Source organism: Salvia splendens, chromosome 9, assembly GCF_004379255.2.
Source record: "Salvia splendens isolate huo1 chromosome 9, SspV2, whole genome shotgun sequence".
In the NCBI taxonomy this organism is placed as follows: Eukaryota; Viridiplantae; Streptophyta; class Magnoliopsida; order Lamiales; family Lamiaceae; genus Salvia; species Salvia splendens.
Genome location: NC_056040.1, coordinates 22,675,635 through 22,746,527, shown reverse-complemented (window position 1 = coordinate 22,746,527; position 70,893 = coordinate 22,675,635). Strand labels below are relative to the sequence as shown.

The window sequence follows — 70,893 nt, the reverse complement described above, 5'->3', positions numbered from 1 at the left end:
CCGCTGCAACAAGGTTTTGGAACTCCAGATCTACCGCTTGTTGGAATTGTTCATCGTTGGAATCCATAGTTCCAAGGTTATAGAAATTGGAAGGAAAGATTGGAGCAAAATGGAAGTAAAATGGAGTTGAAAAAATGGAAATGGAAGTGTATATTTATAAAGTAATTTTCGAAACTTAAAAAAAAAAAAAATCCCGCGGCCCAGCCGCGAAACGCGGCCCGTTGCAGTGTAGGGCCGCGGCCGCGGCTCACCCTCGGCTCCTGGCCCTGCGCCCCGGCTCTCGGTTCTCTGCAATGGGGGCCGCGCACCGAGCCGCGGGCCGCGGCTCCCCCATTGTGGACACTCTTACAACACCATTACCTAAGTTAATGGCCTTAGACCATGTTTATCAGCAACCTCCCAACCCAACCCAACCATCCACTTTTTCAATATTTAATTCATTTCTATCTCCTCCACATCATTAATATTCATCCAACCCAACCATACATATTTTCATGGTTTATCAATGACCACCCAACCACACTATTATATATATTTTTTAATATTATTTTTAATACTATTATTATTACATGAAATACTTATTATTGTAAATTTATCGAAAAAACGTAATAAATGACAAACTAAAAATTATAAAAACAAACAAATAGAAAACATAAGAATTATAGGAGGAGAAAATATGATATTTTTTTGTGTGCAAAACTATAGCAAATGTGGTCTCTATTTATAGAGGAAGAAAAATTATGAATTTTGGTATAATTATTATAATTTTTTAATATAATATATTAAAGATATATAAATTATTAAAAATAATAATATCAGCCAATGAAATTTTGCCATTTGGCACAATCTCATTGGCTGAGTGGTGAGAGTGGGGGAGAGACCTTTCGGTCTGTTTGAAGAGAGAATGCAACCCATGTCAAAGAGAGAGACCCATGATTGAATAAATTTTTTTTTTAAAATTTGTTTGCTGATATGGCGGTCGACCTCATGCAGCGATAAACATGGTCTTAGAGCGTCGCCGTCCTTCCTCTTGCCAAGGAGGATATGGGCACGGATCCACTTTTATTCATTTTTTATTTCTTCCTCTCTAACAAAAGCACAACACCCACACCATACTCTTCCGCAAGGACATGTTCAAGGGTCCCATCATTCTATTATTCAATTTAAATAAAAATAATTCTATAATATTAAAATGCATTAAAAATACCCAAAATAGTATTACTAATTACTAAAAATTTAAAATTACATAATTAAAATCTTAAAAGTTAAAAATTTCATAATTAAACTCCTAAAAATTAAAATTTTCATAATTTAAATCCTAAAAATAAAAAATTACATAATTAAATTCATAAAATTAAAAAAACCCACTACTCGTGGCCGGATATCGCCCAACTGGATGATGAATGTGTATTTATAGATGATTTTGGGATAAAAAAATTTTAAAAAAATTCAAAAAAAAATAAAAAAAACAATAATAAAATGGCTATATTTTTGGAATCCGATTTTTTTTGGTATTATTTTTTATTTAAAAAAGAAAAAGAAAATGCCAACGACCAATAGAAACGCGCCACGTCGTCCTGCTCAGCGGCACGGACGTGCTCGATGCATCGAGCAGAGCCGTGCCGTTGGCAAGAGCACAGCTGCGGACAGGGGCATGCCGCACCAACGGCACGGACGCCGTCCTTCCCCACAAGCACCGATGCGGATGCTCGTATGCACATATGTTCCCCCACACAATTACATAACAGAGTATATAAGTATGATTATTAATTTACTGAGTAAGGTAATCGTTCATTAGAAATTCAGTAATTCTAGTTACTTAAAAATAAATTCAATTGGTCTACCGACTACCGTCTACCTATAGAAGAAAAGAATGAAACTATTACTATTGTTATTAGGGCATCCGCAGTAGTGCGGATGTCCCGGCGAACATCCCAAAAACAACTCATGCCACATCATAAGGACTTCCCATTGTACTGCCACGTCATAAGGACTTTTCACTGCACAGTGGCGGACATCCCCAAGAACATCCCGACGGACTTCCCACAATAATAAAAATTCACAAATTCACTTAATTAAACAATTTACGGAATTAAAATTTTGATACGAATACGGAGAAAATGCAACCACTTTATTTAAAAAAAAGTTACATAATTATTAAAAAAACATACATAATTTCTAAAAAAATACATAGTTAAAACAAAAAAATATAGTTCAACGAGCCGTATATATTGTTGGTTATTTTAGTGTAATTAGATTAACTTGAATGATCAATATTGTCATAATGAGACATCATATAAGTTTGGAAGTGCGGAGTGCACGCTTGTTTGAATTCATTATGATTAGACGGGAATTCGGGGGCAGCGCCCCCGAGTAGCGGGGTCCAAGGGGTAGAGGCCCTTGGAAATTTTTTATTTCCATTAAAGTTGCTGTGTAGAAAACTCATCCGGAAATATAATTTCTGATAGTCGAAGTACTGATTTACAATGTTCGAAACTCCTTAAAATTCTCCCTAATATATAAAGAGTTTTAAAAAAAATAAAAAATAAATAAAAAATCGGGACGTCCGTGCGGACGTCCGTCGTGTCAACGCAATGGCGGACGTCCCGGGAACGCCGCGGAACTCCGGTGTCCACAGCGGACGTCCGTATCCGTGCCTCTCTAGCCTAATGGCGGACGTCCCGCGCGGACGTCTGGCACACCGGTCGGACGTCCGCCTGGACGGGTGCCATGCGGATACTCTTAGTACACCAAACGATGTTCTTTTATTCTGATTACAAATATTAAATGTTAAACCGTAGATATCGTAGGTAATAATTATAGGAGAATATTTTGTTATTCCCTTCGTCCCCGAAAAATTGTCTTATTTTTCTATTTTTGTCCATCCCACAAAATTTGTTCTATTTCATTTTTTTCTCCTCATATTCCACTAACGCATTCATATTCATATTTTATTATAAAACTAATATATAAAAGTAGGACCCACATTCCATTAACTTTTTCAACTCATTCATTAAATTTCTTAAAATTCGTGTTGGGTCAAAGTGGACAATATTTGAGTGACGAAGGGAGTACTATTTTACTGCTCCGTATTTAAGTAATTGTGCTTAAAGGTAAGTCATTTTTTATATTATTGATAGTATTGTATGTTCCATCCGTCGACGGATAGAAATAAGTTTTTTTTTCATTTTTCTCATATAAATAGTTTATAATATTAATTTATGAAACTTTTTCTATTTTTTTTTCTTTATCATTTATTGGTTCACTATCCACTTATTTAAATCATATTTTCTCATTATGTCTTACTTTACCAATTACGCATTTAAACTAGTGTCATCCGACTCATCCACAATTACTCTATTTCTATGGGATAAGACGAGTACGGTCCTAATTCAATGTACTTTTGAACTAAGTTTCATACATGGTTTGAAAATCGTAATATATGTTTCAATAAGTAAAATGTTTATCAATTAAAAAGTGTAGTACTTTTTTATAAAAGCTAAATAATCAATCTTTTATCACATAACTTCATCTTATTATTTCATATTTAAGTGATACTCACGCGAATCAATTTAGAGAAAATGAATATATCACTATTATTTTCACATAACGTAAATTGATTCTATAGTATTCAATTTTACAAATTAAAACTTTTGACACCCGTATAACTCGATCAAACTGCGTTGATCAAACTAGATTCCAACCGTTATAGCTTATAAATAAAAATATATTGTAGCTATATATTACTATGTACAACAAAAAATTTTGAACTCAGAGGTACATATTGGGCGTAATTTTGCAATCAATAGCATTTATCTATTTTGAATTCAATAGTACTTCAATACGGTGTAAAGTTCTAGACCTGATGGATTATGACACAATGTACGTATTTCTAGTTTATTGTACTTCTGTATATGAAAAGAAATAAATAAGGTAGAAATATTAGCTTGATTATAATGTGTATGTAATTAGAGATATTAAATACTCAGTCGGTCATTTACATACATATTTTAACTCGATACGGATTTTATATTTTGACTTTATACAGATTTTAAGAAATTGTTAAACTTTATATAAAAAAATGAATGAAAAAGTTAGTGGAATATAAATCTAAATTTTATATATTAATTTTATTGTAGAATGTAATTACAATGATAAATAGAGTATGATTTCCACTTAGTGAGAAATGAAAAAAGATAAATATCTTTTTAAATTGAGTATATAATATGTGTGGCTTTTGGGAGCTGAAAAAAACAGATTATCGTACTCTATAATTAAAGCGAGCTTTAAAAAAAATAAATTTATTGTACTTTGTAATTAAAGATGTTAAATATAGTATGATTGACCAATGATCAAATCCCACTACTGTCGGGTAGTTGCAACACCTTTCAGACACAAGTGTGAGGCCTTGGAAGGTGAGCTTCTGGCAGGTAGTGGGTTAGGCCCTCCCCTTAGCGGGTCACTGCGTACCCTAATTTAACACCCCTCACAATACTATCGGACCGGGATGTGTGGGCCCTTAGGGTTGGGGTTTCAACATTTTTTTTAATGAAGATGTTAAATATAGTAATACACCATAATTGATTGCGAGTTGCTTCATGAGCAGAGGCGGACCTACATATAAATGGGGTAGGGCTTTAGCCACTAATGAATCTAATTTTTTTAAATTTTCTATTATAAAGTTTCAAAATGTATCCATATTTTACACATATTATAGTATAAAAGCCCCTATTGATAATCTAAATTACTTGTAAATTTATTTTAAATAAAATTTTGAAAATTTAGCCCCTACTCGTATTTATTTCTACGTCCGCCCATGTTCATGAGGGTTATAAATATTGACATGGCTTAGCTCAACCACACATTTGACAAAGTATAATGCAATAATAACAATACTATATTGTAATGTGATGGATATGAACATTGATCGGTCAGACAGTTTGTTCATGTTAAGTTGTTTAATCTAGTTATATTTGTTCCAAATTGTGTTATAATTTGATTAGGCCGATCAGTTTGACCGATTGTGCTTATAATTGGGACGTTATCTTATTCAATTCGGAAATAAAAATCAATTAACACTCCGGGCACGTTGATTGTCAGACAAATAATGTTTATGATTCATGTGCACATGATTCACAATAGATTACCTATTGTATGTTTGAAAATATTAATGAAATTGTTATGATTTTGATCTTATATTTATCAATTAAATTTAATTAATTTACATGAGTTATTTTTAATTAAAGTAATAACAATATGAACAATCACTATAATTTTCATTAAAATTTGCTTAATAAGTTATTAAACGAGAACATTATAACAAAAATAATATATATGAACATGATTACTGAGTCTCATTATTCACAAATCCACTTCTTAATGCCGAACTAGAGACCCAAGTAGGACCATTAGATCTTGTTTTTGATGGATTAGATGAGATGATGTTGTGTTATTTTTCGCATTCATTACATACCGAATTTACTTCAACTGAGAGACAATTATGCCATAACACTTTATGAAGTAATAAACTATAATGGAATGAAGTAATAGCATGACTGAATGAAGTAATAAGTTCATTACTACCCCTTGACTTTTAACATAGTTAACATTGTATTTCAATAAAATGTCATATCTACTTCATTACTAACGTTCATTTGGTTCATTATTTATTGAATATAGTTCATTACTACCGCTTAACATTTAACATTGTTAATTTGTTGTATCATTAATGTATTTCAATAACATACATTCATTTAGTTCATTATTTAGTGAATATAGTTCATTACTACCCCTCTGTGCGTTTAGAACCGTTTCAGTCGCCGGTTGCTGCCCCTTTCGGTCCAGCCGCCGTCGCGACTCCTGCGCCTCCAATGGACAGTCAGTATCAATGCTACACCCCCCCAACGTGAGTAATACAGGTTGAAAAATGCTATTATCCCAAGATTAGTTCTCAATATTCATTTTGTGATTGAGCATATTATTTGATCACCAAGGATATATCTCATCCGGCGGTAGCGGACCACCTCTCTCCACGGCCGTCGCCGTTGTATAATTTCGGTTTGCAAATGGTGAAGAAGGTAGTTTGATGTTTGTGTTTTAATGAGGTTGTATAATCATAGTCTGATCCGGTTGTACAAGGATTAGCAATGGATTATAAATCCTTCTTACCTATTCTATAAGTTCATAAGGTATCCAAGTTTACATTTCAATCAATTAAACACTGAATATATAATATGCTAGTATTTTGCAGCATTCGTGTTTTGCTTTCTTCTTCATGCATTCTTATGTTTGTTTTAAGTGATTATTGCACTCTACACTTGAATCTCTACTTCTCCAAAAGTTTTTTATGACTATGTTCATTATTGCATGATTTGTTACTTTACCAAGTGGTTGTAACTTATAACTAAATAATTTATATATATGAGTTATAAAAATTACATTCGATTATATATGTTTAATAGGTATATTTATATTTTTTTATCTTATTAATATTTAAAATTGTATATTAAGTCTTTTGGATTTATATGATATACTCCGTATTATTTATTGTTGTTTGTTACTCGTGCTTAATATTTTTATGATTATGTTCACTATTGCATGATTTATTACTTTAACAAGTGACTGTGACTAAATAAGTGACATATCTGAGTCATAAAAAAATATTCGATTATATATATTTATATTTTTTACTTGCAAGAAGAAAATGCATTATTAGTATTATTTAAAAATTATGGCATATCGTGTGATTAAATATATTCAAAATACTCATAAATTCCTGAACATTCAAAAAATATTCGCTTTATTCTGATAATTTTTCATACCCGCATATAACTCAAAAGTAACAAAAGTGGCATGAAAATTAAAGACAGAAAGGTTGGAAGAGAGATGAGAGAGAGAAAATAAAGAAGTGAGATGAGATAGTATCGTAATGTAAAGAAATTTAATACTATTGCCGTTTTAAAACGTAATGATTAAAAAGGAAAGAAGACTTAAAAAGTATTACTCCCTCAGTACACTGATACAAGACTTAGTTTGACCTAGCATAATTTTTAGAAATGTAACGGGAATGGTTAGTGGAAGATGAATATTATTTTATATTGTGAGATAAAATTAGTGAAATGTGATTATGTGAGGTCTATTATAAAAAGAATAAAAAAAATAAGAGGGAACATCTTTTTTAGTTTGCGAACTTTGTCAAAGTATCATTTTAGGTCCGTAAACTTTGAAAATATCATTTTAGGTCCGTCAACTATGAGTTAATATCATTCGAAATACTTTTTTACTATTTCCAAGTTTTTATGGACAAAAATACCCTCAATACCTTGAATGGTACATATTTGTAATTAACTTATCACATACTAATATTTTTTGAAAAAAAAGGGAAATGTGATAAGTTTATTAAAAATATATACCCTTCAAGGTATTGAGAGTATTTTCGTCCAAAAAAACCTAGAAATAGTAAAAAAGTACTTCGAATGATATTAACTCATAGTTGACGGGCCTAAAATAATATTTTCAAAGTTCACTGACCTAAAATGATACTTTGACAAAGTTCGTGGACCAAAAAGATGTTCCCTCAAAAAAATAAATGAGACATTTATTGGTGGACATTTGATACTTATACTACTCCATCCGTTCCACAGTAGTAGAGTAATTTTTGTCATTTTCGTACATTCCATAGTAGTAGAGTCATTTCCTATTTTAGTAAAAGTCAATACATTTCTTATCACTTAATTTTCTCTCTATTACTTTATTCTCTTTTCATCTCTCTACTTTTTTTCATTTTCTATTTTACTTTTTTCTTTACTTAACTCACTTAATATAATTTTTCTTAAATTGTGTGGCAAACAGAAACGTATCCACTACCATGGAATGGAGGTAGTACTATAGTAGGACAATTATTGGTGGACTAAAGGAGTAATATTTAGCATTTTTCAGACCTATGTGATATTTGTATTACCTCAGGGACCTAAAAAGTGTAAAAATTCATTTTCAAGGGACCAAATTGAAAATTCGTTCTGATAAATATAGAAAATATTAACCAAATAAAAGCAGTTGTCCTCGGTTTGTTTCTATATCTCGCAATTTGCGTCACTTTGTAGCTCCACTCCCTCACTCTCCTTTCTCTCTCTACTCCTTCGTCCTTTTATTTTTTGGTAAATCCTCTCTCCCTCTTATTAAATGGGTTGAAGAAGCCCATTTCTAGGGTTTCCCGTACGAATCTAGTTGTGTTTTTCATCTTCTTCCACTTCAATTTGGGTTAATTTTTTGAATAGTGTCGCCGCTTATTGTATGTGAAGTTCGTCAATTTCATTGTTCGTCTCCCTCACTCTGTAGTTTTGATGTAAATTAGTGCTTGGGAGTGAAGTTACTCTACTTTTGCTGAAATCTGTTTGTGGTGCATGTGTCATTATTTAAATAAAATTAAAAATTTAATCTTTTTGTTGACTTGTTATTTCTGGGTGAATTTTTACAGTCTTTCAAGAACAGAGAGCAGCCGCTTTTTCTCGGTAGTTTTCTTGAGGTATAAAACTGTATTTTGCTACATTTAGCGGGTTTGTGTGTGTATTTTTTGGTTCAATTTCTGGGTATTTTTTGTTTTCTCCCCTTTCCTGACATGCATGTGTTTAAATTAACTTGAATCGTTAAGTTTAAGGCCATGGGTTTTACTTGTCGGCAATTTTATCATTTATTCTCAGTCATGTTTGTGTGTGTGTGTGTTAATTTTTCTACATTTATTTAAAAGTTTTGAACTTTTGTTAAAATTAGCGTCTTTTTTCTCGGCATTCTCTAAAAAAAGTAATTTCATGTTACCCTTTAGTGGCTAATTTGATAGATCTACAATATTGGGTGGATGCATTCCGTTTTCCTTATTTTTAATTTGACATGCAATTTTTTTATGACTGTAAGTACTTTGTGTACAATGGATCGAAGTCTTTATTTCTTTTTTAAAATTATCTGCGTACTTTTGTCAGAGCTCAACTTTGTGGCTTGAAGTTCTTGAGTCTCTATTTCATAAACTTCTTTTTACCACTGGTACATTTTACTAAATAAATGTTCAGTCTTTGGTTAATGGTCTTCTTTGAATCGTAGTTGCTATTTGTTATCTTGTCACAAATTTGTCTAGATTTGCATGTTGTTGTTACTTTTCTTTGTATGTGTATGTAAAAAGAAATCACTTTAGTATATTGTCCTTTATCCTTTAGCTGCCATGAGCATTTGCTTTGGATTCTTGCTCTGCTGTGGATTTTTATAGCATTACTCTGTGTATGCTGCTTGTTCCTTTCATGCTTCAGAAAATAGAAATACTCATCTAATTGCCTCATGTTAGAAGAGTATGACTATACTCATCTTTCTTTCTTTTTTTGTTACAATAGAAATGTATAGTTGTTTTATTTGATTTTAGTTTTTGGTAAGAACTACACTTCCGTTAAATACAAGCATGGTGTTTATGTTATTTTGATTACATGCTTGATGACTTATTCACTTTCTTACTAGATCTGTCAATGGATCCATCTGAACATGATGGAAATGGGGCCTCAGAGACTCTTCCTCCTCCACCTCCGGTTCCTCCAAATGTAACTCCTATAAAAGCTGTTACCGAACCAGAAGTAAAGAAAGTTTTCCGGGCCCCAATGGCTAGACGTGGTTTTGGAACTAGAGGAAATAAAGTTCCTATCCTGACAAACCACTTCAAAGTGAATGTGAACAACGTTGATGGGCACTTCTTTCACTATAGTGTATGTTCATAGACGCACAGTCTCTTTTGATATCTGTGTTCAAAATGTCGTTGATTATTCATCTCACTCTCGAACTATCTTTCTTGTTACTTGACAGGTTGCCCTTTTTTATGAAGATGGCCGCCCTGTAGATGGAAAAGGTGTTGGTAGGAAAGTACTTGACCGAGTTCATGACACTTATGATTCTGAGTTGGCTGGCAAGGATTTTGCTTATGATGGGGAAAAGAGTTTGTTTACAGTTGGTGCACTTCCTCGTAATAAACTTGAGTTTACTGTTGTGCTTGAAGATGTTACTTCAAGTCGGTGAGTAATCCTCTCTATTGGTTAAAGGTTGTTATTGAGGTATTATTATTATAGTGGTCTCTTAATGCTTATGGGTTGCTGCATTAGGAACAATGGAAATAGCAGTCCCGGGGCACAAGGAAGTCCCAATGAAAGTGATAAGAAAAGGATGAGACGTCCGTATCAATCCAAAACATTCAAAGTGGAGATAAGTTTTGCTGCTAAAATTCCTATGCAAGCCATAGCAAATGCTTTGCGTGGCCAGGAATCTGAAAACTCTATGGAGGCCTTCCGGGTTTTGGATATCATCTTAAGGCAACATGCAGCTAAGCAGTAAGTTTTGCTTGCACTGGAATGCTAAATGATGAATTTAATCCAAAGAACTTTGCTGACGTTGTCCTCGTTGTGTCTTTTCTGTCAGGGGTTGTCTGCTTGTTCGTCAATCATTCTTCCATAATGATCCAAAGAACTTTGCCGATGTTGGAGGCGGGGTTCTTGGCTGCCGAGGCTTTCATTCAAGCTTCAGAACTACGCAAAGTGGCTTGTCGTTGAATATTGGTAATGTTCGGTTGCAAAAATATATTCTCCCCTCTGTTTTGTAGTAGTATCTATTTTTACCATATGGTCTCCTAGTTTTTATATTGATCATGATTGATGCGCGCTGTATGTATCCCAGATGTATCTACGACCATGATCATCCAGCCAGGGCCTGTTGCCGACTTTCTGTGTGCCAATCAAAATGCGAGAGACCCGTTCTCACTTGATTGGGCAAAGGTGAGAATAACATGTCTGACTCCCAGTCTTCTTTTGTCATTGCATTTAGGGTGTGTCTATTGATTATGTATTCTCTTCAATTCTAATTTCCCAGGCCAAACGCACTCTCAAGAATTTGAGGATCACAACAAGTCCTACAAACCAAGAGTTCAAAATAACTGGGTTAAGTGAAAAGTCTTGCCGTGAGCAATTGTAGGGTTCCTTGTTCTCCTCAATTTTCTTGCTTCACTTTTAAATTCTTTCCCCCGGTTTATTAGAGATTCTGAAAAATTGAAAAATTGCAGGTTCACATTAAAGCAAAAAAGTAAGGATGGTGATTCTGAACCAGTAGAAGTGACTGTCTATGATTACTTTGTCAAGCACCGTAACATTGACCTGCGATATTCTGCTGATCTGCCATGCATTAATGTTGGGAAGCCTAAACGACCAACATATTTCCCTGTTGAGGTGGAAATGTTGATTAGATTCTATTTTTATGAAATACTTATTTCACAATAATGTTTTGTTGATTGATTTTTGGCTGGTATTAGCTATGTTCTCTGGTCTCATTGCAACGTTATACAAAAGCTCTGTCAACTTTCCAACGCTCATCATTGGTTGAGAAATCACGGCAAAAACCCCAGGAGAGGATGTCTGTGCTGAGTAATGTATGCTTTGTTCTGCTCACGATTTCTGTACACCTACTAGCATAGTATGTAAATGTCAACTTACTTAGTGTTGCCTTTTCGTTGTTGCAGGCTTTAAAAATCAACAACTATGATGCTGAGCCTATGCTTCGTTCTTGTGGTGTTACCATCAATAGTAACTTTACTCAGGTTGAAGGCCGTGTTCTTCTTCCTCCTAAGGTATAGTGTTGGTATACTGATAATCCTTCAGCACTAAGTTACGTATATGTGTAAGTTGATTATGATTGATGTGCTTATTTATATTCTGATGAAAGGGTGTCGATGATTTACTGTTTTTATGTTTGATTGCAGCTGAAAGTTGCAAATGGAGATGATTTGTTTACTCGGAATGGGAGATGGAACTTCAATAATAAGGTTTACTGCACACTTCACCTTGCTTTATGAAAATATCTGTATGTAATTCCATGTTCTTTTAACCACTTGTATTTTGGACAGAAATTTGTTAATGCTTGCAAGATTGAGCGCTGGGCTGTAGTAAACTTTTCTGCTCGCTGTGATGTACGTGGCCTGATCAGAGATTTGATGAAAGTTGGTGAATCAAAAGGAATCGTACGTCAACCATATTCTTTTGACCTGGCTGTTTTATGTTTGTAAATGGCTGGGACTTTATAGTTTATATAATTTATATGGTAGGCTGTGGAAGAACCATTTGATGTTTTTGAAGAAAGTCAGCAGTTTAGACGAGCCCCACCCTTGGTTAGAGTGGATAAGATGTTTGAAGAGGTGCAGTCTAAGCTTCCTGGCCCACCAAAATTTCTACTATGTTTGCTTCCAGAAAGAAAGAACTGCGACTTATATGGTTTGTATTAATATTTTTCATAATCATATTTTCTGATATAAGTTATGATTCATTATGATATGATGGCATGATGAACCATTCAAGGTCCATGGAAGCGTAAAAACCTGTCTGATTTTGGAGTTGTTACTCAATGCTTGGCACCCATGAGGATCAATGATCAGTATCTTACCAATCTTCTGCTGAAGATTAATGCCAAGGTTAATTTCATCATCATTCTTGGTCCCCTTGATGTTTCTTGATAATGTTCATCTTAAGATAATATACATAAGATTATAGCTTCAGGATAATTTTCAGCTTTCTTTTGCTCACTGTTACCTGCTGGCAGCTTGGTGGGCTGAACTCTATGTTAGCTGGTGAGATATCTCCTTCAATACCGGTGGTATCAAAGTCTCCCACCCTGATTCTTGGCATGGATGTGTCGCATGGCTCACCTGGACAATCGGATATACCATCAATTGCTGCTGTAAGGGATTTAATTTCCTTGCTTTTTGTATCTCCATTTTGTATTCATATGCTTCACACGATCATTTCTTTCGAACATCATGGGGAAGGTTTTACTTTTTTTTTCTTTACATTCTCCTTAAGTCAAAATTGAGCAAGACAAGTCCATCAATGTTTTCCTCTATTTGGCCACTCAGTTAGAGACTTGTGTTGTTTAATACACAGGTTGTCAGCTCAAGGCAGTGGCCTTCAATTTCTCGCTATAGAGCCTGTGTGCGTACCCAATCACCGAAGCTTGAGATGATTGATTCGCTATACAAACGTGTGTCTGACACTGAAGATGATGGAATAATGAGGTAAGGATTTGATTAAAGTTATCCACTGTTTTTAGGCATGAGATGCCACTTTAAGCTGTAACTGTATGGCATTTTACAGTTTTAGCTCACTCTTGTTTTTTATCACTGATGCACTGAAATTCAAAATCTGGTCATGGTGATGATTGACATTTTGATTTTTGACTGCAGAAAATAATATATCCTGCATCTATATATTGGCATGAAAAGCCAATGCTTGTAAATGACGTTTGACCGATTTTTCTCTCCCCTCCTATTGCAGGGAGCTTCTGGTTGATTTCTATACTAGTTCTGGGAAAAGGAAACCCGATCAGATAATCATCTTCAGGTACCATATGAACGTAATACTTGTCTCACAGGCAAATCGACAAATTGAATCAAGCATATTGAGCAATTTACAAGTTTGTATTTAAGAGGATAATAGAATATACCTTAAAATTCATTTTTTCCTTAAGTTATTGCATGGTTAGATTCTCTTATTATGTTTGACCTATTTTCTTGGAATGAATTCAGAGATGGTGTGAGTGAATCCCAATTTAATCAGGTTCTGAATATTGAACTCAACCAAATTATAGAGGTCAGTGCTCCCTCCAACATTTCAATGCACGCCGGTTTATCCTGTTCTCAACCATTTTCCACATTCTGTAGGCCTGCAAGTTCCTTGATGAGAAGTGGAATCCAAAGTTTGTGGTCATTGTTGCGCAGAAGAATCACCATACTAAATTTTTTCTGCCTAATGCTCCTGAGAATGTGCAGCCAGGTGACACACCTCAAACTCTCATTTACTTTGAAAGAAATTTCCTAATGTGAATAATTTGACTCTCATTGGTGTTTATTGCTTTTCCGATTTACAGGGACTATTATAGACAATAAAGTCTGTCATCCCAGGAACTATGACTTCTACTTGTGTGCACACGCCGGGATGATTGTAAGCAGATTTTAATTTCTTTTATATGCACGAATACGTAATATCTTCAGCCAATCATGAATTATGGTTTGACAAATTTGTTGAAAATGATGTATAAGAGTAACCTGCTATTTGTTTTAATTTTAATCTACAGGGCACGACTCGGCCTACACACTACCATGTCTTATTGGATGAGGTGGGCTTTTCACCAGATGACTTGCAAGAACTCGTCCATTCCCTGTCCTATGTGTAAGTGGATCATCAAACCGGGAAACCAAAATCCATGTGTTAAATTCTTCCTTCATCCTAATACTCTTGTCATGATCTTTGCAGGTATCAGCGCAGTACTACGGCTATATCTGTTGGTAAGTAAACGACTACAAGATTTCTGATTCTGTTCATCTTCATCTATTTCGTTCTTGATTTCTTGCCTTCATGTCCCTCATCTGACTCTCCCTCTGTATGTGTGTGCTTTCTGCAGTCGCCCCGATATGCTATGCGCACTTGGCAGCCACCCAGTTGGGCCAGTGGATGAAGTTTGAAGACGCATCAGAGACGTCATCCAGCCACAACGGGACCGGGCCAGCTGCTGCTCCACCAGTTCCCCCGATGCCTAAGTTGCAGGAGAGTGTCCGCAACTCTATGTTCTTCTGCTAGGATGCCTACTTTATGTGGACTACTAGGTTGTATGTAGCTTTTCCCATGACTTGAAAACGACTTTTGAGTGCTGAACTCGTAGCTTTTAGGAAGTTTCGTTCCGTTGCGATGTTTTTTTGGTTTTCTTTGTGGTGATCGCATGGGAGCGCCGTTTGTTTTAATGTGGCCTCGTAAGGTATCGGTATGGGTATGTGGCTATGGTCCTAAATTATGCATTAGGGTTTTATGTGACTCCTAAAGATCCTGTTTAAAATACTAATGTGTTGGCTTATATTAGTTTTATTATTAATATCAAGCCTAATTTGATTAAATAAAGCCCCCTTCCCCAATTCCTTTTGGATTAGATTCTCATCTTTCTTATTGTTGTACTATTTCCATGCATGCTTATATCCTAATTATTGTTTAAAAATTTAAGTTGACTTCGAAAGAATATTTGTAACAGACGACACCTCAATTTAAAAAAATACTAAAAGCAAAAATGCTTAGGCGTTTCCAATTTCAACTCCAGCAAGGCTTTTCAAAATCCTCACATGCATACAAACATATTATAATCTGCCAACAATGAAGATGTCTTGCCAGACCACATATTCCAAAGTTAATTAATTAAACCTTTTTATACACAAATTGTTTGTATATGTACAATCATAAACTCACTAGCAGCAGCTGGGATTGTTTAAGCAAAACCAACGTAACACAAGTGTAACCATTAAAGCCACCCCATCAGCCCGTCTCCAACCACCTCGATCTCCAACCACCTCGATCTCCAAGATCTGAAGACATTTGAAATATACTCCCTCTGTCCACCAATAATCATCCTATTTTATCATTTTAGTATATCCACCAATAAATATCTCAGTTGTTTTTTTACTATTTTTAGTAATGGACTCTACATTTCACTAACTTTATTTCATTAAACAACCCACCTTTCATTAACTTTTTCATATATTTTCTGATACATTTCTTAAAACCCGTGTCCGATCAAACTTGGCCTTGTATATGTGGACGGAGGGAATAATTAGGTTGAGTGCCAAAATACCCTTAATGGGCATTTACATTCGTCCAAATCATACTTTTATGCTTAGCACTCTTCTTCAATGGATATGATCATATGATACTTTTATGAAGTTTCAAATATCCATTCATTTCGTAAACGATGTTATAAATACAACTAACACTTTTTGCATGGACGAATCTAAAACATGGTTGTGAGTTGTAGAAAAACCCACCTCGATGATCTCAGGGTTTATATGTGAAATGTTCATATCCTTTCAGCTCGTTTCAACCTACAAATTTTGTAATTCTAACTTAAGAATTCTAATGTAGGTCCATAAATAACATAAATTAAGAATTTCGTAGTACATCGGATGGTTTGGAACTGAAATGGAGTCAAATGCCAAAAGAGAAATTGACGAACTCTAGCGGGCCTTCTGAATCAAAACAAGGTTGAAATGAATTTACTTGGTGATTACGAAAATTAGTGTAACTCTTCAGAGGAGAGTCAAATTCTAGAATTTATTTTGGGAATAATATAAGTGTTTAATTTTATAACTTGGAATTCAAAACGTGAACCCAAATGATATCAAATTGAAGAGTCGTGACATTGAAGTATTAGGAAAAAGTCTTGAACAAGTTGTTGCATCGCACAGTGGTGAACAATAACAACAAGTTTTCCAATTTCTTTCACATATGGTCAAACCTCAACTCAACTCAAAACAGGTGTCATACTTACATAACCTACACATAAATTTTAGGTAGAGATTAGAGAACGATGACTACTACGTGAAGAAGACTTTAGACCTTAACTCTTAATCCCCACATTATTCCTTTTTCTCTTTTCTCCTTCTTTTCCTAAGGCCATTCATGGTGTCCTTAAACCTGCCCTATAGATCCGCCCATCCCCATTTTCCCCTTGCCATGTCAGCACTTTATCTTCCATTCCAGCCATATTAGTACCTGCAATAACGCCCTAAAATTTGCCCTTAAAATCCATTTTCACCACTATTTTCATTTTTTTAGTTTGTGTTATCAAATAAAATAATACTAGCAAAATAACATAAACTAAGGGTGAGGGGCATCGGAGTTCTGTAGGTATTTGTTGGGAAATCACTGAGATTCATTTTTTGCTTTTTTTTGAGAGAGATAAATGAGATGAGGGAAGAGATTGGAGTGAATGAGTGACAAATGAGATGAAAAATGGGGTATTTATAGAGTGAAAATAGTGTAAAAATAAATACTCTATAAAAAATAAAACTAAATGAAAATCGGGGGAATTTTCGACCGATGGCGCTGCAATAGCGCCGATCAATCCGCCCTAGCCGATCGGCACGCCATATCTATAGGGCGGACCGCTAGGCTGGTTTATCGTCCAAACACGTGCAATAGCGCCTATACACCCACCGATCGCTTAGGGCGGATTTATGGGCGCTATTGTGAGTGCCCTTATGGTCTGTTTTTGTTCTCTATACTAGACATACATGCTTCCATGCAGGTAGACTTAAAACACTAATGGCGATAGGCGGATTTTAAGACTCTTATGTACATTATTCTCTTTATTACTTTACATTTTCTCCATTTTAACTATTTTATAGTATCATTTTTTCCAAAACGAGTGCAAAAATGAAGCTCCTTGCTTATGGTGGGATGGAGGGAGTACTAAGTATTTTGTTTGATTCTTATTATATTTTTGACACTATTGGTTGAACTTAGTGTTGGTGGAGAGGATGATAACACAGTCACAAATGTAGGGCTTTTTTCAGGTATACTTCAAGAAAAAAGTTACCATTCTTGTTTTTTTTTTTGTCTTCCAACAATAGGAAACACACCAAGATGAACGGCATGTTTAAATAGATCATGTCATCTTTATTAGCATCTTTCAGTTGAAGTTTGAACACGCCTTCTTTATTGTATAAATGGCTTTGTTGTTGAGTAATCGTACAAAACTTAAGATAAATTCAATTAGACTTACTTAAACTTTCATTAAACATCAAGGGCAGCATGCATACTTATCCAAGTTGTGTTCTTATAAAAGTGAATTTGGACTGACCCATATATGTTTATTTCAATCTTTTCACAGACTAAAGCGATGAGTTTATGATAGGAAACATTTTTACTCTATATAATGAGTCTGTTGAAAAAGACGATCATATGCGATTCGGAATTATTCCACCACCTCGAATATAAATTGACACACTACGTCATAGCTTCTGCGATAAACATACAACGAACAATAAAAACAAAATCTATAGTGGTTCAATTTGATCACATTTATGTGTTATCTGATTGGGGCTATGAGGAAGAGTGAATGGTCTATGCTACTAGTAATACATAGAATTTCCTTTGCTGGGAGTTGGTAGGGAATGGTTTAAAGACTCTGCTTATTGATATCCACACCTACACCTATACATATCGAGAGAGAGAGGAATGCAGGAACACAAGATGGGCGACAAAAAGAATGAATTTTGAAGGAGTAAAATACAAGGTCATGGACTGTAAGTATCCCATTCAAATGTAGGGCGTGAAAAAGCCTCATAATCAAGGGATCCACTAGTTGCACTTTCCACATTTTGTAAGGCTTGCAACGAACCAGGTTGGAATCCATCCTGATTCGACGGCAAGAGCTTATACATCACAAACAACCCAAGTGTAAATATCGCTTGCAGCTTCGTGGAGTCGCCATGAATGGTAAAGAACAACATCATCGAAAGCAGAAACAGATCCACGCAAAACCTCATGATGCACAGCACTGTATCCATCAATTTCCCATCGTTGCCAGCAGGAAAGCCTCGGACTCTATACACAAACAAGAAGTTGTATTTATCTACAACGTACCTATACCCAAAGTAGATCGCCCCAACTGGAACCACTAGAGGTGAGAATGAAGAGTATATCAGGGTCAGGGCGAATATGGTGAGGTTGAATGCATAGTATTGTGCAAAATCAAAAGTCTGTTTAGGCACTGGAGATGTTCGGCTGCTGACTGGAGGATACTCGGACATGTCATGCCCGATTGCATTAGGTGTGGTCGGTGGGGACCCATTCGAGAACACGTTATTGCCAACCATGACCTCAGAAATCCTTTCTGATATGAGAGGTCTCTGCAGGCTATCAATGTCTTGATGCTGCAGGGGATAATCATCACTATTTTCAGGCACCAGCTGCAGCATGTCATTCTTCCGGAACCTTCGTAGCTTGTTCTTGATCCAAGGTATTGGAGCCAGTAGGTCATAAGATATTCCCAAGAAAGTGCTTGTGATGAGAAAAGCGAGAGTGGAGAGGCACGATCTTGACAAGAATGAAGCACTTAGATATTGTTCAATTCGCTTGCAATCTTCCCCATCCAAGTAACACCTGCTCATATTTAGAATAGCACCTTCAAGTGATGACTCAACCAGAGCCCTCAAGAGAATGAGATTGACCAGAAAAAAGCAAACCATCTTCAACAAAGCAGCTCGTTGCTCTCTGGATGCCGCAAGATGCCTCTCAAACTTAGAGAGATACGAAAGTGCTGATGGAATAACTATGTACATGCTTATGAAAACAATCACATTAGGCAGAAACTGGAATATTATGGTAGCTATCCAGCTGGAGCTTTGCAACCAAGTCAACCACATCTGAGCATTATCTATTGCTTCGGCATTGATAATCCTGGCTGCACTCTTGATGGCACTGATCACTGCAAGCGGAGAGCTAAAGAACAAGAGCATCAACAGAAGGCAAGTATTGACAAGAACTTTTCTTAATTTCAACGAGAGCCTTGACGATCCCAAATGATTCCAATATATATCACTGGCCAGCGGAGCTCTCTCTACTTTCCATTGGTTCCTCTGTAGTTGCAACTCCGTCAAAGAGAAGAATCTCCCAACCCGCCTTCTCTTCTCATTTTGGAAATCCTGAACAGCTTTATTTGCAGTGTAAACGTCCTTAAACACCACAAAAGCAACTGCAGCACCCCTTGCACGTCCCTCTTTATAAGCTGCCATCTCCATCTCAAGATCAGCTCTCAACTCTTGCAACTTCCTCAGCCTCTCCTCCTCTGAAAAACCCAATTCATGAGCAGCCCTGTACCAAAAATCCTTCATTCCCCTCCAAAGAAACCTCAACCTAGCCCAGAATCCCACTCGTGCGTCCTCTCCATCATCATCCTCATCAGCCAACCCCCTCGATTCAATTTTTGTCACCAACTTTGTGATATCCTCCCTCACCTTCACCAACTCGGTAGCCAAATCATCCAATGCACACAAATCCATCGGCACAACCACTCTATAAATCTTCCCCGGATACCTCTGCTGAAAATACTCAACCAGGGGAGTCTTGTCAAATCCCAAAGTCTTGGGAACACCATGGACCATAATGGTGAATATGGCAGTCGAATTCGCAGTCGGCTCACCCGGATTCCCGTGCCCATCCCGAAACCTAGTTATTCTCAACCTCCTCTCAATCTGGTTTGTGCCATAATACACCAACAAAACAACCAAAATAGCAAAAACGAAGTGCACCCAAAGCAAAGGCGAACCTTTAGCAATATGATTGATGGTAGTCTTGGAGAATTCATCAGAAATTGGAGCATCGCCGGTGTATATATTAACGGGAAGCATGACGAGGAGGGCCAGGGCAGCGAGGAAGAGAAGAATAGCGGAGGCTCCACCCTCGATGAGGAGAAATTGGGCGGCATCGGCGCCGCAATGGTGCGAAATCTCGCGGCTGGTGGCGTGCCAGACGGCGAGGAGCTTGGAGGCGATGGCGGTGGGGCCGGGAACGCGGCGGTGGTCGCTCCGCAGCTTGACGAAGACGAAGATGAGGAGGCAGGTGAGGGCTCCGATGGCGGAGATGTTGATGAGGTATTGGATGTTGCCGTACCACGCGTCCTCGATGCTACCATCTCCGTCACCGGAGGGTGAGAGGGCGGCGTCCGCCATAAACGGCGGCGACAGCGTGGGGTTCATGGCGAGAAGCGGAGATGCAGCGCTTCTGAATCGGGAATCAAATGATCGGAATTCGATAAATATTGAATTCTGATTTGAAATTCATCCGAGGGTTAGGGCTCCTTTCAGATTGGGATTTGGATTGGAAGACGTCGGACTATAATTCTTTATTTTTTATTAAAAAGATACTATATGAAAACTTTTATAATCGCTAGAGGTTGAAATCCAGCAATCCAACCCGAGTAATAAGTTAATTATGAAGGGGTTTTTTTGTCAGTTTGATCAAAATCTCTATTTTTTGAAATTTAGGGTAAACTGTAAAAAAATTATTGAAATTCACAATTTTTTAAATGAAAAATCATAAAGTTTAGATTTTTCTTAATTATCTTATGATGAAAAAATCTATGCATAGGTACATTTTTTCACCAATCGATGTCGTCATTCATCGTAATATATATGTCTGATTTTTCAGCAGAAAAAAACAATTTGAGATAATTGGGAATAAATCTCAAGTTCATGATTTTTCTAGCTAAATTTTAAAGTTGCGGACCAAATCAGAATTTGATCAAAATTTATGATTTTTGTGGCAATTTGCGTTTTTTTTATAGCGAAATGCATGCCATTTAACTAGGAGTGGGCAATCGGCTTTCAAAACAAAATTTTGTCCAATTTGATCCGAAAAATTCAAATAGCATACTTCCCCCGTTCCATTGAAGATGACTCACTTTCCTTTTTGGTTTTTCCCAGCCAAGATGACTCGTTACTAAATATAGAAACTCATTTTTCTCTATTTTAGTATCTCTTACTTTACTCTATCTACTTCACACCCAAAATAAAGTTGCATAAATTCCCGTACCGCCCAAGGAATGCGTCATATTCATTGGGACAGAGGGAATACATAAAAATATCCGAAAAGTCACAAAGAATCTGAAAAATTAAAAATCCAATACCAAATTCCGAAAATCTAATATACCAAATATCATTAGAATTGTTCTACATAAATACTTTATGTTTGTTAGATTTATAATTATTATATACTTTTATAAAATATATATGTTGAAATTTAGATTTTAATATCATATCGTATCCTATCCAATTTAAACATCTTTAAAAAATTGTGATCCATTCCATACCAAATTTTTAATTTTAATTTAATAAAATCCAATTCAACTGAGGATATTTTTTTGACCCTTACAGACTACAGCCTAATTGAATGAAAAACGATAATCAATTACTCCACTATATTTCATTATTTTCGGGTTACGTGTCACGAGTTGTAAACCTTGTGTATTTCACTATTTATGTTGGCCTGACATATTTTTTATGTCCCATACTTTTTATAAGCTTTCCACTAAACGCTCTTTTCATTTTTGGTGACAGCACATTTAGGTTTTAAGAGCATCTCCAATGGCGGACGTCCGGTCGGACGTCGCGACGGGCGACCGGGACGTCCGCCATTGTGGCGTTTAGGGTCGGATACGGACGTCCCGTGAGGACGTCGGGTGTCCTCGGACGTCCCGGCGACGGGCGGGCGGACGTCCGCCATTGTGGCGTCCAGTCGGACGTCCGGTCGGACGTCCCGTTTTTTAAATTTTTTTTTTAAAACTCTATATATACGGCTCGTTGAATTTTATTTCATTCGCACCACTTGTGTTAACAAGTTTCTCTCTCTACATCTCTAATTTTAAGTATATCTAGAATGTCTAGTGAAAGTGATAGCGAGAATGAGTTGGAGGTCGCTGTTGAAGGTGCGATAGAGAGGCTGCTACAACAGAGGTTGCAGCGGCGGCAGCAGGCGGCGGTACCTCGGCCGATCCATCGTCGAACTCAAGTACCCCGTGACCACATTGCTGCACATATTCGGTTGTATGCGGACTACTTCGCTCCGCAACCGCGTTTTGGGGAAGCCTTATTCCGGCGACGCTTTAGGATGCATCGTCCGCTGTTTCTGCACATCGTGGGTGCTTTAGAGAGAAGATACCTGTATTTTAGGATCAGAGAGGATGCAGCTGGCAAACCCGGACTCACGCCCTTGCAGAAGTGCACTGTCGCAATCAGACAACTAGCGTATGGAGGCGCGGCCGACATGTTCGACGAGTACCTCCACATTGGCGAGTCGACAGCCGTCGAGTGTCTGCAGAATTTTTGCGCGGGCGTGAGAGCGATATTCGGGGAGCGGTATCTTCGGAGTCCGAGCCCCGAAGACTGCCAGATGCTGATAGATATGCATGGGTCGGTGCACGGGTTCCCTGTGATGTTGGGCAGCATAGATTGTATGCATTGGGAGTGGAAGAACTGCCCCGCCGCCTGGAAGGGGATGTACACTACCGGCTTCAAAGCCAAGCATCCCACGATGATCCTTGAAGCTGTAGCTGACTACCGGCTGTGGATATGGCATGCTTATTTTGGAGTCGCCGGGTCCAACAACGACATCAACGTTCTCCAGTCGTCGCCCCTGTTCAACGCTCAGTGCAATGGCGTTGGTCCCGCCATCAGTTTCGTCGCCAACGGCAACCAGCATAATATGGGGTACTATTTGGCGGATGGAATATACCCAAACTGGCCCGTCTTTGTGAAGTCAATCAAGCATCCGCTCGGACAAAAGAAGACATACTTTGCGAGCCGTCAGGAAGCAGCGCGCAAGGATGTGGAGCGGGCATTTGGTGTGCTCCAGAGTCGGTGGGCGGTTGTGAAGGGTCCTGCATGGCAGTGGTATATTCCCAACATCGGCGATATCATGTACGCATGTATCATAATGCACAACATGATTGTCGAAAATGAAGCTGCGGAACTGACTCAGTGGACCAATGAAGATGATACGGGTGCAGGTCCAAGTCACGGCGTGGCCACCGCGAATGTGAATATGGGGGTACCTCATGGAGAGGTCGCGCGGCTGCGTGCATTTGCCGACATGCGGCAAACAGATGCCCATGTTCGACTTCAGCAGGATATCATCGAAGAGGTTTGGACTCGGAGGGGTTGACGTGATAATGTATGAAGTTTTTTTTATTAGTATGTAATTTTTTTTTTCGAATCATGTATGTTTTTTCCGATGAAGTTGTTAATTTTTCCCGTTCGTATTCTCGGTCAAATTTTATTTCCGTAAATGTAAATTGTTTTATTTGTGAATGTATGATTTTTTTTTATTGCGGGATGTCCTAGTGGGAAGGGCGGACATAGGAGGGGATGTCCTAGTGACGTGGCAGTGGGATGGGAAGTCCTAGTGACGTGGCAGGAGGTGTTTTTGGGATGTCCTAGTGGATGTCCTAGTGGGATGTCCGCCCACTGGAGATGCTCTAAGTCACACCTTAAAGAGCGTCCACAACGGCGAGCTGCAGCTCGTCCGTCCGTCCGTGCCAGCGGCACGGAGACGCTGTCCGCCGCTGGTACGGTGTTGTTCGATGCATCGAGCACGTCTGTGTCAGCGAGGCGACGTGGCAGGCGCTGATTGACCAACGGCATAGCCGTTGGCAATTTGATTTTTTTTTAAAAAATCGGTTTTTAATTAAAAAAATCGATTTAAAATAAAAAAAAATTCCCACTTCCCAAAAAATTATATCCGTTTTCTACCCTTTCAATTTATTTTTCAATTTTTTCCCCCAAAAATACACATTTTCATCTATAAATACCTCCACTTTCACACCCAAAAATTCACACCACACTACACAATTCTCATCTACATTCTCTTATTTCCATTCTCATCTACATTATCTCATTTCCATTCTCAATCTTTATTCCACTCCTACAACATAACAATGTCCGACCACGACGATCACCCCCCGGCTCCCACGGTTGGAACCCCGATTGGTTCGGTTCACAACCGTTTCCTAGTCCGGAAACGGAATATTCAGCCCCTCCTCAAACCCTAAGTTCGGGAGTTCCGGGTGGCTACCGGCCTTACCCGATCGACAACCAAGATGCCTCCGAAAGGCAATACGGGTGGACACCCGAGCCTAGAATAAGGTTGAGCGGCCCCTCCCAAACTCCGACTCCTCCTACTCGCGGTGTCCGCACACCGTACCCTCCGGCAGAGATGGAGCAATTGTTCAAGGCGTTCTTGTCAATCTCCGAAGATCCGGAGGTTGGCACGAACCAATCCGACGATCATTATTGGTGGCACATCTGTCACCGGTACAATGAAAACCGCCCGGCGGGAACAATTGAGCGCAACGAGAGTATGGTGCACAACGCCATATACAGAACCAACGAAGAAATCCAAAAGTTCTAGGGGTATTACCTCCAGGAAGAGCGGTCGGCGGGGAGCGACCGGAGCGAGGTCGACATCATCAGTTCCGCCTTGTTGACCTACCAATCCATGAACTACAAGCCGTTCAAGTACCTCAACGTTTGGCAGGAGACGCGGTCGCATCCGAAGTATAGGGAAGGCGTAACATCCTCCTCTAGCGGCTCCTCCAAACGGTCAAGGTCGGTATCCCTATCCGACGCCGGCTCCGAAGACGTGGCTAGCCAACTTGTCGGAGCTAACTTGGGTAGCCCAGACGCCGGCCCGAGCGGTTCCCAACGCCGACCGCAAGGAAGGAAGATGGCAGCGGCCAACCGCCGTCGCGCCGCGACTCCATCCGGCGATGCTCCTGAACCCGCTCCCGTTCCCGTTCCCTATGCTCCACCTCCACCCCCACCAACTCATTGTTGGGGATTTTGGCCCAACTCAATATGGCCGATAGGTCAACTATGACCCCCGCGCAACTTCGATCGCATGAGGCCATGATATTGGGCCTCCAAAAACAATTGAGGGTAGTGCCGCCGGATGAATAGTCTTCCACGGATGTATTTTTAGCCTTTAATTATGTAATTTTTAATTTTTAGGAGTTTAATTATATATTTTTTAATTTGTAGGAGTATAATTATGTAATTTTTATTTTTTATGATTTTAATTATGTAATTTTTAATATATTTTGTAATATTATTTCGGGTATTTTTAATGTATTTTAATTTTGTGGAAATGTTTTTATTTAAATTGAATAATGGAATGGTGGGACCCTTTTGCTCGTCCTTGTGGAAGAGCACGGATGTGAGTGTTGTATTCTTGCATAAGAGCCGGCAGAAAAAGTGGGGTCGGGCCCACAACCGTGCTCATTGGCAAGAGCCCGGTTGTGGATGCTCTAATCAGCAATAATACATAATGAATCAATTAATCTATCTTGGTTTTATCAAAGTGAGATAAATATAATTAAATTTGTCATAAGAGCAAAATAGTCGTTTCGTATGTCTGCGCAATAAAGCTCCTTTTTCGTGTATACATGAAAATAAGGTTCCTTCTGCTCAGAAATTAAAAAACAGATGCAACAGTCACTCCACAACAATGAATCAAGTAGTATCAGGCAAGATTTCCCATTGTCAGTCTCTTCATCGATGAGAGCACTCCCTTTATATGCCTTTTTTTTTTCAAATTTCTGTGTTTTTATCATACATTTTGTATCAATTGAGCAAAGACTTCTGCTTGGAGCAATTCCGCCGATGAAGAAAATGGTTTTGTGTTGTTTCATTTTTATTTTTCTAAAAATATTTGTACTCCATCAAATATTATACTGATGCTCATCTCTATTCATGGTGAAAAGTTGAGCAAAATATTGTTGTAGAAAACAGAAGCCCAAACGACTCTCAGTTGAGAAATGTCACATTGGTTTTTGGAGAAAGAAAAAAAGATCAATTTGATGAATTCCGTTATCTAATTGTATGGTGTTAGGTTATAAACAAGCTATTTCTTACCTAGAAACAATCAATTTGTGTTACTGTTGTTTCTGCACTAAATTAAGGTGGAAATGATAAAGTGTTCCCCTCAAACTCTGTCATGTTAATTGTCTATGTTTATGATCGTTTGTTATATTACTTGATTGTTGATGTCTCTTGGAGTGGTGGTAATTGTTAAGAAGCATTTTAAATCCTCTATACTATAGGATCTTGAATTCACCTGATGGTATTTTGAGAACTGCCAAGTGAGGGTGAGTCAACTATCAAGTGAATGGAAGTGTGAATTCTCGTTACGCAATAGGAATTACTCAAATCGTACATGAAAATGTCTAAGTTATATACTCCATATAGATAGGTTGTGCAGGATCAATTGTGCCAATGCTGTAGTTTTCAAAATCATGATGAATCTTTTGACCATCTTCCTCAGCAGCTGATGTCTGTCCATATTCGTGATTGGGTCAAGTTATTTAACCAGTCACGGGTTGTGGAAGTAAATTCTGTCTTGAATAGTTTCTGGTTAAGACAGACGTTATTTAGCTCTTTTCCTGCAAGCAATTGTAATGAGCAAATGGTTTTATGCAGGAATGTCCAAGGTAGGGTGCCCACGCACAAAGGGGCGAAAGCGGAAAAATGTATCAATACAAGATGACTTTAGTGAAGTTGAAGTCACTGTATGATACGTGCATATCCACATGAGATCCCCATATCTTTATTAATTAGTTATTTTGATTTACCGTATCTTTAGGATATCTATTTCTTGCTTATTAAGTTAGTATTAGTATTATAAATAGGGCTATTGTTATTCTCTTTAATTAATCAATGAAATACATATTTCCCCTTTAATTTTTCTGTCTCCTTTATTTTTCCGTTTTGCAAAACCCTAGTTCTTGGAGCTGATCTCGGGGCGAGCTCGAGACGTCCATCTTTATTCTTCATCATCGATCATTCGTCGACGTCGATATTGTGTTAAGGGAACTTATCCCTTAACAATTGGTGCTTTCATTGTTGAACTCATTTCGGAGTCTCAGTCGTTCGGAGGTCGGACGGAACAGATGTGTTCCCTGCCGGTTGTCACGGACCCGGTGCTGTCACCGACAGTGGAGTCGTCCTCCCTGGATCCGATTAGGGTCATGTCCTCCCTGGATCCGATTAGGGTCATGTTCGAGCACGTGATGGCGGGCATGGCGAGATTGGAGACACGCATGGACGAGTACTATCGCCGCCCGCCCTCGCGTCACACGCTTCGGCCGGAGCCGGAGCCGCCGCACAGTCGTGCGCCTCCTCGCTCGCCGGAGGCCCCCTTGCCGTTCACTCCACCGTCCTCAGCCGCATCCGTCGTCACACAGCCTATGCCGGCGACCACGGCATGTTCTGGGCAATTTGAGGGCTTTCGCCCAAACCCTAATTCTGCGTCGGGCTCGCTTCGGCCTGGTTTCGCGCAGCAGCAGTCCTCGTCGAACCTTCCACCCACGTCGCGAGGTCAGCACTCATCGTGGGATCGGCCAGCCGCGTCGCGTTCGCACCATGCGCTGCCACAACCCAGGCCCGATCCGAAGCCGCCCTTTTCTGATTGGGCGAAGGAGAGACCAGGACCGCCGTATCGAGATTGGCAGTGGGGGAGAGTCGACGAGCGTTATCAGCGCCCGCTGTTGACAGCAGCCACAACAGTCGCGGCACAACCGCAATTAGGGTTCGGTGGGCAGCCCTCTCGTGGCCCACACCGCACAACCCTATCGGAGACCAACCCTTAGGAGCGTCAAGGGTCCGGCTGCTACGGGAATCGACCTAGACCGGCGACTTCATGGGATAACCCAGCCTTTCGGCCTGAGATTCACGATGGGGGACATCTTCCCGCGTGGGATGGCCATTGGGGCAGACACGATGGGGCCGGTTATTCCGAACCCACACGTTATGATCATCGCTCAGAGAAACCACGATATGAGAAGATGAAGCCGCCGTGCTTCGACGGGTCTGATGCAGTCAATTGGATATCGCGCTTGCCGGTGGTGGTTGGCGAGGCTGCTGAGTACGGATGCTATGGCAATGGCTCCACTAACATCCATTTTCCTAAATTGGAGTACAATCTGAATAGTTATGTGTGCGGGAATGAGCGTAAAGTGAGTAAACAAAAACGGGAAGACTCTTATTCAACGAGTTGGGTGACGGAGATGGAGTATTCATATGATAACGCGAGAGATTTTGGTTTTTCGAAATGTCGAGTGGCGGAAGAAGATCGTTGTGATGAACGGGAAAGAGTACATTCCACGGACTCTATATTTGAGACAAAAGCAAAGGAGGCCTTAGTTCATGATGTGGCTACTTCAGATACAGAAGATGTAACTATCCCGACCAGTGACTTGCCAGCAATTCAAGAAGAAGATGTTCATGTGTCGAAGAATGCCGTTGAGGTTCGGGATGAGGCAGAGCCGGTGATTGAAAACCCCACCATAATTGACGAAGCACCAAAGAAGTCGTATGCTCCTATTGCAATGCATCTCAAGGTAACGACTGCAACTTTATCGCGGTTTCCAGCTTCGGTTTTTGTGCCATTCCTCGAATGGAAGAAGGTTTTTGTGCCATTCATCGATATGTCATCCACGGCAGGCATCGAGCCTCACTCGGTGAATGTTTATGGGAATATTGAAGGAAGTCGTTCAATTATTCGGTGGGCATTTGATCCGGGGGGAGTTATCTCGCCAAAGCTGTTGTTTCGGACTCTCTTCGTTGTGTCGTGGTTCCCATCTTGAGGACAATGTGGATTTTAACCGCGGGGGAGTTGATACGTGCATATCCACATGAGATCCCCATATCTTTATTAATTAGTTATTTTGATTTACCGTATCGTTAGGATATCTATTTCTTGCTTATTAGTTAGTATTAGTATTATAAATAGGGCTATTGTTATTCTCTTTAATTAATCAATGAAATACATATTTCCCCTTTAATTTTTCTGTCTCCTTTATTTTTCCGTTTTGCAAAACCCTAGTTCTTGGAGCCGATCTCGGGGCGAGCTCGAGACATCCATCTTTATTCTTCATCGTCGATCATTCGTCGACGTCGATATTGTGTTAAGGAAACTTATCCCTTAACAATTGTACCTTTGCGCCCACGCGCAAAAGGGCGAAAGCGGAAAAATGTATTAAAACAGGATGAATCCAGTGCTGTTGAAATCACTGTTCCTAAGAACATTCATCGCCGTGGTCATGCAAGGCAATCTAGAAGCAGCAATTGCACAATCACCACTGAAAGAGGAAAGTTGGACTAAGGCAGATTCCTTTGCTACCTCATCATGTAGGTTATTAAGCTAACTTATTATTTGCATTTCTGATGATAAAGAATAATTTTTGAGTTCATGTAGGCACATATGGGATGGATTACCGGAAGCCAAAGTGGAATCAGCTACATATTTCGACCCTTTGTGGTTTGAAATGTATGCCAATCGGGATAGAAGAGCCAATGTATTGAGCTGGATCAAGGAGAAGGGCATTTTATCAAAGAAATGTGTTTTCGTCCCTATAGTTAAGTGGTATGAATTTATTTAATATTTGTGCAAACCAATACCTCATCATATAATGTGGAGTTCCTGTATTAAGATTTTGTTTGGTAGGTCTCACTGGAGTCTCTTAATCATGTATAACTTGGGCCAAAGTCTCGATTCAGAAACTAATGCTCCTTGCCTGCTGCTGCTGGATTCATTGCAATGCAGGGATCCTAAACGGCTCGAACCATCAATAAGAAGGTATCATTAGTCTTAGAGTGTCCACAATGGGGGAGCCACGGCCCGCGGCTCGGTGCGCAGCCCCCATTGCAGAGAGCCGAGAGCCGGGGCGCAGGGCCGAGAGCCGAGGGTGAGCCGCGGCCCTCCACTGAAGCGGGCCGCGGGAAAATTATTATTATTTTTTTAATTTTCGAAAATTATTTTATAAAACACTACACTTCCATTCCATTTTTCCAACTCCATTTTACTTCCATTTTCTTCCAATCTTTCCTTCCAATTTCAATTCAACCTTGGAACTATGGATTCCGACGATGAACAATTCCAACAAGCGGTAGATCTGGAGTTCCAAAACCTTGTTGCAGCGGTGCAACGTGAAGCCGACGAGGCGGGGGCGGCGGCTGAGGCGGCGGCGGCGGTGGCAGTCCCTCGGCCATTTCATCATCGGCGATTTTTGACCGTGATCATGCCGGGGCTGACCGCCGGTTGATGGAAGACTACTTCAACGAGAACGCCCGTTATCTGGCAGAAATTTTCCGTCGGCGATTCAGAATGTCGCAACGTCTCTTCGTCCATATAGCGACGTGTTTGGCGCAGCGGTTCAGGTGCTTCAACTTGTGATATGATGCCACCGGCCGACCCGGCTTGTCGACATACCAGAAGTGTACGATGGCAATTAGACAGCTTGCATATGCCGGGCCCGCTGACATGTTCGACGAATACCTACAGATGGGCGAAACGACTGCCCTACAGATGTTGAGGCAGTTTTGCAGGGGCATTAAGGATATCTTCAAAGGGGAGTATCTACGGAAGCCATCGGCTGATGATTGCCAACGTCTGATGGATATGCACGGGACTGTACATCATTTTCCAGGGATGTTGGGGAGCATCGATTGCATGCACTGGGAGTGGAGGAACTGCCCGGTGGCTTGGGAGGGGCAATTCACTTCTGGTTTCAAAGCCGACATCCCATGATGATTCTTGAAGCAATTGCTGATTACCGCTTGCGAATCTGGCACGCCTATTTTGGGGTCGCTGGATCGAACAACGACATCAACGTTCTACGATCGTCCCACATGTTCAATGATGAGAGCTGGGGTGAGGGTCCGCAAGTTAGATTCATGGCCAACGGCACTTAGTACAACATGGGGTACTATTTGGCCGATGGGATATACCCTCGCTGGCCCGTGTTTGTGAAGACGATACGACAACCCGTTGGGCCAAAGCAAACCTACTTCACGAAAAAACAAGAGGGTGCTAGGAAGGATGTTGAGCGAGTTTTTGGTGTACTCCAAGCGCGATGGGCAATTATACGGTGCCCGGCTCGACAATGGCACGAAAATGATGTCGCAGACATCATGACTGCATGTATCATATTGCACAATATAATAATAGACGACGAAGGATTTGCTGCTGAGCGATGGACAGCGGAAGATGGTGCTAGTTCGAGCTCGGGTACTGCCATGGAGCCCCTACAGATGGGTGTACCACGTAGTAATGAATACTTGATCCAGCGGTACACCGATATGCGAAGCCAAATATCGCATTCATCACTGCAGGCTGATATGGTTGAAGAGGTCTGGAACCGTAGAAGGAGCGCCGCAGAGTGATTTGGGTTTTGGGTTTCCGGGTTGTTGTTTTTAAACTAGGTCACTTTCGTTGTATAATTTTCCTACTTTAATATAATACAACGAAATATTGTTACATTTTTTTAGGTTGTGAATTTTTTTTGTTTACTATCCAAATTATTTTATTTTAATTAAATTTATAAATATCATAAATTTAAAGACTAATAAAATTTATTAGACATAAATTAAAAAATATTATTAAAAAAGCAAACAAATTAATTTTGTTTTTTGGAGAGGGCCACATTTCGTGGCCATATTGTTTTTATTCATTTTACCATTGTAAAGGCCACAAGAGAGCCACAAATGGTGGCCGTGCCACATTTGGTGGCCTTCAAGGGCCACCATTGTGGACACTCTTACAAGACTTCACTTGATCAATATATACATTGCTTAAATTTTTTATATATTCCTTCCAGTTATTATTATTGTTATAATTATATTTAGCCTTTAATTTTGCTATTATTATATATTGCAGACTTCTCATTGACATCTATGAATCGGAGGAGAGGACAGAGAGCAAGAAGGAACTCCAAAAGATTCCTCTCTGGATTCCGGAGGTAGGAGCTTTTTCATTAATTTTTGGCATTAGATTTTGAAGAACATGCGCTTACATATGCCAGTGTAACATCATTTACAGGTCCCGCAGCAGAAAGAGGGCAACGAATGTAGATTTTATGTTCTATTCTACATACGCCGCTTCATAGAAAGCCCCCCCTCAAAGTTTCAATGTATTTAAGGGTAATCCGAACATGGTGAGTTGTACCCATATTACTTCACATCAACCTTATCGTGCCTGGTTTATACTGTATTGCAGATGGGAAAGGATTGGTTCACCGATGACCAAGTGGAGTACTTCTGCAAAGAGCTAGAGGCTCTTCCTAGTGTAACTGACCCTGATCCTACTTCCTATGATTCTAGTTATTCTATCGAAATAGTTACTGCTCCGTCCTCTGTTCATACTTGTAAAAGAAAATGAGAGGCCAAGTACCACCAATAGAGATTCTGCCAAATATGCTATTATCTTTTGTACTCCGTGAGTGTGAGTGAGGGAGAATGTATAGAAATATATACATATGTATGTATTGTATGTGTGTTGTGTAGCCTAGCCTAACTCTGTTCATTCTTCCTTTAGAGCTTGTCTCTGAATCATCGGAACGAGTTGCTTTTGCTGTTCCTTGCTGCTGTAAGAATTGCAGATGATGGAAGTTGAATATGATGTGCACTGGCTTTGATGTTTTGTTTCAAGTGTGTTGGTTGTAGTATTGATGTGTGTGCTTGCAAAAAGTAGGTTTGTTTAAGGTTTTGCCAGATAGTTCAGTTTCAATATCCATTCAACTTCATATATGCATAGCCAATCGTCTTTAAGTACTTGTTTTTTGGGGGGAAGAAGGTTGTTTGATTACTTGGTAAGATTTGAATACATGAATTTGAGTTTTTTTTATTACTTGTTTTTAGCCTATAAATACAAATACATGAACTTTGAGTTTTCTTGGAAAGGTTATAGATTCCAAATTACATTTTAAGATAGACAACATATTTTACAAGACTTGCAATACTACCTACAGGCTGTGTCAGTCAGTGGGAGCTAGTATATTTGCAGGTGTAAATATGGATCTCAAATGGCTAGACAATGACAATGGGTTCTACCCAACGAGAACATTCTTCTCGCTGTTTTTGTGCCAAGATTTGTTCGATCATACTGTCTATCAGAAATTACATAAATTAGAATGTATGTATTATGATTGTCAAGACAACTTTCTATTAATAGAAGTCTTGAGGAAATCATCTACATAGAACATTCTAATGGGTATGTAATAAAGGGCAAGAAACACATGATTGGGAGCTTATGAAGACCTTTGTGGTCTTAGGCAAGCATCTAAATCAGAGATAAGTGTTTTGCTGAGATTGTCAAATGTTTCGAATTTGACATGTGCCCTTTAAGTGTGTTTGTAAGCACAAGGAAGTTGAGAGTGCATTGAATATGGTATTATTGGTACTCTACGATGATGAAATCTATAAAAGTTGCAAACAACTAAGAATGACATCTAGCGTAGGAAACTGGTTGTCTACCCAGTTTACGATAAAGGATTAAAGAGAAACTAATTACATTCCGAGCATCTAAGTGTTTCAAGATTGCTAGAAAGAATGTTGAGATTCTCTTAGGAATCCTATATCCATACATTGCTTGGAACATTTTAGCATTGGAGATTCCATGAAAAGGTTTTACCATTCAAGATGGAATTGTCTTGTCTCTAGTCAAGTGTCGTTTGACACTTAGTGAGTGTTAATTATGGAGCCTAAAATATCTCCTACCATGTTTAGGATTTGTTTCCTTGAAGTATATTTCCTTGTGATAGATTTATTCCTTAAAAGATATTTCCTTATGGAATATGTTTCCTAGTTTGACTAGAATTAGGGCGCTCTAGTTGCTTATAAATAGAGGTGCTCCCTCATTGTTAAATCATCCTGAAATTATATAGTGAAATCCCTGGCTTAGCATCGCCCCCAGACGTAGATACACATTGTATCGAACTGGGTAAACAACTTCTTGTGTTCATTCTCTTTCATATTCGTGATTGCCTGTGTTTATTTCCCAACAACTGGTATCAAGAGCCTAGGGTTTAAGAGGCAGAAATCACGATGGGGATCGACGAGAAAATTGCTGTAGAGAAGTTCGATGGATCTGATTTCGGATTTTGGAAGATGCAGATTGAGGATTACCTGTACGGTAAAGATCTCTGGAAGCCTTTAAAAACCAAACCCGAAAAGATGGAACATGAGGAGTGGGAGCTGCTGGACACAAAAGCGATGAGCGCGATTAGGCTATCGTTGTCCAAGGATGTGGCTTATCACACGACTGCAGCAAAGTCGACAAATGAGATGATAAAGATCTTGGAGGACATGTATCAGAAACCATCAACGGCAAACAAGGTACATCTGATCAGACGATTGTTTAATTTTAGAATGCAAGAGGGAAAGCTAGTGCAACAACATCTCAACGAGTTCAACATGATTACTTCGCAACTGAACTCGGTTAATATAAAATTCGATGATGAAATTCGTGCCCTGATTTTGCTATCGTCTCTGCCTGAGAGTTGGGCTGGCACAGTGACAACAGTTACTGCTGCAGAGACAAAACTAACAGTTGACAGAGTAAGAGATCTGATGATTGGTGAGGAAGTTCGTCGGAGAGAATCAGGATCTTCTACTTCGGGATCAGCACTGAATACAGAACAGAGAGGCAGATCGAAGGGAAAGCAAAATCGTGGAAGATCAAATTCCAGAGGAAGGAGTCAATCCAAGAAGGATTTGGATAAAGTTAAATGCTGGAATTGTGATGAGTTTGGGCATTTTAGAAATCAATGTGAGGCACCGAAGAAGTATAAGAATAAGGATCAGAAGGACAAGAAGACAGCAAACGCTACCATGTCTGATGACGATGGCGAGGCGTTGGTCTTGAGCGTCAGTAGTCCGATGGAATCGTGGGTATTGGATTCTGGGGCGTCGTTTCACTCCTGCAGCAATGTGGAGATAATGGAAGACTACGTTTCTGGCGATTTTGGGAAGGTACATCTGGCTGATGACGAGCCCTTAGATATCGTGGGAAAGGGAAACGTGAAGGTAGTGACGTCCAATGGATCCGTAATAAAACTGAATGGAGTCAGACACATTCCTGGATTGCAGAGAAGTTTGATTTCGATTGGGCAGCTTAATGCAGAAGGGTACACCGTGACGTTTGGCTGCAACAATTATAAGATTACCAAGGGAGCTATGATAGTAGCTCGAGGTAAGAAGGAGGGTACGTTGTATACCACAACTAACTCCAAAGATTGCATTGATATTGCAAGTGAGGCAAATAATGCAGATTTGTGGCACTGTCGACTTGGCCACATGAGCGAGAAAGGGATGAAGATAATGTGCTCAAGAGGTTTACTGCCTGGCTTGAAAACTGTTGAAGTTGGCCTGTGCGAGGATTGCGTGTTTGGGAAACAGAAAATGGTGAGTTTCTCAAGAGGAGGCAGAAAATTGAAGACACAGAAGTTGGAGATGGTCCACACTGATCTATGGGGACCAGCACTTGTGAAGTCCCTAGGAGGCTCTGAATATTATATGACTTTCATCGACGACTCTACTCGAAAGCTATGGGTTTATTTTCTGAAGAGTAAATCCGATGCGTTTGACGCTTTCAGGAAATGGAAAGCCCTTGTTGAAACTGAAACCGGGATGAAGGTGAAGTGTCTAAGATCCGATAATGGAGGAGAATATGAACTTTCAAAGTTCAAGGAATTCTGCGCCGAGAATGGAATCCGCATGGAGAAAACTGTGAAATGAACTCCACAGCAGAATGGAATCGCAGAGCGCATGAACAGAACGTTGAATGAGCGAGCAAGATGCATGAGGTTGAAAAGTGGATTGCCAAAGAGTTTTTGGGCAGATGCAGTCAACACAGCTGCATTCCTAATTAATAGAGGTCCATCAGTTCCCTTAGAGTTTCGGATACCCGAGGAGGTTTGGACAGGAAAAGAGGTAAATCTATCTTTCCTAAGCATCTTTGGTTGTGTTGCTTATGCTCATGTTAGTTCCGTTGAGAGAAGTAAGTTGGATGCTAAATCTATTAAGTGTACGTTCATTGGTTATGGAGGCAATGAGTTCGGTTATAGACTCTGGGATGAGCAGAACCGTAAGGTTATTCGCAGTAGAGATGTCATCTTCAATGAACATGTATTGTACAAGGATAGATTGGAGGCGTCAAGTCCCAGCAGTTCTGAGCCACAAGTGGTCGAGCTAGACATCTCAAACTCGAGTGGAAGCAAGGAGAGTCAGAATGCTGAAGAGGTGCTTGAAGAAGAACCAAGCACTCCACCACCGACTATTCCGCTGCCTGAATCGACTAGAGAGCGACGTGCACCTGATAGGTACTCGCCCTCTAATTTCTACTTGTTACTTACTGATGGTGGTGAGCCCGAGTGTTATGCAGAGGCAGGAGAAGGCCCTGATAAACGAAGTTGGAAAATTGCCATGGATGACGAGTTTACCTCTCTTCTCCTAAATGACACATGGGGGCTTGTGGAACTTCCTAAAGGGAAAAAGGCATTGCATTGCAAGTGGGTCTATCGAATCAAAGGTGAAGCTGATGGTAGCAAGCGCTACAAGGCTGGTTGTCAAGGGATTTGAGCAACGATACGGTATTGATTATACAGATGTGTTCACTCCTGTTGTGAAACTAACTACTATTCGTTTAGTGTTGAGTATGGTAGTTGCAGAAAATCTATTGTTACATCAGATGGATGTAAAGACGGCATTCCTTCATGGTGATTTGGAGGATGAGTTGTACATGACACAGCCTGAAGGATTCATAGTAAAAGGAATGGAAAACCTTGTATGCAAGTTGAAGAAGAGCTTGTATGGTTTAAAGCAAGCTCCAAAGCAGTGGTACAAGAAGTTTGATGGATTCATGATGGAGATTGGCTATAAAAGATGCTACGCTGACCATTGTTATTACTACAAGAGGTTTGACAAGAGCTATCTTATTCTGTTATTATATGTTGATGATATGTTGATCGCAGGAGGTGATCAAAAGGAGATGGATAAGTTGAAAAGGCAATTGTTTGAACGATTCTCCATGAAAGATCTTGGAGAGGCTAATCAAATTTTGGGCATGAGAATCGAGCGTGACAAGGCGGCAGGAAAATTGTATCTTTCGCAAGCTGCTTACATTGGTAAGGTATTGGAAAGATTCAACATGGATAATTCGAAGCCAGTAAGTGTGCCTTTGGGCAGTCACTTTAAGCTGTCGAAGAAGGAGTCGCCGAGTACAAAAGAAGAACGTGCTGAAATGAAGAAAATTCCTTATGCTTCAGCAATTGGCAGTATTATGTATGCAATGGTGTGTACGAGGCCTGATATTGCACAAGCAGTGGGAGTAGTGAGCCGGTTCATGGGTGATCCGGGCAAGCAACATTGGGAAGCAGTTAAATGGATCCTTCGATACTTGAGAGGTACTACAGAAAGCGTCTTATGTTTCAATGGCAAGAATGTCGAGCTGGTAGGTTATGTGGATGCAGACTTGGCGTCCAATGATCTTGATGGGAGAAGAAGCACAACCGGGTATGTATTTACTTATGGTGGTACTGCTATTTCATGGACTTCTACGTTGCAGAAGACTGTTGTTTTGTCTACTACGGAGGCTGAATATGTAGCTGCGACAGAGGCAAGCAAGGAGATGGTGTGGTTGCAGTGTTTCTTAGATGAACTTGGGAAGGAGAACAAGAGTAGCACACTCTACAGTGATAGTCAGAGTGCTATTTTCTTGGCGAAGAATCCAGCGTTTCATTCTAGGACAAAGCATGTGGAGTTGAAATATCATTACATCCGACACCTAGTGGAGATGAAAATCCTGCAACTTGTGAAGATACTTGGAAGTGAGAATCCTGCAGACATGTTTACTAAGGTGGTGACCTTAGAGAAATTGAAGCTATGCATAGCTTCAATTGGCCTTGGAACTTGAAGAGAAGGTTAGGCGATGCTAAGCGGATGAAGGGATGAGATCACGAGGAAATGGTTGTTTAGGAGTTGTTAGTCTCCAAGTGGGAGATTGTTAATTATGGAGCCTAAAATATCTCCTACCATGTTTAGGATTTGTTTTCTTGAAGTATATTTCCTTGTGATAGATTTATTCCTTAAAAGATATTTCCTTATGGAATATGTTTCCTAGTTTGACTAGAATTAGGGCTCTCTAGTTACTTATAAATAGATGTGCTCCCTCATTGTTAAATCATCCTGAAATTATATAGTGAAATCCCTGGCTTGGCATCGCCCCCAGACGTAGATACACATTGTATCGAACTGGGTAAACAACTTCTTGTGTTCATTCTCTTTCATATTCGTGATTGTCTGTGTTTATTTCCCAACAGTGAGAACAAGAAGAATGAGACTAGTTCTGTAGATAGATGTCTCATGTATGCTATGATGTGTACTAAGTTTGATATTAGTTGTGCTTTTGCATAGCAAATATATATCATATTAACCATGGCGAAGGACTTTGATTGAGGTAATGGATATACCATAGTACTTGAGAAAGACTAATCGCTATATTCTAGTTTAGCAGTCATTAATGTAATGTCCTTGGGGTTACACTGACTAAGTCTTATGACTAATTAGTGATCGAGTAAGTCATCCTCATTATATGTGTTTACATTAGGAGTATACTCCTAGTAACTTTGATCGTAAGTTTGAGTATGCCTATGAGTATTTTTACTCTACCACAGGCTAACTCAAGGGACACACGAGATCATAAGCTAAGAATTCACATAGAGAGATGAAATTAATTAAAGATCAAGTACGCATCAAAGACATAGTGATGGAAAAGATATGATCAGAGAACAACCAAGCAGATTTTTCACAGAAAATGCCTTTGTGGCAACATGTTTCAAACATGATGTGAAATGAATGGTAGTTCGATATATCTAGCTCCAAGACATGCTTTGTGTATAAGTGGGAGAGTTTTTGGCAGTGGGCATACTCAAAAGCATGTTTTGAGTATAAGTGAGAGATTGTTAGGTTTAGTATACTGGAAAGCATGTTTCGAGCGAGTTCGCACGAATAGAATCTTGCTTGTGTACGGAAAAACTCTACAATCCACTTTTGACCCAATTCAGTATTATTCGAGCATTTCGCACGAATAGAATTAGTATATTATTACATTGTGTTTGTTTGTGCGTTTATAAGATGTTTTATAAACATTTAAATGCATAAGAAGTAAACAAAGCCTAAGTCTTTTGCTTAGTAGACTGGTTGTGGGCGTCGTCCACTTTAAGGTAACTACAGTCGGTTCTATACAATGCTTTGCAAAAGAAAAAGAAGAATTTCACAACCTAGATAGGCTTTGGCTACCTATCGTGAAAGGTTGCAATGTCAGTCCTATTATTTCTAAGCCTTATTGAAGTAAGATGACGTTGGTGTGGTATAGCACTGAATGGATCTAACAACAGGACGAGTCTTTATGCTATCTACTGAAAGACGAGGTCTTGATAAATATATATTTCTTCATCAATGTACGTTAGCATTGAGCATACGATATTGAGTATCTACTACTTTGACTTACCAAAGGTGCGAGTTTTTCGTCACCCAACGATCCAGGTATATTGGGTAGTGGTGATCATTATATAGCGGTGCTAGGATTGCTATTATGTTGAATCGTGCGCGAGGTGAGTCTCGTTTGATAATGTCCTCAAGAGGAGCTTGAACAATGTTTTATTATTCGAAAACTGGCTAGTTGGAGTTTTATTACTCTATGAATAATAAATAAGTGTTTCTTGCTAAGTCCACTCTTGGAATTAATAAGATGTTAATTAATTAAGTCCATAGCAGACTTTAATTAATTAATGGACATTTATATCTTAAGCGTGAGAAATAAATAATAAACAAAAATGGAAACCCGGATTACTTGTAATTTCGGATTTGGAGAGGGAGGTCAATATTACGTCTGTAGTGGCTGCTTGTAATATTCCAATATAAACTTGTACTATTAAATTGTAGGTTCAATTTAATTAGTAAAAAGCTAATTGGGGGAGCCCATATCCAAAGCCTTCCATAGATCCCTAACTGGGTCCAATATGTAACTATTATAAATAGGAGAATAAAGGAGACAGAAAATACGAATTTTAAAGTGGAAAATTTCGCCCACTCTTATTTTAAAGAGATGGATGATTTTTCCTTAGAAAAATCTCCTCCGTGAGCTTTTCAGCTCCTCCCCCGTGAAGAATTTGTGTCTTCTTTATTCGAGTCCTAGTGTTTCGATAAGATCAGCTCACCCTGATGTCGGAATACAGTTCGGACACCAGTCAGAAGATCCGTGGTCTAGTATTGAAGATCATCGCGGAGAAGGCGTGAGCAATCGACGATTCTTTGGAGAATCAAATTGGTAACTCTAAACCGTAGAATTCATGTTTAGGATTTATATTCTATGAGCATGAATTATTTGCGTTCTAGCATGCAATTATGTGTTAACATGTGAATATATTAATCCCGTAATTGGTCAAATAGATCTCACGTCTGATTTATTTGTTTTGTACAAGTCTTCCGCTGTGCAAGCGGCTTCAAACCCCAACAAAATACTCATCTTTCATCCTCATTATACACACAAACACACATCTATTATTCTCAAACCATCTCTCTTTCCTCTCCAATTTTCAACTCACCTCTCCAATTTTCATCTCAAAATGTCCGGCGACGGAAACGAGGGCGGCTCCGGTGGATATGAATTGAACACGTTTGGCGACGGGGGGCATGTACAATGTCTTGGGTGCTGCCGGTTCCAGTTCATCGACGCCGGCGGCGTACCAACCACTCTATTTTGATGTGGATGCATACTCTCTTCCCTCCGCCCCGAGGTATGGGAAATCGCAGGGATTATCCCAAATTAGAGAGGATTTTCCGGATGAACCCAATCCGGAAGGAGGATGAGGCGGTGGAAGCTCCAGGGGTCGGGCATTCGACGCCGTGGAGGAAGAGGAGGAGGCGGCCGAGGAGGAGGAGGATATAGGCTGTTATCCAGGGGTAAGGACACGATGACTCTGTTCAATGCTTGGGTCAGCGTCTAGTACGATCCCATCGTCGGGAATCAACAAACCCGCAAGTATTTTTAGGAAAAGGTCACCTACGCCTACAACGAGAATAAGCCGTCTCGGTCCCGCCGCCGCACCATGAAGATGCTCCGCAGTCATTTTGATCGAGTCGACAGAGATGTCAAAAATTTGCGGAGTCTTTTTTGCCGGCATTATGAGAGCGGCTATGCGAGTCTTTTTTTACGACAACGATAAAGAATTCAAACATGTCGATGTTTGAGGGCCTGCGATGTCCAGTCCAGCACAGGCTCGAGCTCGAAACGCACGAAGCACACGACGGGTGACCAATACTCGTCTAGTGAGGGCGGGTCAGACAACGCCTCATAGGAGGTTGAGGGCACGACCACCGATGCAGGGGGCTCCTCTAGTGGGCTGACACTATTGTCCATATACTTGACCGCCACGATGGCAGACACTTCCCGCATGACACCTCCCCAATATCAAGTCCATCTTGCCGGAATTGAGTATATGGCAAGACAAATTGGTATTCCGCCTACAGGTGGCTTGAGTGCACCGCCACCGCCTTCGGGGGATGATTCGGCGGCGGAGTAGTTTTTATAATTTATATAAAATTATATTTTTAAATTATGTATTTTAATTTTTTTCCACTTTTTATCATTTGTTTTTAATTTTTTCCACTTTTTTTAGTTTTTTTAGGATTTTAAATTGTAATTTTATTTTATTTAATGAAGTGTGTTTTTATTAATTGAATTTGTTGGGAAAAAAATTGAATGAATAGTTAAGGGATGAGATGGTTAAGAGACGGTTAAGAGATGGAGGGTTGCAGGTGTTGTCTCTTAGTTAAGAGATGTGATGAAAAGTACAGTGAGGCCCATGAATAGTGAAGAGATGAGACAATTAAGAGACGGATAAAAGACAGCATTGCGGATGACCTAAATAGAGGGACGAGGTAAGAGCATCAGCAATGGCGGATTTCCGCGCGGATGTCAGACCGGCGTGCGTGACGTCCGCCATTGTGCAATTGTTCAACGGATACGGATGTCCGATACGGACACCGCATGTCCGCGCCTTTTTGCTGACGTCCTTCGCGACGTCCGCCATTACGTTGACTCCCACGGACGTCGGCGCGAAATTCCCGATTTGTGCATTAAATTTTTTTTATATTTATGTAATTTTTTATGTATTTTTTTAATTAAGTGTGTTTTTTTTTAAATAAAGTGTTCTCATTTTCTCCATATTTGTGTCGAAATTTTACTTCCGTAAATTGCGTAATTCCGTAAATTCTTAAGTTGGTGAAATTTTTTAATATGGGAAGTCCGTCGGGATGTCCGTCACTGTGCAGTGGGATGTCCGTATGACGTGGCATCCACAGTGGGCAGTCCGTGACATGAGGTGTTTTTGGAATGTCCGCAGGGATGTCTGCCGGGACATCCGCACCATTGCGGATGCCCTAGCGCAGTCAATCTACGTCACAAATCTGTCAAAAAGTATTCACATTGTAACCCTAGTGTCACTCTCTCTCTCCACACGCGCACACAAAATACCCTCACCTCCCTCCCGCAACCTCTCCCCGCCGCCACCACCACCACCAAATTCACCTCACTCTGTTTTTGCCTGAATTCATTTCCAGCAATTAATTCGCCCGCATAACTTTGCTTGTATTCCCAAGTAAGGAAGGAGATGGGGGAGAGTGATGGCAGCATTACTGATCAATTCGATAGCCACAACGACGTCGTTGTCGGCGCCCCCTCCAAGTCGCCGTGGAAGACCCCTGCCGCTGTTTCTCCAGCTGCGGCCTCTGATTCTGAGTCCTGGCCCGCGCTTGGCGACGCGCAGCAGCGCCCCAAGTGCAACGGGGTTATCGATTTCAACTCCGCCAAGTCTCCGCCAGCTCAACCACACGCTGATGTTAATGGTGGTGAACCTCCGCTTATGCAGCCGGTGAGTGTTGTTGCTTCGCTGCTTCTTAATTTCATTTGTATCTCTCTCTTGTGCTTTTGCCTATGTAACTATCAATGCAGGTTGTTTTAGTCCAAATTTGTTGTCTCATTTTGCATGCAGTCTGATCGGGAATCGATATTATATAAAGTATGAACATCGGAAACAATACTTATATTGTGAAGTGATGAATCATTTTGTAAGCATTTGAGGTTTCATTATCAAATATAGCTGATAATTGAGTGCGATATGAATATATAGTTGCTTATTTTTAAGTTGGAAAATGGTTAAATGTATAAATAAATCCTTTTAAGTCCAACAAGAACAAGTTTTCTATTTCTAGTGTAGCAGAACTTTTTGTTAACATTGCGGTGAGTTGAGCTATTATGGGCCAATGTTAAAAAAACTTCTAAAAAAACTACTCCCTTCATCTCACCTTACTTGATGCATTTCTTTCGAGCACATGATTTAAGAAAATGGTGTTTAGTGAGTTGGTTGAGTCATGAGTGAGAATAAAACAGGAGAGACCAGCTTTGCTTTGGATTGGAATCTCTCACATAGGAATGTTATAATTTTCTTGCTCTTTTAAAAAGCTAGCCAAGTAAATACACATATATTATAATTAGTTATTGCAGCAGCTTCCCTGATAGTTATTTGCTGGTCTTTCAGGCTCCAGAGCAGCAGAAGTTCCATGGACGAGGTAATATCAGATCCCCCCGGAAGCCCACTTATCAACATAAAACTGGTCCCAAGCACCATGGCCCAAATGGTGCATCTCCATTACCTGTGCCCTTACCCATTTATTCACCACTTTTTCATGCTATGGTTCCCATTCCCCCTAATTCAGCTCCTGGTTACCCTTATCCATTTCCTCCTGGAGGTTTTCCCAGAGTTGATGGTCGTTTGGTAAAGCCTGGTGGTGATGCTACTTCTAAACCCTTTGTTCCTCCAGCGAATGGGGGCATCCAGTCTTCACCACATGCTAATTCTAATGCTCATGATTCCAATTCTGTTGAAAGAAAGCCTAATGTAAAAGAACAGGATGGCCAAATGAATCCTTCGTGGAATAATCAAAGGCCAGCTGGTTTTAACAACAACTTCCATTTGCAACAAACGATGGTTCCGAGACCTTTCATAAGACCTCCATTCCTTGTCCCTGCAGGCTTCATTGATGGAGCAAACTTCCAAGGTATATGAATTAATTAAATATGATGCTGCCAGTATGTGATAATTTTTATCGCATAACAAGGTTATCTGTTGTACAGGTCCTCCAGGAACTGTATATTATTTTCCTGCTCCTCCTTCGGGCGCTGTGAGAGTACCGTACCCTCCAGTTTTTGTTCCACATCCTTCGAGCTCTAGAATTCCAATGCCGCAGCCTTCACCAGTCTTAGCTTTGAGGGCTAAAATTGTGAAACAAATTGAATATTATTTTAGGTGAACTGAAAGATCCCATGCTTGCCAATGCTTCAACATTACTGCAATGCTAATGGATTACAAAATTAACATTTTCAAACTCCCCCTCCCCCCCCAAGAACGTATAATTGGAAGTGTCTTATTCAGTCTGTGGAGTGGAGTATGTTATACTGCTTTACTGAGGAGTTCTGATGTTAACCTGTTTGTAATGAATCGATGGATTGTATCATCGAACATGTGGAGTCTAGTTTAAAATTTTAAATACTTAAATATTAGAAGACACTGACTGGTCATGATAATTATTCGAATGATGCATCTGTCTCCTGAACCTGCCAAGTTTTCGGTTGGAACAGTTCATAAGTCAAGGAAATCATGATGAGTAGGACGTGCTGCTATCTTAATGGAACTGTCCTTATGCTGTGCTAATTACACTATTTAATTGTTTTTATGTCACAAATGATGATGACTGAGCTTTCAGAGTTTACTATTTTTGGCAGCGATGAGAATCTGCAGACTGATCCATACTTGATTTCTTTGATGGACAACCAAGGCTGGGTGCCAGTGTCAGTAATTGCTGACTTTAAAAGGGTAATATACTAAAAGATCATGTGCATGATATTGCATGCCATCGACACATTTTGGTAGAGTAAGTTGGATTATGTTATCTAAATTTCTTTTTCAGGTTAAAAGAATGGATGCAGATGTACCGTTTATTCTGGATGCATTGCAGTCTTCAGAGGTCATAGAAACACAGGTAAAATAATACTCCTCTCTTGAGTACCTCACAATCAGTCCCATACATTTGCCTCATAAACTTTCCTTGTGATTTTCCTTTTGTATTTGACCATTTCTCTAAATAAACTTCTCTTGCTTTGATTTTCAATCACTGTAGGGTCAAAAGGTAAGGAGACGCAATGAGTGGTCAAAGTGGATTCTGACCTCTGCTGATCACCAAACTTCTCCTGGTTCAAGTGATGGGAAGAGTGATAGTATCACTGAAAATAGAGGTGACTGCGCTGAAGGCTTAAAGGAAGTACCTTCATCAAATGCTCTGGGTCCCATGCAATTAGGTGAAAACTGCACAAGTGAATCAGTTGGTGACAACACTGATCAAAACAAGGGTAAGGCTTCTTTCAGTGGTTAAACATCTGGAAATAATTCAATCATGGGGATAGATTTTCGTCTTGATAATATTACATATGAACTGAACTGGATAATGAATAAAATTTACCAGATATCTCAAAAGGGGCTGACTCAGCAAAGTCAAGTGTTGATAAAAATAGCAAAAACCAAAGGATGCAGACTAATTCGCGCCACAATGCGCGCCTGAATGACTTATCTAATGATTTTTCAAGCACATTTTTGCTTGACGAAGAGCTGGAACTTGATCAGGGAACAGAAAGAAGCGATAGACCTTCTACCTTGGAGAGGTAATTCCTGCTTTCTGCAGTCTCTTGATATGCTTCTGTGTTTTGTGAAGAATATAGAAAACTCAGATTGGATTTTCTGCTTTCTGCAGTCTCTTGATAAGCTTCTGTGTTTTGGAAAAGAGTATATAAAACTCAGATTGGATTTTCTTAAAATTGTTCGAAACACTTTGATTTGCTCCAAAGTCCAAATAGTAATTAAAAATGGGACAGTTTAAGATATTTTGGTCTATCTTTAATGTAGTACTGTTTTATATTTGCACCTGGAATACTGTAATTTCCATTGGTTTGTTTATATGTTTATTGTTATCCCTGATTGTCATTTTGATACGAACAATTATAAGGGAAACTTTGTATCTATTGTTATTTCATTTTCACTTTTGTGACTTTGTGCTGGCGTTGTTATTGGTATGGTATTATCTTTTTACTTACTACACATTATATTTTATATATTGTCAATTCTGAAATATTTTCAGTATTCAAATGTCATCCATATTGAACTGCACAATATTTTTTTGTTGCACGATTTTTTATCATTGCACATCCTATCAGTTTATGTGCTCAAGGGTGTTACTTGCCTCTACAAATCAGGTTTGACGATGAAGATGAAGAGGTCGTCATGGTTAACGATCAAGCAGTTGAGAAGCTTGTGATTGTCACTCAGGTAAGGCCACTCTTTTTAGATGCACAGGTCTGCTGATCTAAGTGTGTAGAGATAATTGATGTCGGTTTTTGTGGCAAATTTCAAATCTTTTTGTTCCTTTAATTCACAATATTTCAAACTCATGCTAGGATGAAGACTTTCTCAAGGGTATCGTTCCTTGTTTAAATCTGATTAGCAGTAGAGGATATTATCTGCCTTATGCAGCTCAGCTCAGCTAAATTTGCATCTCTCTCTCTTAGGGATACCATCTGACCAGTATAATGAAGGCTAATGACCTAACTCTAGGGGACAGAGTATTTACATTCTCTGTAATTTGATTTAGTGTTATCCTCCATCAAAGGACATGGCCCTAACTATGCGTGTGGTCACCGCATAACATTCCAAAGACTGGCCCTTCTTGCACCGTGGCAATGTTGAGTGGATCATTGCAGATGTGCAATACCTTTGGTTTCCAGAAGAAGCTATTTCAATGCTTGGATAACCTCAAAAGTCTCCATTTCCACCAACTTGAGTTGGGTCAACTTCTTTTACTTGGATAAATTTATAGTTATATAAAAGGCGTCACTGGTTGAAATCTATATTTGTACTTGGAGTATGTCAGACTCAGATATATGTGTATGTAATTTAATTTTTAATGCAAAAGTCCCATTTGTCTTATTTAGTTAAGGGAATTGAATGATTTAAGAACTAGCTCATGAGATTGTGTGGTGCAGAATAGGCGAAAAGGTGAGAGACCTGGTGAGGAATCGGAGGCCGTATGCAGTGAGCTTCAATCTGCTATGATAAATGATGGGCTCTACTTTTATGAGCAGGTATTATGATTGTTTTATCTGTTTCGTGTTGCTCTTGTATAAAAAAATGCTGCAGCATCAATGTCATCAATTTGCAGGAACTAAAATCCCATAGATCTTATAGTAGAAACAATGAGCCTATCATCGGCAGCAGAGATGAGAACTCCAGATGCTTTGCTGGTGATGCTTCTCTGATAAATCCAAGAGCTGTTGATTGCTCTACTGGGGGAAGTAGCAGTGAAGGACATGGAAATTCTAATTCTCGAAGGAAGCAAAACAAGAGCAATTCCAAACATCATTTCAGTCATAAGCAGCGGCTCTTCCCTGGCAACTTCAAATCTCATGGAAGTGGGCGGAACTCCCATGGAATAGTTTCTGAAAGTCCTCCTAGTGATGCTATTGGCTTTTTCTTTGGTTCAACACCTCCAGATAGTAATACGTGAGCATCAAATTTCTGTCTTCTTCATTTTTCGTTATAAACTATGCTATGTGAAGGAACGGTGAAGGGTAAGCTCTTATGTAATTGTTTTCTAACCGTAATGTTTCTACTTTTGCTTCAGAGTAACCATTTGCTAGCAAGCTCCACTTGACTTAACTTATGCTAAACTTTATTTTGCAGGCTGAGGCCTTCAAAATTGAGTGCTTCTCCTCATAGCCATCTGTTAGGAAGTAGTCCACCAGTTGGATCAGAGCCAAAGCCATTCCCACCATTTCAGCATCCAAGTCATAAACTTCTAGAGGAAAATGGTTTCAAACAGCAGCTGTAAGCGAATTTATTAAGTGAAATTGCTACTCTTAAGTTTGCATGCTCAAATTTACACTTCCCTGCAAAATCCATGGTTGTGCCTAAGTATTTCTCGAAATGTCCTCCAGTATTCAACTAAGTTTAAGAGCATTTTTCTCAGGTACAAGAAGTATAACAAGCGCTGCCTTGCTGAGCGGAAGAGGATGGGTGTTGGTTGTAGTGAGGTATCTTCATTAACTTTTGATCTTGTGCTGTATCTTTTTATGATCTCTTTCCAACATGCCCATATATTGAGAGATGTCTTCTTTAATTAACCAATCTCTCTTCATCTTGGAATACTTTTGCCTGCATTTTTATAAGAGAAACCTAGCCTAATTTAGAACTGTATGACATGACAAACTAAAATAGACGCTATTCCAGTGGTTGCTTTAGGTTTCGTACAGTTTCAGATTGGCTGTCAACTTAAATTTTAGTGTACACTGGTGTTCCAAGATACTTTGAGCCCTTTTTTTCTACCAGGCTTCAAGATGCTATTTCTTAAATTTTTTTGTAAATGGTATTCCTAAATCTGAAAGGCCAGCATATCATATGTTTCAGAATTATGTCCTTTCAAGTTTCAACATGACAACAGAGTAAATAACAAAGAAAAGAAAATAAGTCCCTTGGTTTGTGGTAAAAGATGCCTGTAGCACCATCTTTCTAAAGACAGCCTCTGAAAACCTGTTCACCAGTCATCCTCTCTCTGGTTGGTAAGGGTAATAGTTCATTTTTAATGCCAAAAGGTACCTGACTATATAAAAGACTGGGTGTGAATGATCGTGTCGTTAAACAAATCACGGTTTGAGCCGTGCTGACCCAAGACCTGATGCTTGACTTTTCTAGTTTCATCTAAACCTTTCTTGTCATATCAAGTTCCTTGTTCTGATAGTTCATCTGGATATGTCCACTCCAATGTGCCAGGTGTTGCGACCAAAGAATTCTGGCACTAATGTAAAATGTATGATCTGTTCTCATGTGTAAGTACCGATGTTTAATGACATTGAACTCCATAATTGCAGGAGATGAATACTCTTTATAGGTTTTGGTCATTTTTCTTGAGGGACATGTTTAATCCTACCATGTATGCTGAATTCAAGAAGTATGCTATAGAAGATGCTGCTGCTGGTTATAACTATGGAATGGAGTGCTTGTTCAGATTTTATAGGTGGGATTTGAGTTTTGTTTGACACATAAGGATCCTTGTTTCTCATGGGCAGGTTCTTGTTCAATGTAATTGCCTCTTGTATGCTGAATCTCAACTTACCCTTTTTGTTCTTTTTTTATCTTAAGTTATGGCTTGGAGAAGGAATTCAAAAGGGAAGTATATGAGGACTTTGAACAACTCACACTTGATTCTTATAAGAAGGGGAGCCTGTATGGTTTGGAGAAGTACTGGTAATCCCAATTCCTTCCCATATCATATTTCTCATACACCACATCACAATCACAATTCACGAGTACCATTAACCTTCGATTAGAGGAAAAAACTACCTTTCAAAAGGATGTCATGTTGCCAGTTTCATCCCAATCCGATTTTGTTACCTTAATTCTTAGCCTCACTTCCTTGTGATATGCCACAATAAGTATCAGGTATTTTTTTTATGATGCAGGGCATTTCACCATTACCGGGCAGATGATGAACCAGTGGTGAAACATCCAGAACTGGACAGACTGCTTAGAGAGGAATATCGTAGCATGGACGACTTCAAACAGGAAAAAGCAAAGAGTAAAAGAGGTTAAGCATTCATAGGTATGGTGAAGTGCCATCACAAATTTTTGGAGAGAATTCTAACAGTCATATAGAGCAAATCTAAAACTGGTAGCGGTTCCAGTTTTTTTACATGGGAATCAAAGCTGGTTTCCGTAAATACAAGTTGTCGACAAATCAGTCATCGAGATAAACAAGCTATTTGACCCCAGAACTTGTTAACAGTTATTTTCTACCGCCTGCCTGTTGTTGAGGGAGGTACTCTGTTGTCTATGTAGATTTAACTTGTACTTATAAATTACAATACATGACTTGATGAGGTTTTTTTATTAATGGAACATGAAACTCTTTTAACTTGCATCGTAATTCGTCGTTACTGGTTCCAATGATTTCAAAACATCATTTTTAAATGGAAACGTATATAAAAACAGGTGGCAATAATCGAACTTTATTTCTAATGAAATTCCTTGATTAGCTTCACTTTGAAATTCAAGTTTTCTGATCAGTAGGACCAACGATGGTCAATTCTACACGGATAAGAGATTTTAGGAAATGTTGTGTTAAGTGAAGAAAAAAATATACAGTACTATACTACATTACAATTTTTGTGGGTCAAATTGAAGACCTTGATTGACCAAGTTACCTATAATTGAATTTCGTAACCGCTAATTGGTTTTATGTCTTTTATTATATGCTATTAAAGCCACAAACATGGAGATCATCATAACAAACAGGCAACCACCAAGGCAAGCTGAGCACACTGATACGATTCCTGGAAAAACCCCAAGTGTGATACATAAACATGCCAGATCGAAGAATGTTTCATGGCACTACGGAAATAGTTTCATCATAAAGGTGAAGTTGCTCTAGAATCAACAATGAGGCATTCCTAGTTACAAGGAGCAGTTACCTGCTCTGCGCAACAAGATCCAAACCAAGCTCGTCCAGCACCAACACTCATCAAGCCTTCGATAATTATGAGACCAATGCATTCGCAACAGATTTTAAGCATAAAGGGAAATGAGAATATGATACCAAAATAAGATTTTAGACCCAGGCTTGCCAAAGAAAGTATGGGAAGTCAAATTTGAGAAATCGGCCAAGGAAAGCTTATCAAATTCACAATTTTCAACCAAAGATGAGAGACCATATGAAACTTGAGGAGTCAGTTGAGAAAGTCACCCACCAGAAGAATGAATTCACTGTTTTTAATGAAGACTGTAAATTTTTAGACCCAAGCGCATTAGACCCAAGCGCATTACTCATTCAAAAGCATCTTTACGAAAAAACTGAATCAAATAACAGAATAAATGCTGTGGGGGGGAGGTGCAACCCGGAAAGTATTAGTCAACATCTCATGTGCAATGAACAAATAGCAAAGAATTGGCAGTTGCACTGATATGCTATGAGTTGCCATGCTCTATAAGTTCCTGCAACAAAGCTGTTAAAAGATCAAAGTATGATGAATGTTAGTAAAAATCAAGGCATTGAAGATGCTAATCCATCCAATCATCTACTTAGAGATCAGTGTTGGAAACACAAATAAGGATTGGATACTAAAATGTAGTTTCTCAAATAAATCAAACGGAAGTTGAAAGTAAAGATACATACTTAACCAACACCCAAAATCTCAGAGACACAGAAGTGGGAATCAAGTAACTAGTACTCAACCTTTTCGAAAAGTTGTTATTAGACTGAAATAAGACATTTTAGAAAAATATTCAACATATAGAAGTAATAAAAAGAGAAACATGGTACATATTTTAGATTCTAGTCTTTAGGCAAATGGAAACTTTTTGCTACAAGGAAAGACTTCATTAGCATGATTGCCCGAACTTCAGAAGAATCACCAGAGTCCAAAACTAAAAGATTGATGCATTTATGAAGAATCTGCACAATGAAAAAAACATAAAAAACTAATTTGAAAAGCAAACAATTTTTGCTCATAGAAACAAAAAAAAGGCTGAAGCTGAGTCATGGTAAAAGTTTAACCATAAGAGGAATATTACAAACTCTTAAAATCATGAAAATTGAAACTCAACTGCATAAAATTATGAAATCTGGGAAAGTAAATTACTATCAGAAGCATGTAGACGGTTACTAAACTAAAAATCAATGACACCTGGATGAAGAGAACAGATATAACTGTGTCGGCAGTATATGCATGGCAGGAGTCTCAATAAAAGTGCAACAAAAACACTACAAAAACACTATTAATCTTTTTTTATAGATGGCTTCGTTTCACTATACAGCCCTATAACAAGCATTCACCAAACATAGTTACACAAACATATATAAACTTCCACTACCGTAATCTAAGTGATCTCCAATGGAGGAGATGATCAAGCAATTTTTAGGCCAACTGATTCTTTCTTCACCTATTTGTTGGACCCCAAGTTCCAGATCGAAAGTCTCTCCACTATATGAATATTGGTCATATTCAGTCAACCTAAATGTCAAGTCACATAGCTCCAAACATATTATGCATATGGCTGCAGACGTCTTCCTTTGACATGAGAAAACAATATTCACATTTAAGGGAGATCAGTTTCCTAAGCTTCATATTTTAATTATCCAGGATAACTAAAGACTATGAGTGAATATTAAATAAGTATGTTGTTGAGATTTGCATAATTGCATTATAACCATTTCAATTGGTAATATGGAAACAGAAAACAGTAACTAGTAGGAAAAAATCCCTGTACAAGATTAACTAGTGTTCATGTTGGTGTCTAGGTGGAGGGGCAGGATATAGATTTCTACAAAAATTTGATAACTCCATTTTTTATACAAAAAGAAATCATTTTCATCTGCTTCCATTAAGCAACAGCATTTACAAAAAGCAAATACTGTGTAAGACATTATAGAGTCGGTATGTAATTTGGTGCACTAATTGATATGCTCAGGCATCACAACGAAAGTTGCTACAATGTAGAGACAGTAGTAATATAATAAGTATGCACGTACCTCCGCTTACCTAGTGACCATGACCCATATAGGGTGCCCCACCCTGATGTGGCCTTACACCACCCTGACCCATCTGTGGCTGGCCACCATAACCCCCCTGCATACCAGGTTGACCTCCATAGCCACCAGCACCTTGACCTCCGTAACCTGCATTGTTCATCATAGGTGGTACACCCTGTGGATTTCCAATCCCCCCAAGCAAATTGCCAATTCCCAATCCAGCCCCCTGAGTAGCCAGCAGTGCTGCCACAGCCTGTCCTATGGCAGCAGGGGCAACTGCTGGATTAAACCCTACAGAAGGAACAGCAGGTCCGGCACTTGGAGCCATCAAGTGTCCACCTGTGTGCCCCACACCACCACTACCAGCATATCTCCCTTTCTTAGCTTGATGATGATAATACCCTTGGGGCCCCTGGTGATGATGTTGCTGCGGCTGCGGCTGCTGCTGACCATGCTGCTGGTTGAAGAAACCCTTGCTGTGTTTCGGGCCATCAATTGCCTTCTGGCAGTGCAGTATCTGACCCTCGAAATGCTTGTGCGGCTCATCCAGCGCCTTTTTTGCACTCTCAATACTCTTATACACAAACAAACAGAAACCCCTAGGCTTCCCGGTCTGTTTATCCAAACCCAAAGGCCCTTCCTCGATCTCCCCAAATTTGGAGAAGTAGTCCAAAAGCTTTTTCGGCTCAAGTTCGGCAGACACATTGCTAACGTATATCTTCCTCTGCGTGTACTCCGACGCGGGTGGTACAGAAACGGACGGCGCTGCAGTCTGCGTGGGAGTCTGAACTGGCCCAGCCGACGCCAGTTGGCAAGAAGTCATTCGGCCTTCAATCAACTTCTGAGGTTCCTTGAGAGCGCGACGAGCCCCATCCCTATTCTTGAAAAGAATGAAACCATATCCCTTCGATTTCCCGGAATTCTTATCTCTAACCACCTTACAGTCCTCAATGTCACCATACTTCCCAAACACCGACGTAATTGTCTCCGCATTGGCATCCCAACCAAGGCCGTGGACAAAAATCTTGCAGTGGGCAGGGTCGGAGTCGGCCATCCTGTGCACAATCTCAGCTAGATCTGGGTGTTTTCCAAGCGCTTCTTTGATTAGAAGAGTGAGCTGGTCCTTAGAGAAAGGCTCGAGAAGCTTCTCCAAGGGCTCTTCCTCAAAATCCTCATCCTCACCTTGAGCACCAACACCACCGCCATTCTCTGAAATGACGTCCTCGGAGGGCTCCTCTTTAATTTCATCTTTAATTTGGGCGACCGTCTCCGGAATATCGTCGTCCTTGTGTTCCTCCATGTTGTCCGGCTGCTCCTCTTCCTCGTCGACCGCTTCTTCTTCTTCCTCCTCTTCCTCTTCCTCTTCCTCTTCATCTTCCTCTCCTTCCCCGTCTCCCTCTTCCTCTTCCTCTTCCTCTTCTCCTACTGTTTGCTCGGGCTCAAGCTCCTCGACCTTGACCTCAGGCTCGGGCTCGGGTTCCTCCTCGTGCTGCACGATTTCGGGGTCCTGAGGGAGTTCAGCAGCGCGGGTTTTCCGTTTCCGGGCCATAGAAATTGGTGGGTTAGGGTTTTGTTTGGTGGTGGCTAGGGTTTCACGATAAATGGATTATGACAATTTGGGGGAAAATGAAGGAACTATACTAAACAAAAGGGATTCTTATAGGTTGATAGCTGCGAGACTCGAGTACTCGCTATTTACCTTTTTTCTTTTTTCCAATATCAATATAGTGACATTTATCTTTTTCTCTTCTTAGAGCATCTCCAATTACGGACGTCCGGTCAGACATCCGCAACGGGCGACCGGGACGTCCGCCATTGTAACGAAGGCACTCGGATACGGATGTCCCGTATGGACGTCGCATGTCCTCAGACGTCCGGGCGACGGGCGGGCGGACGTCCGCCATTGTGGCATGGGTCGGACGTCTGCCATTGTGGCATGGGTCGAACGTTCGGGTCGGACGTCCGGTATTTATTTATTTTTTTTTTAAAACTCTATATATACGGCTCGTTGAACTTCATTTCATTCGCACCACTTGTGTTAACAAGTTTCTCTCTTCTTTTACTACAAATTTCATTTCTACTTAATGGAGAACGACAGGAACTCCCCCGCCACGAGCGAGTCGCAGACTCCGACGTTTCTCGCCGAACTGGAGGGAAACTCTAGCGGAAATGCGACAACGGTTCCGGCAATGTCGGGGATGCAGTCCCAAATGGCGTGTGGGATGGGTGGAATGGGTGGGATGGGTGGAATGGACGGGATGGGTGGTATGATGTCCCCGTACTTCAATATGTACAATTGGATGGGTGAGATGGGTGGTATGGGTGGTATGATGCCCAGGGCAGCGGGGATGGGGGCAAGGGCAAGGGGAAAGCCACGGGCTCTTCTTCGCGAATGGTGGCAGAGGAGGAGGATGAGGAGGAGACGGGAAAGAGGACGGTCTGGAGCGTGTGGGAAAACGTCGCGCTTGCGAAGGCTTGAGTTTCAATAGTCGAGGATCCCTATGTCGGTGCTAACCAGCATATTGACAGACTGTGGCATCGCATCGCTGAAGCCTACCTCACATACAAACCGGCTGGGGCGAAGTGTCGCATTCCCGAACAATGCCGGAAACAGTGGAAGCGGTTGAGGCCTAAGCTTAGTCGATTTGCCGGCCTCTACCAAAACAATCTCCGCCAGGCAACCAGCGGTATGTCCGAGGAGGATGTGAAGAACCGTGCCTTTGCGCAGTACCCCGACAGATCCTTGAAGTTCAAAGATTTCGACCAGTGGGAGGCCTATCTCGTGGTGAAGGATTCCCAAAAGTTTTGTGAGAGTGTCGAATCGGTGAATACAGCAGTAGTGCTGGTTCGCACGAGCTCCTAGAAGCCGAGGAAGTGGCACCGCTACCTCAATCAGACTCCCGCCGTCGTCGTCTCCCGATTGGGCAAAAGGCTGCGCAGCGGAAGGCTAGGGGAAGCAGCAGCGGTAGCGGGTCGTTCGAGGTTCAATCGGAGGCCCCTGCTCCCCCAGAAGAGTACGACCGTCTCGCCCGCGCGCAGATAACGACTAGCTTGGTCCGGACCAGGCATAGGTGGCATAGCACGACCGATCCGGTGTACAAAAGGATGTTGAAGGATGTCATCGATGGATGCCGGCGCGATTTGGGGATACCACCCATTGGAGATGATGGTGCCGAGATTAGCGGCGAGGACGACGAGGGCGGCACGGGCGACGAGGACAACACGGAGTGAGCCGAGAATGTATGACTATGTATTTTTATTTTTTTGTATGACTATGTATTTTTTCTTTTTTATTATGTAATTTTCCCGTATTCCGTGTCAAAATTACAATTCCGTTACGTAATTAAATAATTGTAATTTTTTTAATTGCGGGAAGTCCTAATGGGAAGGGCGATGGGAAGGGCGGATTGTGCAGGGGAAGTCCTAGTGACGTGACAGTGGGATGGGAAGTCCTAGTGACGTGGCAGGAGGTGTTTTTGGGAAGTTCTAGTGGATGTCCGAGTGGGACATCTGTGCATTGGAGATGCTCTTATTATAAACTTATAAATTGTGTATGATTTCATAAATGATATTTATTCGACTATTTACATTAACACAATACAAAACAGCTGGTAATTATACAAAATTATACTATTCCTAACCATAAATATCAATGTATGATCACATCTTGATAAATAATCATACAATTCGTAACCATAGATATCAATGTATGATCACATCTTGATAAATAATCAGAGGCCAAATCCTAATTCTTGATCACAAATGAAGGATAAGATTGGATGTATTTTGAAAACATGGATGTATTTCAGATCCATGTTATGAACTACAACTTTCTTAGAGTGACTAAAATGGCCTAATAGTGTACTTCATGCTTTCAAATTCCGAATTTGTTAAAACTCAATCTCAACCTTTCATCTTTTTATCTTGTAATTATGATTTTCTCTCTAATCATTGCTTATTTGCTTTTGTGAATGGAAAGAATAGTTTTTGCAACTATCAGGATTTTTTATTTTGTCATTTTGTGTTTTTGTCAAAGTTTTATTTTTATTTCATATTTATCAAGATGAGCTAAAGACTCCTCGAAGAAGAGATTGATTAGGTAGGATTTTTGTTCAAATAATTAATGATCAATATTTAAAACTCTATCCGATTCACATAAATAAGCCATTTACATTACCACAAGTTTTATTACGTAATTGATAAATTAGAGAGAGAAAAGAAAAAGTAGTTGAAATTGTGTAGTGGGTGGTGGAGCTCATAAATAATAAAGTAAAAGAGAAAGGAGAAAAAATATCATATATGGATATCAACTATTTCTATGGAACATACGAAAAAAGAAATATGGAGTATAATATATACTACTTCCTCGGTCCCATAAAAATATGTGCACTTTTCATTTTTCTCAGGCGAGGCCTTGGGAGATGGGCTTTTGGCAACCAGTGGATTAAGGTCTCCCCCTTAACGGGCTACTGCGTCGTACCCTGATTGAACTCTGTTACGGACTCAATTCCCACATCGGTTGTGAGAACAACTGATGTGGGGTATATAGACTAAATGAGCTCTCTCTCCTAACAGGCTAGTATTTTGGGATGAGTTCTCCCGTTTGGTCTGTATCAATTGGTGCTTTCATTGAGAGCCCAAACGGCTCGGAGTGGTGGCCGGGCAAAGAATCCGCCGTGACCAACGTGGCCGTGACCAACGAGAACTCGGAGTGGTGGCCCACGGAGTGGTGGCCTGGCAAAGAACCAGCCGTGACCAACGTGGCCGTGACCAACGAGGACGTTGGCCCTTAAAGGAGAGTCGAATGTTACGGACTCAATTCCCACATCGGTTGTGAGAACAACTGATGTGGGGTATATAGACTAAATGAGCTCTCTCTCCTAACAGGCTAGTCTTTTGGGATGAGTTCTCCCGTTTGGTCTGTATCAAACTCCCTCACATGATGTTGGGCCGGAGTGTGGGGGCCGCATCGGAATCGCCTTTTTTGCTGCAATGTGCACTTTCCATTTTCATTCGTCCCACAAAAAATATAGTCTCACTATCCACTATACTACTTTAACTATCATCATCCTCCTCTCTCTTACTTTACCATACCATTATCATCTTCTCTCTTACTTTGCCAATTTTATCTTAATTCTCGTGTTATATCTGTTGCCCATATTTTTATGGGACGGAGGGAGTAGTACAATGATATTTAATACTAATTTGTTTTGTTTTTCATGTGTAAAGTGTCTAGCAAGATGAATTACAAAAGTAGAGAATAGAGATTTGGAATTCTTGTAAGTAAAGTTATAATTGAGTATAGTGGTCGGAAAAATATCAAAATATCTTATGCATTGAAAAAATACTGAAAATACCGATTTTTCGATATACCGCAATTTACAGTACGATACCATAACGAAATCTTTCGGTACAATAACAGTATCAATTTTCTCATACTGTGGTATACCGAATATTCGGTATACCGAATCCTTGATGCATACTGAAAAATCGGTATATGTTGAAATATTATACTACTAAATATAATATTATATTTATATACAATATAAAGTAGAATTAAAAAGAAAAAATCTCCAAAAAATCCACTTTTAAATATTTTGTGTATAAAATAGATTTTTTTTTCATAACGGTATTACGTCATATCGTAAAATTACGGTATAACACAATAACGGTAAGGTAACGGTATCAAAAATTAACTATGCCTGCCGATATACCAAAAATTCGGTATGATATGGGAATGATATTTATCATACCGTAGTTTTCACTACAGTGTGCGGTATGACATTCTTGGCACGATATACCGTTCCGACCCACCCCTAATTGAGTCTATCTTTACTCAAATTAGTAGGTTTTATTTTGGATCAATTTGATTAGTTTGTTACATAATTTGAGTGTTATTTGATTCGATTTGATTTGATGATTGTGTTATTGTTTGAGAGGAGCAGGGAAAGCAAGATCAAATCAAATCAATAGATTTAATAGTCTGATTTCGATGCAGGTAGAATCAATGGGACATAACATGTTTCAACAAGGTCCCAATGTCTCAGGACAGATAGAGTTGATGCATAAAAGAAACAAGCTTCAACAAAGTCCTAGGTCCTAGTGTGGAGATGGAGTCGATGCATCAACAGAACGAGTTTCAACAAGGTCCTAGTATATTTCACCAAGTGCGACTAATGCATCAATAGAACGTAATTCATCTCGGTTCTAATGTCACTCTAGAACGTAGTAATACTTTTCAGCAGGTGTGGCTGAGTCATCAACAAGATGTGACTCGTCTCAGTTTTGAAGTATTTCTTGTACCTCTCAGCATGTGTAGCCGATGGCCGATGCATCAACATAATGGGTTTCATTCCGATTCTAATATCACTCTAGAACGTGGTAGTACCTCTCAGCAGGTGGGGTCGATGCATCAACAAAACGAGTTTAATGTCAATATGGAAGTGGTAGTACCACTGGTAAGTGAGGCCAACGAATATGGAAGATGGTAGTGCCTCACGGTAAGTAGGGGTCGATGCATCAACAGAACGAGTTTCATCACATTTTAATGTCACTCTAGAGGTGCGACCAGTGCATCAATGCAATGGATTTCAACAACCTTCTAATGCCTCTTAGTAGGTGCAACTGATGCATCAACCTTATCCTAATGTCTTTCAACAACGAATGCATCAACTTTATGAATTTCATCCATGTTCGAATGCTACTGTAGAGGAGTTACAAATGCAATGATATAACGTGCTTCAACAACACTCTAATGCCTCTCAGTAGGTGCAACTGACGCATCTAGCTCGTCATCTATGTACCGTCTCTCAATCGACGGAATTGATGCACCAACACAACAGGCTTTAACAAACGCTAGCACAATGAGCTCCATCCTCATTCCAATAATTCTAGTCACTTCAACTTCAACTTCTTCCCAACGTCAACTAATGCAACGAGACAACAAGCTCCTTCGCCATTCTAAGTGTTCCTCTGCCGTCTGAACTGGTGCATTAGTATAACAGGCTTCTACAACATCCTAGTGTCACTTACCTTACACAACAACTAATGTAATAAGGTAACGAGCTTTATCTCCATTCTAATGGCTTCGAATAGGCTCCACAACAAGTGACACAACCATCCAATGAGCTCTATCACCATTATAACGGCTTTGTAAATGACAAGCTAACGGATGAAGGCCAATAGCTCCAACACCTTGGCATGGTCTTCAACTATTCTTATTAGTACATGATTTCAAGTGTGTAAGTGGTCATGACTCATACTACTATTTTTAATGTTTTTTTAAGACATCAAACTTATGTTAATTAGTAGATATGACATATTTTAAATAAGAGAAATAAAATAAATTTAGAAGGAGTTTGAATTATTAGGTATCCTGATTTGGACGGGTAAATCGATATTAGTTAGTATAGTGATATTAATTAATTTATGTTAAAATTTAATAAAATAAATCGAAATGAGCCTCTTATTTTCTTCGTCAGCCGAACTTTTGATCTCATTTCTCATGCGTTGGCAATTAGCTTTCGGCTTCAGTCACCACCACCACTCTGCCACAACCTCCAGCGCAATCTCCGACGGTTACTTCACACCGTCATCATATTTTCAAGCAACTAATGTGAGTCAAATATTCAATCATTAACTCGTGGGTTTTGTACATTTTATAATGTTTTTGGACTCATATTTAGATTAACTTCCTTTCGTTCGCAAAACGAGCTAAAAATTATGTTAGAACAAAGCTGAGATCAAGAACAAGCTTAAAAAATGTCATGCAAACTGCCCAGCCGGTTAAACTGCCAAGTCTGCGCAGTCCAAAGAAGCTGGGGCCGGGTAGCTTGCACAAAACCACCCAACCGGTGGAATGCGCCATTCACTCTAGAAACTTGACCCGACCCGGGTCATTCCAAACACCAATTCTACCCGGGTACAGAAATTGTCCATTTGCCACACGATTTTAGTTTATTTCCCACTTTTGGGGCAGTTAGATTCATTCTTTCAGTTTCCGAACTTGACCTTTTTCTATACATTTTCAGCTCTATTTTGCACATTTATCATAAAACATGTCAAAATATCAAAATGAATAAAACATGTAAGTTTGACATTCAAAACGGACTGAGTATAGGCCTTAAACCAATGCAAAAAGCGTATCAGGAGGCAACCCAATGAGGTTTTGGTTTATTTTTATATAAATATAAATAGAAGGTTTTGTTTACTCAATTCATACCCTCAATATTTTTTTATGAATTGTTTGTTTTTATGAAGTTTTTTGTTGTTTTTGTTTTTTTAGGAGCAACATGGAGTGAAGAATGGATGGATGTGATGAAGCCCACGCGCCCACCGATCCATGTGTACTACAGATCTCACGCTTAGTTTGGGGAGTTTTCTATCATTTTACTTTTATATTGTTATAGTTCTTATATGGACGGGTTTTTGAATTCACATATACTTTCTCCATCTCATAAAAATAAACTCTTTCCATTTTAGTCGGTTCCAAAAAAAAAAGTAGTTCACTTTTATTTTTGATAACTCATTTCTCTCTAATGAGATGAGACTTATTTTTCACTAACATACTTCAATAACTTTTTCTTTCTATCACTTTCCTACTTTATCATTATGCATTAAAGTCCGTGTTATCCCAATTGTTTCTATTTTTATGGGATAGATGAAGTATATATTATGGATTTTGTCTTATCAATGATCATCTATTGAACTCTTTGTGATTGGGAAATGCTCGGACATGCTATGTCATCCTTTTTATTGCTTCTCTGAGTTTTTAGAAAAACTTGTGATTTTTTTAGTGATACGACTTAGTGCTAATTTTGATAAGGAAGAGCATCATTGCTTGTTTTCGATTTTTTTAGTCGATGAGAGAATGAGAATTTGTTTAACTCGTGGAATTTGTATTGAACTGATTTGCATGATTGTTTTGGATTTGTTGGACTATTTGATGTTGAAGTGTGAAAATAATAAAGGCAATAAGATTGAGATCCATGATTAAAAGACCATATGCATACTAACCTTTTATTAATCTCTAATAGTCATCTTGAGCTTAGGGCTGATAATTTTCGACACGACACGATAATCCGACACTAATCCGCACGAAATTATTGGGTTTAGGTCAAGCCTTATTGGGTTCGTGTCCTTATCGGGTTGGCCCATTAAGAACTCGATAATTTCGGGTTGGGTTCCGGTTGGATGCGGGTTGGATACGGATAACCCATTAAGATAATATTATTATTTTTATTATTATTTAAAAATATATATTTTACTTTAATTTTTTTAATTCTTGTAAATTCAGGTTTAAATTGTATAAAATGGATTTTAATTGTGTAAATTAGGTTGAAAAATAAGGTTTAATCGTGTAATATCAGGTTTTAATCGTGTGATATTAGGTTCGGGTCGTTATCGTGTCGGGTCAACCCGTATTATATCGTGTCATTAACGAGTTCGTGTCGGGTGCGAGTTGTGTTCGAATTTGAAGGTAGCAGGTCGGGTTCGTGTTCGGATTTACAATTCCCTTAATAGGTCGGGTCTGGGTTAGGCCTTATTGAGTTGAGTCGTTATCGGGTTGACCCGATAACGACCCAATCCGCACGATTTGCCAGCCCTACTTGAGCTTGAAACTCGATAACGACCCAATCCGCACGATTTGCCAGCCCTACTTAAGCTTGAATAACCTATTCGTTGTTTAAACACTAAGCCACACTGAATTTTCCTTTGTCCAAATTTCAGACATGAGCAATACCAATAATACATTTAAATTATGGAGTATTCTCTTTTGTTCAATTTCTTTATTTGGAGGTTTCAGTTTACCAAGATATTGGTTGTTGATGGGGTACGAACTAAACCCTAATGGCAAGCCCAATAACAGTGACGGCCCATCAGCCCAGAGCCCAAGAAAGAGTATCTGTTCGGCACCAAAAGAGTTCGGCTCGACCAAAGAGTTCGGACTCAGCCTACAGCTCGGTAAAAGCCGACCAGTCAAGCTCTCCTCTCAGATCGGCAAGAGCTGATCGGTAAAGTCCAGCAGTTCGGTCTCAGCATTCGACCGAACTAGGAGTTAGTGGACTCATGAAAGGCCTCCACGACCTCCGCTATACCCACGATCTATTTAGTGGTACGAAGCAGTTATTGAGCAGTTATTGCTCACCCACGATCTTGTTAGTGGGGCTGCAAACCACGACCTTAGTTCAATGTATAAATAGAACTTAGATCAGATAGAAAAGGGTTAAGCTCTCTAGAGATAAAATACCATATAGCAAGTCTGTGTTGTAAGCTGTAATCCCAGATCAAGCAATACAATCTTGCCCTCCCTTCTTCCCGTGGACGTAGATTTACTTCAGTAAATCGAACCACGTAAATTCTTTGTGTCGTAGTCTTCATTCTCTACCAGCATTTACTAACATCAAAAATTCGCGGATCCATCACTGGCGCCGTCTGTGGGAAACAGAGAACAAAATTTGTGATAAAGCGAATTTTTGATCCATTTTTTCCACCCAAAAAATGCATACCAGATCGCAGAGTACCCGTATTCCTGCCCGTGAGAACCAGGAGGAAGCCAATCCATCCCACAGGTCTGGAAAACAGCCTAGGGATAAATCCACCACCAGTTCTCATGGCGAAGGAACAAGCCGCTCCAAAAATCGTCCCACTGAGTCTTCCCAGCAGCCCGATTTGAATGAGGCTGTCAAGCAGTTTTTGGAGGCGAAGCAGGAGGAATTCTTAACCTTCCTGCGAAAAAGCCAAAAGCAGCCGGAGACGAAAACGGAGGATTCTCCTTCTCCCTCCGCACAAGAAAGTCACTACCGCAGTAGTGTCGCATCTCCCAGGAGAAAGAATCCCCGTCCCCCACATATTCCAGTTCCTCCTCGGTACCGGAATCACAGGAGAACTCAATCTCCTCCATACCGACGAGATATCGAATTCGCCGTGTACGGAGCACTGAAGACTCCGTTCTCGGACGACATCACCCGAACTCCCCTACCACAGAACTACCGAACTCCGTCGATGACTTACGACGGGCTCGTGGACCCTCACGATTTCTTGGGGCGCTATCAATATAACATGGCGAACCAGGGTCTCAACGAGGTCCACATGTGCAAGCTGTTTCCCGAGCTGCTCATCGGGAACGCGAGAAGGTGGTTCGATAGCCTCCCCCAGGGCAGCATCAGATCTTACCGAGATCTAATGGATGCCTTCCACAGGAGGTTTTTTCAGAAAGCGGAAGCCCGAATCACTTCGGCTCAGCTGCTTTCCATTCGTCAAGGTCGCGACGAAAAAATCAGCGACTTTATGACAAGATTCCACAAGGAATGCCTGCAAGTAGACGATCTCAACGATCTGCTTGTCATCTCGGCATTCCAAAATGGAATCCTGCCCGGAGCTCTCTACAGGAAGCTCGTTGAGTGCGGTCCGCAGACAGCTCAGGAAATGTGGGACATTGCGGACCAGTACTCCCGGGCCGATGAGGCAGACCGTCGCAAACGGTCGTTAGACAGCTCATCGTCCCGAGGAGACAGAAGGAAGCCCGATCATAGCGATCAGGGGCATCCTCGCCGGACTCCATTTGAAAGAATTCAAAGGGCTCCGGTGCAAGACAGATTGGGACCTCGTCTCAATCCCGAGAAGCCGCCCGCTCAGTTCGTACCGCTGAACAAGCCGAGAGCGGAAATTTTCGAACTGCACTCTGACCTATTCGAAAAGCCAAAGCGGATGACGAAATCAGCCGCGCGCCGACCACAGGATAGCTACTGCTCCTACCATCAAGACCACGGTCACGATACTGAGGAGTGCAGAAACTTGGCTGCAGGTATCGATGTTCTTGTGAAGGCAGGGACATTGAAAAAATACCGAAGCAAGCAGCCAAAGAAGAATAAAAAGCAGAGTGGTGCGAACTGCGCTCCTCAGGATCCGAAAAGGCAGCCGGATCCCGAAGACGATGACGAGCCGCAATATGATGGAGTAATCCAGACTATTGACGCGCTCCCTGCCGGAAAGACCAAGTCGTCCCTAAAGTCAGAACGCAGAGGCTCCAATCGAGAGGAGCCAACGCATAAAAGGCTGAAGCAGGACGAAGTGATTACGTTCTCGGCTGCTGATCCCGTCCCGGCCATCTCTCCTCACCAAGACGCCATTGTCATCCAAGCCGGAGTGGCAAACAAACTGATCCACAGGGTGTTTGTGGATACAGGAGCGTCAGTCAGCATTCTTTTTAAAGAGTGCTTCGACAAACTAGAAGTGGACCCAGCTCGGCTCAGTCCGGCTCCGCTTCCCCTGAAGAGCTTCACCCAGGAGGACACCCGCCCTGAAGGTATTATCAGCCTTCCGATCACGGTGGGGAAAGCGCCTACTAGCTCCAGTACGATGATTGAGTTTTTCGTGGTGAAAGCCCGGTCCCCGTACAACGTCATCCTGGGAAGAGACTGGCTCAACACAGTTCGGGCCGTTTGCTCCACCTATCACCTCACCATCAAGATCCCTACTAAAGGAGGGATAGCGGTCATCCGAGGTGACCAAAAGAGAGCAAAGGAATGTCTGCAAATTGCGCTTAGAAGTGCCGAGCAGTCAGATCGGCACCACCAAGCATAGCAATCACAGCAGCCGGAGTCAGAGGCGATGACCGAAGTCATACCGGAGCCGAACTCGATGACAGTTCAGCTGTACGAAGACGATCCATCCAGAACGGTTAAGATCGGCTTCGCGGGAACGCCCCTACTTCGGGAAAAAACCATCCAGCTCCTCAAGGAGTATAAAGACGTCTTTGCATGGTCTCCGTTGGACATGACCGGAGTGCCCCCCGAGGTAATCACTCATCGGTTAAATATTGATCCTTCAGTCCGGCCGATAAAACAGAAGCAAAGACTCTTTGCGGCAGAACGAAGTCAAGTCATCCATGACGAAGTCCGTCAATTATTGAAGGCGGATGTGTTATTCGAAGTAAAGTATCCTTCGTGGGTGGCCAATCCTGTCATGATCAAGAAAAAGGAAGGAGGATGGCGGATGTGCATAGATTTCACCGATCTAAATAAGCACTGTCCCAAAGATTGCTATCCCCTTCCGAACATAGATAAAAAAGTAGAAGCTTTGATAGGCTTTGAAATTTTTTGTTTTCTTGATCTGTACAAAGGATACCATCAAGTTTTAATGGATGAGATTGACGCTTCAAAAACGGCCTTCATTACTGATTTCGGCATTTTCGCTTATAAAAAGATGCCATTCGGTTTAAAGAATGCCGGAGCCACTTATCAAAGGATGGTAGACAAGCTTTTTCGGCACCTGATTGGAAAGGAGGTCGAAGTGTATGTTGACGATATAGTCGTCAAAAGCAAAAGCACTTCGGAGTACGAGCACAACCTCAAGTCCACTCTCGACGTGCTCAAGAAAGCCAACCTCAAACTTAATCCCCAAAAGTGTACCTTTTGGTAGATTCGGGAAAGTTTCTGGGTTGTTGGGTTTCAAAGGACGGACTCAAGGCAAACCCCTCAAAAGTTCAAGTCGTTCAGAACATGGCAATGCCGAAGTCCATACATGACGTGCAAAGGCTAACCGGATGTCTAGCCGCCCTGAATCGATTCCTTTCCCAAGCAGCCGAAAAGCAACTGCCGTTCTTCAAGGTGTTGAAAAAGGCACCAAAGTTCGAGTGGGGAGCCGAGCAGAAAAAGGCCTTTGACGAGCTCAAAAGTTATTTAGCCGAGCTTCCTATTCTCTCTGCTCCAACCGAAGCCGAAGTAATATTCTTATACTTAGCGGCATCGGATCAAACCATCAGCGCGGTGCTTGTACGAGAAGAAGGCCTAAAGCAGCTTCCCATCTATTTTACAAGCCGAGCATTAAGAGGTCCAGAAACCAGGTATCAACCTTTGGAAAAGATTGCTCTGGCATTAGTAAATGCAGCAAGGAGACTGCGGCCATACTTCTATGCTCACAAGGTATGCGTCTTAACTGATCTGCCACTTCGGCAAGTGTTGACCAAACCAGAAGCATCAGGCAGAATCGCCAAGTGGGCTATAGAGTTGGGAGAGCACACAATTGAATATCTACCTCGGAAAGCCATCAAGGGACAAGCCTTGGCAGATTTTCTTGCAGAAGCAAAGTTCGATCAAGCAATTCCTGTTATTGCCGAACAGAAGAATTCTGCCAATGCCGAACTAGCACAGCCCTTGGAATCCGAAGTAGAGCCGCCGGACTGCTGGAGCGGATTCGTAGATGGAGCTTCAAACAAGATGGGAAGTGGAGCTGGTATTTTACTTGTCGCTCCCGACGGACACGAGGTAACCTACTCACTTCGGTTCCTATTCCCCACTACTAATAATGAAGCCGAGTACGAAGCCCTCCTGGTCGGACTCCAGTTAGCACAAAGTCTGCTCGTCAAATCTCTCAAAGTCCATTGTGATTCACAAGTCATAGTAAATCACATGTTGGGTACAAGTGAAGCTCGTGACGAGAGAATGAAGAAGTATTTGGACAAAGCGCAAAGCATCAGCCGAAGTTTCTCCTATTTTCGGATAATCCGCATTCCCAGAGCGGAAAATAGCCGAGCAGATACCTTAAGTAAGTTGGCCTCAGATCCGAACTCAAAGGCGGAAGAATTAATGCATCGAAGCATTGATGAAGCCGAGGTACATTCAGTATCCAGCTCGCCGAACTGGATGACGCCGATCTTGCAGTATCTGGATCAAGGACAATTGCCCGAGGATAAGAGAGAAGCTCGGAAGATCACATGCCGAGCACTTCGGTACGAACTTCATGAAGGAGTCCTCTTTAGAAAGTCTTACCTCCAGCCGTTATTGCGGTGCGTAGGACCAGAAGAGACGGACTACATCCTCAGAGAAGTTCATGAAGGATCGTGCGGTAGCCACATCGGAGCCAGAGCTTTAGCTAAAAAAGTTCTGAGATGGGGATATTATTGGCCAACCATGGTACAAGAGGCAGTGCAGCTCGTCAAGAAGTGTACGAAGTGCCAAATTCATGCAAATGTCCCAAGGATGCCGCAGACCGATCTATACACTATGCAAAGCCCTTGGCCTTTCATGCAATGGGGCATAGACATAGTGGGACCACTTCCTCAAGCTCCTCGGCAAATGAAATTCCTTATCGTTGCCGTGGACTACTTCACGAAGTGGGTGGAGGCTGAACCATTAGCTACGATAACGAGCTCAAAGGCATTGGACTTCGTCTGGAAGAACATAGTGTGCCGATTTGGCATACCCCACATCCTCATCTCGGATAATGGGACTCAGTTCACCGACAAGACGTTCAAGAATTGGTGCCAAGAGCTGAACATTCAACAGCGGTTCACTTCGGTCTCCCATCCCCAAGCAAACGGACAAACGGAAGTAACGAACCGGATTCTGGTGAAAGGGTTAAAAGCTCGGTTAGAACAAGCCAAAGGACAATGGGTAGAAAATCTCCCTCAAGTCCTATGGTCCTACCGAACTACGCCCAAAACCTCCAACGGTGAAACTCCGTATAGTCTGGTGTACGGCACTGAAGCCGTAATTCCGGTGGAGATCGGCGTACCCAGTCCCCGAACTCTAAATTTCTCCTCAGAAATGAATGACGACGGACTGAGAGCAGAACTAGATCTCGCCGAAGAAAGAAGAGAATTGGCGTGCATAAAAGCAGCCAAGTATAAGGAGCAAGTAGCCCGGTATTATAACCAAAGGGTGAAAAAGCTTCAATTTCAAGTGGGAGATCTCGTCTTGAGAAACAACGAAGTAAGCCGAGCAGAAAAGCTGGGCAAACTCGAGCCCACATGGGAGGGTCCGTATCGGGTGTCAGAAGTCCTCGGCAAAGGGTCTTATAAATTGACTCACATGTCAGGAGAACAAGTACCCCGAACATGGCACGTCTCCAACCTCAAGAAGTTCCACTTGTAAGAGACAAGGTCCGGTCAGTCTGTCTTGTGTCTAGTTCGGTCATAGGGGTACATGTTTTTATTTGTTTGTTTTTTACTTGTACCTTTTACTTGTCGTTTTATAAAAAGTTTAAAGTTTTTTTCTTTCGTCTTTTTCATTTTTTCTCTATGTGTTTTGTCTCTATGTGCTTGTCGTCTCTTACAAATGGTACCAAGGTATATCGTTCTTTAAAGACTGATCCCCTTTTTAGATCGATTATTAAAGACTATTGTGAGTCCAAGCTTCCAAGGAGGATACAAGACCACAATTCAGCTTAACAAGCAGTCCGTCTGAAACGAACTGCAATAAGCCAACGATTGTGAGTCCAAGCTTCCAAGGAGGATACAAGACCGCAATTCAGCTTAACAAGCACTTCGTCTGAAACGAACTGCAATAAGCCAACGATTGTGAGTCCAAGCTTCTCAGGAAGATACAAGACCACAATTCGGCTGAAGAAATAAGCACTTCGTCTGAAACGAACTGCAATAAGGGAAAGTCCGATCCACGCGATAAACCTCGCCGAATTAGGACGACCAAGTTCGGTCAAAGAAGTTTACCTCATAAGACCGGGGACGACCATGTCTAGTCAAAGAGGTTTACTGCATAAGACCACCTCGGTTAACTGGGAAAGTCCGATCCACGCGATAAAACTCGCCGAATTAGGACAAGGGAAAGTTCGATCCCGGCGACAAAAATCGCCAAATTAGAACACAAACCAAGTCCGGTCAAAGATGTTTATTTCATCAGACCAAAGACGAGTCCGGTCAAAGATGTTTATTTCATCAGACCAAAGACGAGTCCGGTCAAAGATGTTTATTTCATCAGACCAAAGACGAGTTCGGTCAAAGATGTTTATTTCATCAGACCAAAGACGAGTCCGGTCAAAGATGTTTATTTCATCAGACCAAAGACGAGTCCGGTCAAAGATGTTTATTTCATCAGACCAAAGACGAGTCCGGTCAAAGAAGTTTACTTCATAAGACCAAGGACCAAGTCCGGTCAAAGAAGTTTACTTCATAAGACCAAGGACAAGTACGATGAAATTTTTTCGCTAAGCTGTAAATACAGTGTTAGAAGCGAAAACAAAATTTCATTTTTCAAATCTTGTTCGGCATACAACTCCGCTACCCTACAAAATGGCGTTACGCTATTACAAAGGACTATTCTACTGTCCAGGGTTGCTGAAGTTAAGCCACCTATCTGCAAAATCCTCTGGAAGCCGAGTTCGGTTGTTCCGAGCAGATGAAGAATAAGCAGGTCGACGAGATGCTATCCTCGACCCAACGCCTCTTCCCCGAGCCCGAGAAGTCCTAACACCTCGGCGATGAAGAGTCTCTGCAATAAGCATCTGCTGATCTTGCTCGCTCATAGTCACAACTCCTCGGCGAATTTCAGTCCGTCCCTGTCTTGATGATTCCGGTTGCTCCTGAGCCCGTTCTCGTCTTGACGTTTCCGGCTGTTCCGGAGTTCGTTGTTGACTGGGAGTAGGATTTTGAACAAGGGAACCAGAGGTTTGATCTGGAGTGCGAGCATCTGTTGGCACGATATGCCGAAGGAATCTTTCTATGGTGGGGCGCCGAGAAAGAACAATGTCGTACCGAGAAGCCCAGCGCCGTAATGATGTCACAACTTGTTGGCAAGCCGAGCTCTCCAGCGCATTGTTCCTCCGGAGTACATGATATTCCTCCCACAGTTCGTCAACTCGACTCTGAACATCTGATATGGTCAATCCCCCGCGCACACGGATGTAATCCTCGTACGCAGTCCTCTCAGCAATGGTCGTATTCAGCTCGGCCTCCAGATCCTTCTTATCGGACTCTAAGTCCTTATTATCGGCCTCCAGCTTCACTAAACGAGCCAGAAGCTCGTCATTCTTCGTCTGATCGGCTATGGCTCTTTTCTCAGCTTCGTCTAAAGCCGAGGAGTACAGCCGTTTCCAGTAAAGTATCTCCATCTCCTTGAGTACAAAGCAGCTATATTAGTTCGGCAGCTGTACCGAGCAGATAGTAAAATACAACAGGAATAAAGGCGAGTATGAAAAGCTATACGAAGACAAGTGTAGAGAATTTTTCATTCGCAAGGAAAATTTTTTACACTAGGAGG

General features: G+C 40.6%; 5 protein-coding genes and 1 long non-coding RNA gene across 12 annotated transcripts; 3 read left to right on the top strand and 3 right to left on the bottom strand.

Annotated features, from left to right (window-relative positions):
• Positions 1-8,064: 8,064 nt before the first annotated feature.
• Positions 8,065-14,950, top strand: LOC121748396 (protein argonaute 4-like). Of its 3 annotated transcripts, none has more exons than XM_042142721.1 (24): positions 8,065-8,156; positions 8,477-8,524; positions 9,499-9,740; positions 9,838-10,043; positions 10,131-10,355; positions 10,444-10,580; positions 10,699-10,796; positions 10,891-10,988; positions 11,081-11,243; positions 11,327-11,443; positions 11,534-11,641; positions 11,774-11,836; positions 11,918-12,031; positions 12,116-12,281; positions 12,366-12,478; positions 12,607-12,744; positions 12,948-13,078; positions 13,338-13,403; positions 13,589-13,652; positions 13,724-13,835; positions 13,930-14,003; positions 14,137-14,231; positions 14,316-14,347; positions 14,464-14,950. In XM_042142721.1, exons 3-24 carry the CDS (start codon positions 9,507-9,509, stop codon positions 14,637-14,639), a joined length of 2,730 nt encoding a protein of 909 aa, XP_041998655.1. In that variant the 5' UTR covers positions 8,065-8,156; positions 8,477-8,524; positions 9,499-9,506; the 3' UTR covers positions 14,640-14,950. The 3 variants fall into 3 exon arrangements, with proteins under 3 accessions (XP_041998655.1, XP_041998656.1, XP_041998654.1); XM_042142720.1 differs by lacking the exon at positions 8,065-8,156 and adding an exon at positions 8,204-8,315; XM_042142722.1 differs by lacking the exon at positions 8,477-8,524 and having other exon boundaries at positions 8,070-8,156.
• Positions 14,951-17,866: 2,916 nt separating this feature from the next.
• On the bottom strand, positions 17,867-20,747 carry LOC121748856 (CSC1-like protein At4g35870). Its single transcript, XM_042143404.1, has one exon. The coding sequence runs from the start codon at positions 20,579-20,581 to the stop codon at positions 18,119-18,121; it is 2,463 nt and encodes an 820-aa protein (XP_041999338.1). The 5' UTR covers positions 20,582-20,747; the 3' UTR covers positions 17,867-18,118.
• An 8,618-nt stretch (positions 20,748-29,365) lies between these two features.
• Positions 29,366-32,860, top strand: LOC121747996 (ubiquitin-like-specific protease 1D). 2 transcript variants are annotated; one of them, XM_042142195.1, is made up of 6 exons: positions 29,366-29,563; positions 29,631-29,798; positions 29,880-30,011; positions 32,091-32,172; positions 32,253-32,353; positions 32,430-32,860. In XM_042142195.1, coding segments are annotated over exons 1-5 (483 nt in total). In that variant the 5' UTR covers positions 29,366-29,561; the 3' UTR covers positions 32,352-32,353; positions 32,430-32,860. The 2 variants fall into 2 exon arrangements, with proteins under 2 accessions (XP_041998129.1, XP_041998128.1); XM_042142194.1 differs by having other exon boundaries at positions 32,253-32,367.
• Positions 32,861-42,711: 9,851 nt separating this feature from the next.
• On the top strand, positions 42,712-50,296 carry LOC121748005 (la-related protein 1A-like). The gene is made up of 15 exons (XM_042142205.1): positions 42,712-43,143; positions 43,810-44,329; positions 44,406-44,577; positions 45,054-45,144; positions 45,239-45,310; positions 45,449-45,677; positions 45,791-45,986; positions 46,575-46,647; positions 47,361-47,459; positions 47,537-47,877; positions 48,058-48,201; positions 48,344-48,407; positions 49,242-49,387; positions 49,513-49,617; positions 49,833-50,296. The coding sequence occupies exons 1-15, from the start codon at positions 42,883-42,885 to the stop codon at positions 49,960-49,962; spliced, it is 2,643 nt and encodes an 880-aa protein (XP_041998139.1). The 5' UTR covers positions 42,712-42,882; the 3' UTR covers positions 49,963-50,296.
• Positions 50,297-50,473: 177 nt separating this feature from the next.
• LOC121748008 lies at positions 50,474-51,157 on the bottom strand. Its single transcript, XR_006039393.1, has 2 exons — positions 50,841-51,157; positions 50,474-50,702 (listed from the first exon to the last, which is right to left on the bottom strand). It is a non-coding gene; the product is annotated as an uncharacterized LOC121748008 (long non-coding RNA).
• Positions 51,158-51,207: 50 nt separating this feature from the next.
• LOC121748006 (UBP1-associated protein 2A-like) lies at positions 51,208-54,535 on the bottom strand. Of its 4 annotated transcripts, none has more exons than XM_042142209.1 (2): positions 52,898-54,535; positions 51,208-51,371 (listed from the first exon to the last, which is right to left on the bottom strand). In XM_042142209.1, exon 1 carries the CDS (start codon positions 54,444-54,446, stop codon positions 52,908-52,910), a length of 1,539 nt encoding a protein of 512 aa, XP_041998143.1. In that variant the 5' UTR covers positions 54,447-54,535; the 3' UTR covers positions 51,208-51,371; positions 52,898-52,907. The 4 variants fall into 4 exon arrangements, with proteins under 4 accessions (XP_041998143.1, XP_041998142.1, XP_041998141.1 ...); XM_042142208.1 differs by having other exon boundaries at positions 52,908-54,535; XM_042142207.1 differs by lacking the exon at positions 51,208-51,371 and adding an exon at positions 51,480-51,820.
• Positions 54,536-70,893: the final 16,358 nt, after the last annotated feature.

Excerpts from the sequence above, each read along its gene's own strand:
- LOC121748005 (XM_042142205.1), top strand. The coding sequence starts at position 42,883 with ATGGGGGAGAGTGATGGCAGCATTACTGATCAATTCGATAGCCACAAC. Across the intron at positions 43,144-43,809 it reads AACCTCCGCTTATGCAGCCG|GCTCCAGAGCAGCAGAAGTT; the intron begins GTGAGTGTTGTT and ends CTGGTCTTTCAG. Across the intron at positions 47,878-48,057 it reads ACACCTCCAGATAGTAATAC|GCTGAGGCCTTCAAAATTGA; the intron begins GTGAGCATCAAA and ends TTTATTTTGCAG.
- LOC121748006 (XM_042142209.1), bottom strand. The coding sequence starts at position 54,446 with ATGGCCCGGAAACGGAAAACCCGCGCTGCTGAACTCCCTCAGGACCCC.
- LOC121748396 (XM_042142721.1), top strand. The coding sequence starts at position 9,507 with ATGGATCCATCTGAACATGATGGAAATGGGGCCTCAGAGACTCTTCCT. Across the intron at positions 12,282-12,365 it reads AAAGAACTGCGACTTATATG|GTCCATGGAAGCGTAAAAAC; the intron begins GTTTGTATTAAT and ends GAACCATTCAAG. Across the intron at positions 13,404-13,588 it reads GATCAGATAATCATCTTCAG|AGATGGTGTGAGTGAATCCC; the intron begins GTACCATATGAA and ends GAATGAATTCAG.
- LOC121748856 (XM_042143404.1), bottom strand. The coding sequence starts at position 20,581 with ATGAACCCCACGCTGTCGCCGCCGTTTATGGCGGACGCCGCCCTCTCA.
- LOC121747996 (XM_042142195.1), top strand. Across the intron at positions 29,799-29,879 it reads TTCGTCCCTATAGTTAAGTG|GTCTCACTGGAGTCTCTTAA; the intron begins GTATGAATTTAT and ends TTTGTTTGGTAG. Across the intron at positions 30,012-32,090 it reads CTCGAACCATCAATAAGAAG|ACTTCTCATTGACATCTATG; the intron begins GTATCATTAGTC and ends TATATATTGCAG.